This window comes from Triturus cristatus, chromosome 8 (assembly GCF_964204655.1).
Source record: "Triturus cristatus chromosome 8, aTriCri1.1, whole genome shotgun sequence".
Lineage (NCBI taxonomy): Eukaryota > Metazoa > Chordata > Amphibia > Caudata > Salamandridae > Triturus > Triturus cristatus.
The window spans coordinates 1,024,247,704-1,024,319,792 of NC_140591.1; positions in this window are offsets into that span (position 1 = coordinate 1,024,247,704).

Sequence of the window (72,089 nt, forward strand, 5' to 3'; positions counted from 1 at the left end):
CTTGGTCCGGTTGGTTCTGGGGCGTGTTGTCAGCCTGGGGATGGAGGATCCTGTCCTTCCTAGGTATTGGCTTTCTCATACTATTCAGTTGCTGCTTATGTCTACAATGTGGGCCAGCGATTTGTGGTCTGTGTGCCACATCATGTATCCCACATCCAAGTTTTCGTTCAAGATCCCGGAAGAAGAAAGAAGAACAAATGATGCTATATGAACAGATCGATGGATTGATGAAGATCGATATCTCCTGAGGGTCCGTAGGGGACAAGGAGGGAATGAGGAAATATGAATTTTGTGATCAGTTATGTCCCCTATCGTAGACCCCAACGGCTCCATGTGCATGCTATAAGTACATGTATGTTCCCTCCAGTTCCAGTTTTGAAGACGTAAATACATGTGCGTCCACCGTCAACATGTCCTCTTTCAGATCCGCCATGAATGGGTCAGATATTCCGTTCCTAAGTATGAAAGGCCACCGACTTTATGTGGTTCACTTTCCACATTTTACAGATTCAGGCGAGTAGGCCCTGAATTCTGCCATCAAGCCTTTTCCTGCCTTCTGCCTCTGAAAGCTCCAGTCCGAGCCTGCATCTGTATCCATGAACTTTGTCCTACTCCCTGCGCGGCTAAACGGTGCCTGATCCAGCCTGTTGCCTGCCAAAAACTGTATTTCACCTTCAAGATTATCTGCTTCGCTCCTCATCCGATGCATTCCTGTCTAGTAGTTTAGGTAAACATTCTTCCAGCTACCGTGCTAAGGGCCAGGCCTCACTGTCCTCATGCAAGTAATTCATAGCCCCTGTTACCATGGAAGATTCCTGCCCCCTCGCATCTCATGTAGACACTTAGACGCTCGTACACGCACTAACAGTCAGTATAGAATAGATTCCGTCCGAGAGACCTTTCCTTTTGGATAATACAGTTCTTTAAACATAAGATATTAGATATGATTTGGGATTAGGTTGACATGACCCCTCAGACTTCTGTCTCCACATGTAGAGCTAAATGTCAAGTCCCCTTCACCCTCTAGTTGCACGTCAATCACACGTCATGCGGCTGCGCACGCATCTCTGCCAAATATTCCTGCTGACATTGCAGGATTCTCTTATGGATCCACCCACTTGTGACATCATGTATAATGACGTTTTCTAAGTTACGCCTATATGTCCGCCTTTTTGGTTACGTATGCATATTTTATCTCTCTTATCAACTGTTACGCCTCCTGCATCTGTTTCACTATAATGCATTTCTTATAAAAGTGATTACCTGTCAATAATGTATCGCCTTCCTTCCTGAACTCTCGTGGTGATGGAATTTGAAGCCTGCAATTCGAATTGTATTCCCTTTGTAAAGGAATAAAGCCTTTTAGAACCTCTAATATCACGGATTCTGCCTCTTATATTTACTGAGTTATTCTTACTAGACTTTACCGCATAAAAAATAGTACCGGTAATGAAATATTTACCACAAAACGAAAGTCATGAATTACTTGCTCGGAGACAGTAAGGCCGGGCCCTTTGCTCTGTAGCTGGAAGGATGTTTACCTAAACTACTAGACAGGAATGTATTTCTCGAGGAGCGGAGCAGATAACTTGAAGGCTGAATACAGTCTTGGCAGGCAACAGGCCGAGTCAGGCACCGTTAGCCGCGCAGGAAGTAAGACAAAGGTCATGGATACAGATGCAGGTCCAGGCTGGAGCATTCAGAGGCAGAAGCAGGAAAAAGCTCGATGGCAGAATTCAGGGCCTACCTTGCCAGAGCTGTAAAACGTGAAAAGTATACCATATAAAGATGGTGGCAAGGCATACTTAGGAACGGAATATCTGACCCATTCATGGCGGATCTGAAAGAGGTCATGTTAACGTTGGACACAATTGTATTTGCGTCTTCATAGCTTGAAGTGGAGGGAACATACATGTACTTGTAGCATGTACACGGAGCCGTTGGGGTCTAAGATAGGGGACACAATTGACCATAAAAATTCATATTTCCTCATGTGTGTAAAACCCTGTGGCAGGCACCCCATGGTGCCTGCAACACAGTGCATCGATTTACAGGGGGCACCCTAGGTCCCCCTCGACCACCAACTCTGGGCTACAGAGGCAAGGGGGTCCAGGTCCACAGCACAGAAAGGCTGTGAGAAATAGAGATCACAATCCTGATGACGGAAACGCCGTCCATAAGGGATTACGATGCGGTTCCGCTCTGACCGCAGACATCATAATTCGGTGGTCGGACCACAAACCGACCATGTTGGTTGGAAAGTCTCCGACTGCGGTCGGAAAGCTTCCGAATAGAGGTTGGAAGCTTTCCGTCCGACATCATAATCAGCCCCTAAGTGTGAAAGGGGCCTGCATGAGTGTTGCAGGGGGCATTCTATCACAACACCCACTTTTTATGCTGCCCCATATTTACAAGGCTGGGGCAGCACCAAACATTAAGACCAGGGAATACCTGGTCTTAGATAGGCGATACAAGGAGAAATTATTAATTTCTCCCCGCTTTTTCCACTTTCCATGTGTGCTGCAGACTATAGAAAAAGCAAATCGCCTTTCAAGATTGTCTATGTGCAGGAAGGTTTCCCTGCCTGCACATCAAAATCGCCTCTGCAGCGCAGGCACCACTGCAACAAGGCGCAAGGGTGCCTGCGCTGACGCTAGGTAGCTTTTAAAGCACCAGCACTAGGGCAAACACAGGGGTGTGCCGTATTTCTGTAAATATGGCGCATCCCTGCATTTTAAAAATGTCACAGCGCAGCGTTACATATATTAGCATAACACTGCGCTCCAACATTTTGAGTTGCAAAAATCCCCCTTGGTCTTGTAAATTACAGCTTGTGCAGCTCTCCAGGCCTAAACGTGGAAAGCTTGGTGAATAGCTAAATCTGTACCCATGTGGTGGCGTACTTATATTAGGACCAGATTTATTTAATCTTACTGTAAGAAGAGTAGGAAACAGGTAGCAAGGGGTAGCAGGTTGAGTATTATGCTAGGAGACTGATCAATCAATTATAGCTGTAAATGATTAGAGAGATATGTCTAACAAATATGCTGATTTCAATGATTGTATGTCTATCATCAGAAGATTGTAAGAAGTAGGAAATAGCATTTGACTTTTTGAGAGTTTGCAAGATTTGACTAAATGGATTTATTAGTTGAAAGTATTTTGGAAATGCAGCGTATCAACTATGCTGCAAAATGTCCTAATATATATATATTTCTTTAAAAGAAGGAAGGCCATTTTTAAATCAGTGTCAATATAATAATAGAAAGACTGATAAAACGAAAGGAACCTCTGCAGTTGTGACAATACTAGAATTGTTTAAGCATTGGATACGTTGCACAAATAAAGGGTTAGGAAATGTGGTGTGACATACCAAAATGCGTGAAATGAGTGAATGCCAAAATGATATCAAGGTATTCTATGAAAACGCATCCGAATATTTTTGCATTTCCTTTTCAATTTTGATGCTAAGTCGTAACTAGTTTAAATCATTATACACTTAGGCGTTATTTATAAGAGCCCTGCACCACCTTTGCACCACATAAAGTGGTAAATGCATGATATAGAGATCTAAAAAAGATTTATGAAGCCACTTCAAGCCACTCTGCCTGGTTACAATTGCCTTATAAATCATGAGTAAGGCTACACAGCACAAACCAGTCCTTCACTTTCCTCTGTGCCCCGGAGGCATTCCAAGTGTGTTGTAGTGGGTCAACGCAACACCCATGGAATTTGACGCTGCCCCAGATTAACAAAGTGATGTAATCCTGGGGAGGATCAAATCTGTACACCTCCTGAGGTGAGGCATAACGAGGAGAGATATGCTAATTTCTCCTTAATTTTTCCTCTTTCCTTGTATGCTGCAGTCTGCATTCTGCAGCACTCAGGGAAAGAGGAACATGCCTCATAAGATTGGTTGTTGTGCAAGAAGGTGTCCCTTCCTGCACAAAAACAACCCTGCATGCAACAAAGGCACCCTTGCCCTCTGGTGTAAGGGTGCCTATGTTTGTGCTACACCAGCACAAGCAGAAAGGACAGGAATGCACTTTATTGCTTAAATATGGTGCATTCCAGCCCTTTCACTTTGGCATAGGGCAGCACAGCAAGTTACCTTGCTGCGCTGCCCTATGCCAAAATGTCATAAAGGAGGCCCTTAGCTTATTAATTTGTTCATGTTTTTTTATTTTTATTTAACGGTAAACGTTAAAACGGTGTGATGTACAGAATTTGGCAACAAAAAAAGCAGAAAACAATGAATTTCCAACTACCATTCCAAATAATAAAATAAATCAGAAGATTGGTCAAAACGCTCTATAATAGTAAAAATAACTAATCAAAATGAATATTTATTTAACCTGCAATATACAAATTGAGGTTTTGAAGTCCTTAAGGAAAAGAAAAAAAAGTGGGCCTGCCAAAGATTTGTATCTGGTAAAGATTTTTAAAAAGTCTTCTACAGGAACAGAGATGACTGTGCGTGTGTCTGGGATTTTCAACCTCTGGGTGTCTCCAATGGAAACAAATCTTGTTTGGCACACGCCCCTAGCAAATATTAGCTGGTCTGTTAGAGCAGTTGTCTAAAGAGGCAAGATTTCAAAGTAAGACATCCTAACTTAATCTTTGTGGAAAGTTTTATTGGGCTCAAATACATTATGGACGTGCTCCATAGATTATTTTCCCAGGTGACCCATCTGCTAGGAAAATTCATATGGTGGGTGTGTTTACTATAAGCTTGATGTATTAATGCACTTATGATTGCAACATATGCCTGTTGAATCTATCATACTTTTTGTAGTAAAGTCGAACATACATTATTTAGATACAGAAAAAAATGTTTGCGGATTCAGACAATGTTAAATTCATTTTCAACTTGGGAGAGACTTATCATGGAAGAATGGAAGGATAAAGTCCATGCCACGACAATCACGGAGAACGCTGTTACAAAAATATTTTAACTGAGCTAAGGTGTTTAAACAAGAAGGCACCAAATGTTACACACACATTTGTTGTTGCTCATTAAAATTTTAGGGTCTGATTTAGATCTTGGCAGATCGAGTCCTTCCATAACTTTTTTGGCAGTCTTGCCACCCCACGGCTTGGGAGTCCGTCCACCCTATTTAGATGTTAGCAGGTCCATATATAAAAGACCTCCACGGTCCCACCATCACCACCAGGAAATCTCAACCAAGTAGTTGGCGGGATAGGCAAAAGCGGCTGTCGGAGGCAGGAACTTCAGTTTCCTTGCCGGGCCAATTACGATGTGCCTTCCTGTCAACGTGACTATGGTGGTAAAAACTCCACACTTGAGTTGGTAGAATGGAAGGATATACGGCAGAAACTCACCTTTCCTCACTGTCACACTTCCTGTTCTGCCATGGATCTGATCTTCCAAGTCCTGCTGCTTGATGACGAACAAAACCAACATTGTTGTAGGCCCAATCGACGGTAAGCTCCACTTCTACCTGTTACCTATTGACTTGTCTGTTATCATTTGCACAGGACTTGTGCATTTATAAATCTCTCTTAAAAGCAGTCACATAACAATGTGCAATACATATGTCTGTAATGTTGACGTTTAAGAAATTTAGCCCCTTCGCCGCGGGGGTAATTCCCCCGTGGCGCGGGGGGCAGCGGCGGCGGCGCTGTGCTCGTGACGAGCCCAGCTCATCATGAGGCACAGTGGAGCTGTGCTCATGACGAGCTGAGCTCGTCACGACTCCGCCCACTAATTGATTCTCCCGCACAGGCGGGGAATCAATCGTGCGTGGGTGGAGCCCGACAGTTATAACGAGCCCAGCTCATCATGAGCACAGCTCCACTGTGCCTCCTGACGAGCTGGGCTCGTCATAAGCACAGAAGAGGATAAAGAAACACATCTGTATGATCACATTGTATGTATACATTTTGTGCAAGCTGCCCTAAAAAAATGGACACTTGCACAAAAAAAGGATATCCAAATTAAAAAAAAAAGTCCACCATACAGGTGTGTTTAAAGAAATTTAAAAAATCCCAACACAATAAAAAGATATGCAATACACAACATAGGGATAAGTGCAAATTAACATGATGCAGAAATTGCACTAAACAAGTAACCTTTAGCTTAGAACTTAACAGTGAAATCAATGTCAATCACAAAATAGAAGCATTCAACATATGCATCCATGTAACATTCTCCCTTGACCAGTGCAAGTCCTGTACTGTATCCAATTCCAATAGTCGCACAATTCTCCATACTGATTAGTAACCATGGTGATACAAACACACCATGTAGTAACACATCCAAATAAAATGTGTAAAATCAATTAGTTGGTGCAAGTGGCCATTACAATGATGAATGCCTGCACTTAAATTCAAATGACCATCACATACTATGTTAACCAGTGTATGCACTTAACAAAGTAGACATTTAAAAAAATCAGTTGTATTTCCTTCCATCATGTTAAAGAAAAAAAGTACTTCACATTTTACTCAGAAACATTGCTAGGAATCAAATAATTGCTAAGGAAAATTAATGCCAGGACTAATTTGGTGAAATGTGATCAGGCTCTCAAAATAATATATTAAAGCCAAATGGCAGTCCATCATTCCAAAATTTTGTACTGTTGTGCAGTGGCACAAAGCTTGCCTCCTAATTCACTGCCAATTGGAACGTCCTCAGGAAGGGGCATTTAGTGGGCAGAGCAGGTACCTCAAAGATCTTACATGTGAATGGGGATTGGGTTTGGGATGGTTTCGTGAGTGATTCTCTTGCATTTGGTAGGGTGAGTTGGGATATAGAAGGGGTGGGTTGTGATGTGGAAGGGGTAGATTTGCATTTGATAGGAGTGGGTTGGGATGTGGAAGTGGTGGGTTGCAATTTGCATTTGGTAGGGATGGTTTGGGATGTAGAAGGGATGGGTTGGGGTGTGGAAGCACTTAGGGCAAGGGTAAAGAGGACATATTGTGTGGGAAAATAGGTAGGGTGTTTGACAGGGAGTTGGGTTTGGGAGGTAGAGGGATTGGCAGTGTCTGATGTGCATGTGTCTGTTGAGGGTGCAGGTGCCTGTGGGACTGGTGTATGTGATGCACATTTGGTGCATAGGTGTCACAGGTGTCTTGTTTGTATGAATGTGGGCATTCACGTTTTGTGGGTTTGAATTCTAATGTGTATGTTTGTATGTGTGGATGGGTGTGCTGTGGAGGTGCTGGGTGTGGTTGTAGTGCATGTGGGTGTGGTGGTGACTGCAGTGGTGACTGCGGTGTCTCTAGGTGTGCTGCTGGTGGGGTAATGCATGTGTTTGTGGTTGTGGCTGCAGTTTCTGTTGTTGTGCTGGTGATGGGGGTTTTGCATGTGGATGGGTGGTGGCTGCGGTGGCTGTGGATGTGCTGGTGGTTGGGGTTGTGCTTCTGGGTGTGGTGGTGGCTGCAGTGTCTGTATATTTGGTTGTGCACCTGTGTTTTAGTGGTCCCTGATTTTGTATGTTTGCTGCTTGTGTGGGTTGGTGTGGGTGTGTACCAATGTGTGAGTGTGCTTGAGAAAGAGGTTGGAATAGGGAACTGGGATGGGGAAGGGGCAGGGGCAGGAGGTGGAGCACAAGGTTCGGATGGTTGGAAGGCTGTGGTCAATGAGGAGGCCAGACCTTGACAAGACCATTGTGAATGCCTTCCAAGTAAGTTAGTGTTTTTTGCACATGGCAACTATTCCCCTGGTTGGCATTCAGGAGTGCAGTCTGGCCTACAGCAATCCTACAGAGGATTTCAAAAGCCTCCTCAATTAGCGCAGCCGGGGACAGGGGCAGGGGGTGATGTGCCTGGAGTGAAGGGGCCACCAAACCTTTAGGGGAGCGGGGTTGACCAACTGGGGGAGCAAGAGGGAGGGTAAAGATGGTACTCTGGGTGAGGGCAAGGTTGCAGGTGTAACATGAGTAGTAAGGTTCACAAGCACTAGGGACTGGTTGCTTGGGGAGGCCTCCAAATAAGATGCTGAGTTGGAGCCCTCCATACCAGTTCCCTCACCCTCACTACACTTCACTCAGCAACTCAAAGGGACATTGTAGCCTGTGTTAGTGGAAAAAACGGTTAGACAGATTCACATATGCATTTCAAACATGTACCTGTTCCACTGGTGTGTCATATAGCTGGCCATATAGGGAAAGGACCTCCTTTGTCCAGCTCCTCTGGCATGAAGGCAGGGGCCCTCTCACCTGCCAAGCTTACATGGTTGCTCCCAGAGGTGCCAAATAGAAGCCTAAGTGGGGGTAATCTTGATGGCATTACTGTTAGGAGGCACATGAGCACTATTTCCAACTGCTGTGTGTATGTACACGACGTACGGCATCATCAATGGAGATGGACAAGGCCATTGGCCTTCGTACATTAATTTCACCATCATTAGCCTAAGGCTGCATCTGCTGTGAAGTTTACCACCCACTATGTGGTCAACTTCCACTGCGACCGTCTGATTCCAAATGTCCTATCAGCAAGATCAAGCACCCATCATTTTAAAAGTTCAAAATAGTGTGTTTGTGACTGTTAAGTGCATCACCACCACTCACTCAAAATAAGGACAAGTTTGTTCACATATTCAAACTTTGATGGACACTCCTTTTGTTAAAAAAAAACATTTATAGGTAATGTGTAATAGTGCTGAAATGTGATATTTGCACTGTGTTGTTTACATCTCCGTTGACGGTATTTTTGGGGGGAAACATTTAAAAAAAGATATTGTGCAAATAATGCATTTGAAATGTATTATTTACAACTTTTTTTATTTTACATTTCTTTTAGGCCATAAATGTCATTTGTGCAGGATACAGCACAAAAAACAAATGTTTGATTAAGATATGTAGTACTACCATAAACATGTTGTAGAACTACATGGCTTTAGTGATAATTATAAAATATGTTGCTGTGGAAATTGTGAAAAAATGCTCAAATGTTTATCCAGTGCAAACATATGAACCCTAGGAGGGTGAGTAGATGGCAGCCACAGGCGCACTTCCCATTTCCAGGCCTTGCCACCATGCAGGAAAGGGATATAATCAAGTTCAGATTGAATAGGCAAAGTATACTGGATTTATGTCATCAGCTGGAGCCAAATCTTCAGCCTCACAACAGAAATCCCACATCTAATATACAAATTGTCACACACATGGCAGTACTATAATTTGTAACCACAGGTTCTTTCAAATACACTGTGGCAGAATCTGGTGGAATGTCACAACAAACTTTCACTGGTGTGCTACAAGATTTTATATATTCAATGATGAGACATCAACAGCTTCATTCACTTTCCACAGCAGCAGGATTTAGCCAATGTGAAGGGGAACTTTATAGTTTGGGTTGCCTACCACATGTAGTTGGAGCAATTTATGGCAAACATATTGCCTTAGTGCCACCACATGCCAGAGAACGGGTCTACCGGAATTGGAAACACTTCCATTCAATCAACGTGCTAGTTGTCTGCATACCGGATTTGTACTTCACAAGTATCTGTGCGGGTTTCCCCAGCTCTGCCCATTATTCCTTTGTACGACGGAAATCACTCCATACACAACTGAACCTGAGAGGGCCTGGCTTGTTGGTCAGTACAATTTTTCATAATATTTTGGGGGGAATTTCTGGTTGACTAATCTGAAATTTTGTTACATTTTTTGGCATTCTTTTGTCTTCCATCTAGGAGACTCAGCTTATCCGAACTGACCATGGTTATTATTAAAATTATTAGTTTTTATAATGCGCTTGAATCACCCCCAGAAGGGTATCCCAGTGCAAAGGACACGGTAGGCTACGCTAAGGGACCAATGGCTAGAAAAGAAAGGTTTTAAGACGCTTTCTAAAGCAAAGGTAATCGGGGCATTGTCGAAGTTGTATGGGAAGCTTATTCCAATAAGACGGGGCAAGGTGAGAAAAGTCCTTTCCTCCTAACCTTGTTCTTTTAATCCGAGGTACCTTGAGAAGGGATTTAGTGAATACCAACCCTCCTCCTTACTACCGTTATCGCAATTTAATCCCAAAAGGTCCTTTTATTGCTGCACTACCCTCCTACCTCCCGTGCTCCCACTTACTTCAAAGCGTTGCCATCATTCGCTTTTCAGCTAAACTGCCAAACAAACTTCACGTCTTGCCATCTAAATGGTACTTCCGTGTTTTCTTCATTTACAAACCTGCTACCCGCCAATCATCCTTTAGTCACTCTTCACATGATACGGGAGCGTGGTCTCCCATACGTAATGACATCTGTACTCGTCATGTGATGACATCAACCAATCAACGTCCTAAGACGGATATCCACAGTAACCCATGCGTGTCTAGAATAATATACTCATTTGTGAATACTGTATACCTGCTGATATTATGCAAACATCTATTATTCTCTCTAACTGTATCCCTAATTAAATACCCTTTATGCTACATTTACTAGGTCTCAAATAGCTTCTGTGATGTATGAAATAGAGTAAACTTTTGAATGTTTAATACATATTCCATGTGAAATACAGTAAAAACACAGTACATGTTTACTGTTTACATAGTATCTACCCATGTGTGTGTTGCTATTTTTATTTGAAGTGTTTAGTCATATGTGAAAAATGGTGCAAAAGGATCAGAGCTCCTTCTCTCAATTTGTGGGAAGGGCAATGTTTCAAAAAATTGTAAAATACCCCTCACACACTGAAACCTGATTCAGTGTCATGCTTCATCATTGGGGTCTTCCCGCCCCTATGCAGGATGGGGCGTGCTACGACTTGCGTAGACGCAGGAGCACTTTATTCAGTGATTGGTGAGTATGTGTAGTGCGTGGGATCGTGAAAAGAAAGTGTGAGATGGTTAAAAAAGCTCTGGCTAGTGGAAAGAAAATACTTTATTGTCTTCCCTGGCTGAGAATAGTAAAAGCGGGGAGGTGTAGATGGTGTACTATAATGAGTCACCCCCTACAAGGTCGACATGTTCTAATAGGGAGTATCTGGTGAGTTTTTTGGCAAGGTAAGAGGGGCCTTAATTATAAAGCGACTTATACACCCTGCAGCAGATCTTAAACCGCACCCGCTGGTGAACTGGCAGCCAGTGGAGTCGACGGAGAAGAGGAAGGGATGGAGTCCTAGGGGTGGCGTTCAAAACAAGGCATGTAGCGGTATTTTGAACCACCTGCAAGCGCTGCAAAGACAACTCATTCACCGAGATTAATAGCACATTACAATAATCAATGCGACTCAAAGCCATCGCCTGCATAAGAGTTCTACTTGACGAGTCAGGGAGCAGTGGAAAGACTCTCCGTATTAATCTCAATACATGAAAGCAGGGACCGACTGTGGCAGTCACATGCTCTTTTAAGGTCAGAGCCTGGTCAAGACGGATCCCTAAATATTTTACACAAATCTTAGGTGGGAGCGCCAAGATCTTCTGGACACCACTCGGGCGTCCACCACAACGGGGCATCACCGAAGAGCATAAGCTCTGTCTTTCCGGCATTGAACTGGAGGAAGTTGTCCTTCATCCAGATAGAGATTGCGTTCATCCCTGAAGCAAAGGTGTCTTGAACTGAGGGAGCAAATTTATTAAAAGAGAACAGCAGTTGCGGTTGTTGGCCCTGCTGAGGAATCCAACAATGCCATGGTGAAGTCTGCTTCAAAGATGCCCATGGTAGAACATGGCTGCCAGTAGAGTGGGCTTTCAGGCTCCTAAAAGCAAGATATTGTTGTCTGGACAAAACTGGTGGAGCCCTCATCTACTCACCCAATAAGGTGTGCAAAATCTCCGTGGCCTGCTGTATGCCCCACATATCACCCTGTGATGGAACATCCCTTACATCGCAGAGGATGGAGACCATGAAGAGCGATGAGTATGGATCCTGAAATGCCAAATGAAGATGATATTGGAGAAGAAGAAGGAGCTGACTTACGTCAAGAAGTCACTGACAACTTGTTTTGAAGAATGTAAGTATATCTTTACTTGTTATCACTTTTACCATCACACCAACTATTGATGTAATGATGAGAGATATATGTGGTGGTAATTTGTTTGGAAGGGCACGTTCAGGGTAATTCAGGCTAAAGGTGTATGTTGATCAAAGTTTGAATCATCTACTATTGTGTTCAGTTGCATCGTTTATCTCTGATTATTTTGTGAAACTGTATCATCCAAACGTGGGCTTTGATGTGTGTTTATTATGTTATGTTTGATTGGTAATCTTTTGTTTTGATCAGTTCTTAGGTTCCTTCATCATATTGTCTTCATTTGGACATTTTAGAGTTGTGACATTTGCAGGTATAGGGTGCTGTTTCGAAGTACAAAGGGAGCATGGGTTGATCCTGGGAAAGACAGACACAGACTTTGGGTGTACAAAACATGCACCAAGGCAACATGCATTGTGATTGAATGAAAGATTTGAAGATTACATTGGACTTGTCCTCTGTCGCATGTTGGCACTAAGGCAATATGTGTGCCACCATTAGCCCAAACCACATGTGGTAGTGGAGTGAAATCATGCTAATCTCCCTTCACATTGGCAAAAATCATTATGTGTATAGTGTATGTAACTGGTGATGTGTATCACCATTGCAGGACATGCTTGTTGTGGCACACCAATGAAACTTGGTTATGACATTACACCCCATACTGTAACAGTGGATCGGGAATGATCCTGTGTCTCTCAAATGTAGTACTGCCATGTTTTTGTCTATTGGTGTTATTTATGTGTGATTCCGTATAGGAGCCAGAAGATCTGGCTCCAGCTAATGACACGAGTCAATGATAATTTGCCTATTCAATCTGATTGTTTTGGATATTCCCTTCTTCCATGTTGACAAGGTCTGGATAGAATTGTGAAAACTGGCACTGAGTATTAGTGTCAAGTATGGATTGTCATGGTAGCGAAATTGTGTACAATTATCGGTCAAATGGAATAAACATTGCATGAGATGATTTAACGGTATATGTTTCACCTACTTCCAAATTATCCATGTTTACACAAACATTTGATTTTTGTCATTGTAAAGGTATTATGGAAGGAAACACATGCATTGATAGAGATGAGATATACAACACCAGTCTATGAGTTTTTGAGTTGTGAATTTATTGAGCTAAACATGAAGAAATTAAACAGTGTGAAAATGAAAAAGCAAACCAAAAAGTGAAGACGTCAGTCATGTTGAATGAAACCATAGTTGCAGAGCCAAAATTGTTTGAAGTCCAATGTCCAGAATATGACTGGCATGAGAAAGGTAAATGTGTTCAGAAATAGTCCACAGAGTGAATGTTGGTCACACCCTGGAGGAAATTAGGGTTCAGGTTGCTTGCTGAGGGTGGTAGCGGTCTTGCCATTCTCACCTCCTGATAATCTGAGTGGTTATCCCCTTCTGCGGTGAGGAGGGATCCACATTTGCAGGGTGTGGGGTAGCTGCAGGTGGTTCTACCGGTGGCAGGGCCTCCCTTACTGTGGCTGTGGAAGATGTAGATGGGCCAGATTTTGCAGGACCACAGGAAGGGGTAGATGGTATTGGGAAAGCCCTGCACATATGGGTACAAATAAACTGCAGCATCCCAGTCAGGGAGTCTAAATTGGAGTTGTGAGTCTTCATCAGATAATTGAGCTCTCTCTGCAACTGCCTCATCTCCTGGTGCTCGGTGAGTACCTGTCCCATGACGTCTTAGGACCGATGTTAGGCTCCCAAAACTTGGTTGATGGTGGTCTTGGTGAGAGTGACCTCAGTAGTCTCACTATGCTGGCCCATAGATCACTCCTACAACCCCTACCCCCACTACCCTGTGCCCTTGGCCCAGTGTGCCCCATCCCACTGGGTCTTGGCTGAGCAGGAGCTGCTGGTACTTGGGGTCTTAACATGATCCCGGACTGGGGGGTATAAACACAGTTTTGTTTCTCAGTGCACTCTTTTTCTTCAATGTTACCAAAATCTTCAACATTCGTTGTGTGCTACTTCATCCATTGCACTGTGTCTGACAGTGCCCTAAACACTGCATAACTAAATGGGTCAGGCGAACCAGTCCCTTGGATGTGTGCACCTTCAATGAAACAATGTGTTTCTCAACCCAATTCAACTTTGTAAAAACAAAATTCTGATGCTTATTGTTTCTTGATTACTTCATCAATTTATTAATAATCTGGAATTTCACCAAATATTTAACAGGTTTCCATAATTCTGTGGTAAGGCAATGTTAATTATTAAACCCAATGCATTTCGGGCCTGTCATGGACCCTTTTTCAGGGGTCTAAAGAAAAAAATACAAGAACACCAAATCAGTCTCAAGATTATCATTGTTCTCACTAACTCATAGAAGCATTCAGACTCATCATTGTTAAATATCAAATGTCAACAGAACCAATGGATATAATAGAATGAACAAAAGTCCAGAAATGCAATCATAATAGGATGGTGACTTAAAAATAGCGGGTTAATATCCACTCGAAACACTGATGTTGCCAATGGTCAATGCTTTTACCTCTAAACTCAATGTGTAGTGACCTAGTCTGATCTTATAATACAACTCTCTTGTCTGGGTTATACATCATTACACGCAGGTGAATACCAAACGTCCTCCTTACTACCGTTATCGCAATTTAACCCCAAAAGGCCCTTTTATTGCTGCACTACCCTCCTACCTCCCGTAATCACACTTACTTCAAAGCGTTACCATCTTTCGCTTTTCAGCTAAACTGCCAAACAAACTTCACATCTTGCCGTCTAAACGGAACTTCCGTGTTTTCTTCATTTACAAACCTGCTAACCGCCAATCACCCTTCACTCCCTCTTCATGTGATACGGAAGCTTGGTCTCCCATGCGTCATGACGTCCGTACTTGTCATGTGATGATATCAACTAATCAACGTCCTAAGACGGATATCCACAGTAACCCATGCGTGTCTAGAATAATACACTCATTTGTGAATACAATGAACCTGCTGATATTATGCAAACATCTATTATTCTCTCAAACTGTATCCCTAAATGAATACCCTATATGCTACATTTACTAGGTGTCAAATAGCTTCTGTGATGTATGAAATAGAGTGAACTTTCTAATGTTTAATACATATTCCATGTGAAATACAGTAAAAACACATTACATCATTACTGGTTACATAGTATCTACCCATGTGTGTGCTGCTATTTTTATTTGAAGTGTTAAGTCATACGTGAAAAATGGTGCAAAAGGATCAGAGCTCCTTCTCTCAATTTGTGGGATGGGCAATGTTTCAAAACATTTTAAAAAAAACCCTCACACACTGAAACCTGATTCAGTGTCATGTTTCATCATTGGGGTCTTCCTGCCCCTCTACGGGATGGGGCGTGCTACGACTTGCGTAGACGCATGAGCACTTTATTCAGTGATTGGTGAGTATGTGTAGTGCGTGGAATCGTGAAAAGAAAATGTGAGGTGGTTAAAAATTCTCTGGCTAGTGGAAAGAAAATACTTTAATGTCTGCCCTGGCTGAGAATAGTAAAAGTGGGGAGGTGTAGATGGTGTACTATAATGAGTCACCTCCTTCAAGGTTGACATGTTTCAGAAGCCATCCCCTTGGCTTTCTTCCTCAGGACCAAAAAACTGATCCCTGTTACACCGCAATGAGTGATAGTGCTGGAGCGGGTAGTACAAACTTTTGTATACCCCCCCCCCCATTCTGCATGTTTATATTAATCCGAATAATCAATTAATTGTAATATTATTAATCCATTTGAAGTGATAACTCACCAATTATATGAACAAAAGAATTACATGTGGGAATTGCACCTTGCATGGCTATATTAATTGTAAACTAACTTGAGTACGCATATTAATAGTACAAAACTAGAATATTGCATGTTATATGTCGCTTTGGTGATGTATTTGTGATTTGTGCTTTACTCAGTGTGTATAAACCGCTCTGAGTGTTGATTCTGCTAGATAAATATACACACATATGGGTATTAGCAAGGGGATAACATTTTATTAGCCATTTCTATGTTTTAATTACGTTTTTGTGTTTCTTTTGCTTAAGTTGACCATTTCGGCCTAAACAAGATGGCTGAACGAGATGTTAAACGTGACTGCCCTGACAACACGAGGTTCTGGGTGAAGTGCGCAGGCGTCACCGCCAGCAGCAGCGGCCTGGACCTGACCCCGGGAGAACATGTACCCTTCAAGGATGCTCCGGGAACCTATCCAAGACCAAAGACAAAGCTCAATTTAAAAGCCGGAACAAGCAAGTTTGATGACTTTATCATTGGACACCCTGAGAACTGTACCCCTCGACCCCAAGTGGACCAATCAGGACTTTCTAAACCCCGATCTTGATACTTTTTTACATTATTTTCATTATAAAAGTAGGTAGGGAATTGAGCTTAAAAACGCTACTGCTTGCTCTTCTTTGACGAACTCGATTTCCTGCCGCTATGCTGACGGAGAGGACGGTGACACTGCTGGACAGCTGTTATTCTGAATCTTTGAGAGACTGAATTCCGGCCTAACTTTGCTGAATAAAATTCTTCTTGATTGACTTAGAGGACGACTTTAGCCAGAATAGGTAAATATGATGTTCTGAAATGATGCTGATGATTTCTAACGTTTCTCGCAATATTTCTTAGATAAAGAATAATTGATTAATTGACAAATGTGTTGTGTCGATTATTTAAGAAGAGAATTTAATTAGATTTAAAGACTAGATAAATGACTGTGAAACTAAACCTGCAAACAACTAAATGATCCATCTCTTTATGAGAGGGATATCTTAGGTCTGAGGTCAATGAGTTTAGTGTAAGGTAAAGGTATTCCTTTCATGTCAGCGTTTGGAAACATATTTCCCTCAGAAAACAGATCAACTGAGAGTAGGTATTGGTGTTATGGGCTCCACCAATGAATGTATATGAGTGAATTTGATGCTGAGGTAGTTGGTCTGTGTCGAAGGGGGAATTTGATGTTCCGCGCTGCAACAATAGAATAAATGTACATATGCCTGATAGTCACAAACAATGTCCTTTGTTCCCTGTTATGGGAGTAGAAAATATATCACTTGTATATTGTAAGAACCTGAAAAGAAAAATATTTTGCATAAATCATGGCTTTCATCACTTATCTTTATCTATTCACATCACCATCACATGGAAAGTTTTAAGCTTTTTTGTGATATATTTCTCTTGTGCAACACTGTTGTAGGTAATGGTACCATTTGGTAAATATCCTCTACTCATAAATCATCTGAAAGAACACTCCTTGTGATTTCTAGTGCCCAGTGTCACATTTATTCAACGTTCTTTCATACATATGTATCTCCTAGCAAGATACATCTTATGTTACAATACATTCATACATAAAGGAAGTATTTGTACATTCCTCCTGTGCCCCAAAAGGTTACGGATTAATGTTCACAACAAACGAGCACTCGCATTCATACTCCCATGACGAGCCTTGGAAAAAATGGGAGATGTTTGGCAAAAGTCTGTGCACTCGTCCTTTTAAACTGTGTTCTCATCGTGTGTCTTTTTTTTTTTTTAAAAGATGGTATTCATGCTCTCAAAAGGACGTGCCATAATAATACATACTTTAGAATGTAATCATTATCGCTCCACGAGCTCACACGAGAGGTGTAGGGCGCCTTCAAATAGACACTGTGGGTATTTTAAAAGAACAGAAGGAAAAACAAGGTTTTAACGCCGAGGTGGTTTTTAAACAAACAAGCATGGTCTCTTTGGCTTTTTTAAGGACATGCCATTGTCCTACTTACATGCTGGAAGGAGCGTGATCATCAAAGGAAGTACCTTCTCGTGGCTCGTCGGAACCTAACTGAGGTTTGCCAGAGCCTGGTCTTTTAATGTGCAAGGAGGCATGCTTGATGGGAAACAGGTGTGGCTGAAAACGCTAGACCTTGAAATTTTAAAGATGGCCGCCGGTAAATGGACCCAAAAAAGGGTTCATATTGATACACTTCCTGTTGGAACGATTAATACTGAATCGGTTGAAAAAGCAAGCGTATATTTGTTTGTCTTGAGGCTTATTTTGGAGGAGTTTCAAAAGGCAGCCAAATTTAGGTTGAATTCAAAGGAATTATTAAACAAAAAAGAAAAACAAATTGTTGCGCTAGAGATGCACGGATGGAGTAATCGCAAACGTGCATTCATGTATGAGGGATTTTTGAAAAAACACGAGGGGGCCAAATTTATGAAAAATGGAAAACCTAATGGAAAAAAGGTAAAGAATAAATCCCAGCAGTAGAACGCTAGAGGCTGGACAAATATTAACTGGAAATGTTTTCCTGTCAGAGGATAAGGATTGAAAAGCAAAAATCATGTATATTTAAAAATAGAGTGTGTGTACACTCAGGTTTTAAAAATTATAGTTTCTCTAAAAAAGAAAGAAAAAGGAAGAAACACAGTTTCCAAGGGCATAAACCTCCTATTTGTTCAGTATTAGATATGGGGGTGATTGTAGTACTGTATACTCCTTATGAGTCTGGCAAACTTTTGGGTAGATCATTAGTTGCCAGGGGATTCCTGTGTTAGATTTTGTAGACATCAGAGCTGGTTCCAAGGAATCTCATCGTTTAGGCCTTTATCATGAGTCCGCAAACGGAACACCCACCGTTCTTCTTTTTTGAACAAATACTTTTCGTCTTGGATTTGTTCGATTACTGTCCACGAGAGATCTTCCCACTTAAGGGCTTTTTCCAAAAAATGGGCTGCCATTTTGGTGGTACTCTTTTTGCATTTAATGTTCCCCTATCCTTACCTTGACAGGGCGTGTGGTCATTCCTACGTATTCTAAAAGACACGGGCACGTGATCAGATGAACCTCATTTTTTGAATTGCATGTTGTGAATCTTCTTTGGTCCCATTTGGTTCCATCATGGAACATGATTTCTTTGCTTTTCTTAGTTAGTTTGCACACATTGCACATTCCACAGGGATGATGCCCAGAGATTGGGGGCATTAAAGTGGTTTGCATTGTCTGTTCTTCTCTTCTTTCTAGTGGTCTGGTGTGTACCACCAAATCAGGGATACTCTTACCTCTTCTATGAGAGAAGATAGGTTTTGGTAGATTGATGCTTCCACTGTTGAGGATTCGCCAGTGTTTGTTTACTACCATACCATACCATTAGTCTTTATTCGATTTAACAAAATCATGAAAGACACAAACATAAATCAAAACATTACATATAAAAACACATTAAAATTGTTAAGTTCATCAATAAATAAGTTAAAATGAATTCTAAAAAAGCATTAAACTAGTCGGACTAACAGCAAGTTTAACAATGTATAATTAAAAAACCCCCTAGGCTACAGCATTGTAAAAACATTTTACATTATTTGACACTAGGCGACAGCGATGTTGGTAGCTTGAGAGGGAATTATCTGTGATTTGCTAGCGGCTTTCGCCCTTAGGTTCCACGCCCAACCCAGAAATTTTGCTAATGGGATAGAAATGGTTGGGGAAGTGCTGGTGCATAAAATTCTTAAGGCAATGGCACTGCTCGTGGTACCCAAGTTCCTACACAATGGTGACAACCACACTCGCCTAGAAACAGCAAGTGCTGGACAGACAAACAGTAAATGGGCGATAGATTCAACATGCACCCCACAAGCTGGACAGATCTCTTCATTTGCACTAGACCATCTGCCTGTAAGAGACTTAATTGGAAGAGAACCTGCTCGCAGCTGAAAATACAGCTTCCTGTCTCTAGGCTTTGTGATCAGGTCCCAATAGGGTTCAAAGGCGGGTGTAAACTTCGCCTCCAGATAACGACCAGCCATCCCATTAGGATTTACACGATTCCACACCTGGTGGTTAACCCGCTCCCAATAAATAGCTTTCATAACTTTCTTTGGGGGGAACTGCGCAGTTGTTGGTTCACTCCATAGCCCCGCCATGCCCATGGCTGTTAAGGTCTGACGAAGCTGCCTCAGCCATTCAATTTTATGAAAGACATCTAATTCTATGACATCAATAATCCCTTTGGCGTACAAAGAGAGCTCGGGAGTAGTCCAAAGCCTTCGCCAGTATAAAATTGGACGTAATCTGGCGATATCTGCAACGGCATTCCTGCCAAGCTCGTACCTTACAGGGACCATAGGTGAACTCTGCGGGAGGCTTGTTATGCTACGGAGAAAAGAATTTTCTGCTGTTGTTAGGGGAGCCAACCGACTAAACCCCCATAATTCTGCCCCGTACAAAGCTGAACCCAGTGCCTTTGCCTCGTAAACTTGGAGTACAGGTTTAACGGGCTTGGTAAAAGACTTCTTGTGTTCTTTTATCAGGGTTCCCGAGATTTGTCTAAGCTTCAGGGCAGCGACCTCAATGTGCTTGTCCCACCTGTTGGTACTAGTTATGTGTATACCCAAGTAGACAAAGTTGGAAACCATTTCTATTTGTTGCCCATCCAGAAAAAACGTACTCTCTCTACGATTTGGATGCGGATTAAAGGCCATGAGTTTAGTCTTGGCCACGTTTACCTCCAAACCATGGCCAAGACAAAACTCCTCAAAGACTTTTAATGCTCTCTGCAAGCCGTTTGGAGTTTTTGATACGATTAACGTATCATCCGCAAACATTAATATCGGAGTAGTAACTCCAGCAAGTTTTGGGGCATCAATAGTGGCGTTGAGCATAGCTTGGGCAATCCCATTAATATACAAGGAAAAAAGGGTTGGAGCCATGGTGCAGCCTTGTCTCACACCCCGCTCGACCGGAAACTCTGGAGTGACTTCACCTGCTCCACCCCACTGGATCCTTGCAAAATTAGACTCATGGAGCCTCCTTATCATTGTCAAAATTTCTACCGGGAGTCCTAATTTATTGAGCACAGCCCATAGCCGATGACGGGGGACAAGGTCAAAGGCAGCTCGCAGATCCACAAATGCTACGCTTTGTTTACTATTTTTGTGATACCATTGGAGTTTGTGTTGAAAGTTATTATACATACTGGGCGGTTCTCTTCCTCCTTATGGATTTTGGCATTACGGTGGGCGTGTGCGCACGACGGCCGGGAGACGTCGTGTTCCCGAACGCCGTTTATTTCTCACAGCGGGAGAAATAAACCTGCACACAAGGGGTTAAAAAAGCCAAAGAGACCACGCTTGTTTGTTTAAAAATCACCTTGGCGTTAAAACCTTGTTTTTCCTTTTGTTCTTTTAAAATAGCAACAGTATCTATTTGAAGGTACCCTACACCACTCGTGTGAGCTCGTGGAGCGATAATGATTAAATTCTAAAGTATGTATTATTATGGCACGTCCTTTTGAGAGCATGAATACCATCTTTTTTTTTAAAAAAAAAAGACACACCATGAGATCACAGTTTAAAAGGACGAGTGCACAGACTTTTGCCAAACATCTCCAATTTTTTCCAAGGCTCGTCATGGGAGTATGAATGCGAGTGCTTGTTTGTTGTGAACATTAATCCGTAACCTTTTGGGGCTCAATAGGAATGTACAAATACTTCCTTTATGTATGAATGTATTGTAACATAAGATGTATCTTGCTAGGAGATACATATGTATGAAAGAATGTTGAATAAATGTGATACTGGGCACTAGAAATCACAAGGAGTGTTCTTTCAGATGATTTATGAGTACAGAATATTTACCAAATGGTACCATTACCTACAGCAGAGTTGCACAAGAGAAATATATCACAAAAAGCTTAAAATTTCCATGTGATGGTGTTGTGAATAGATAAAGATAAATGATGAAAGCCATGATTTATCCAAAATATTTTTCTTTTCAGGTTCTAAGATATACAAGTGGTATATTCTTCTACTCCCATAACAGGGAACAAAGGACATTGTTTGTGACTATCAGGCATATGTAAAAAAAAATTCTATCACCCACTGAGGTGTAACAGGGATCTTTTTTTGGTCCTGAGGAAGACAGCCAAGGGGATAACTTCTGAAACATGTAGGAGGTGACTCATTATAGTACACCATCTACACCTCCCCACTTTTACTATTCAAAGCCAGGAAAGACAATAAAGTATTTTCTTTCAACTAGCCAGAGAATTTTTAACCATCCCACATTTTTTTTTCACGATCCCATGCACTACACATACTCACCAATCACTGAATAAAGTGCTCCTGCGTCTACGCAAGTCATAGCACGCTCCATCCGTAGAGGGGCGGGAAGACTCCAATGATGAAGCATGACACAGAATCAGGTTATAGTGTGTGAGGGGTAATTTACAAATTTTTGAAACATTGCCCTTCCCACAAATTGAGAGAAGGAGCTCTGATCCTTTTGCAACATTTTTCACTTATGACTAAACACTTCAAATAAAAATAAAAATAGCAGCACACACATGGGTGCATATATATTCACATGATATATGGTAGAATCCCTATGTTGGATAACAGTATCAAGAGGAGGACAATTCTACATTTTTCCTCTTCACTCCCTCCTTTGATTTTTTGATTAGATAGTATCTGCTGCATGAGTCAGTCCTTTATAAAAAAAAAACATTGTAATTCAATGGGGTCATTCATTCCATGTGGCTGCATAGAGTGTAATTTCTGATCCAGTAAAATTCTGCTCTCAATAATTGTTTATGCGGGTCCATATCACAACGTTGCTGTACGGCTTCCAAAATTGTGAATTTGACTTGTGCTATTTGATGACACGCTTCATGTCAGTGAGAAGCAACTGTGGATTTCATATTCTTCATACAAATATTACTCTTATGTTCCGTCATCCTGATTTTGACCTTACGTTCGGTTTGACCCACATAAATTTTGCCACACGGACACTTAATTGCATATATCACATTCTTAGTGTCACATGTACTGTAGTGTAAGAGTGGTATCCTAGTACCTTTCGTAGGATGTGCAATTTCATTGCCTGTAATTACATTCTTGCAATGGACACAGTTCTCACATCTGCACATGCCTTTAAAGGTGTGTTTCTCTTTTTTAGTGTTTTTTTCGATAAATATTCTTTGATGTTCTTTGACCTTTGGAAGGCGAACATGATCTTTTCGTCCTACAAGGGTTTCAAATCTGGTTCCATCTTGATTAATGACCACTGTCTGCTGATGATGTTTTTAATCTTGTTGGCTTGAGTGGAGTATTTCAAAACACACACAGTTGGTGTCTTTCTGGTGTCTTCTCTAATTGCAATTAATGTGTCTCTGTTCAAATTCCCTACTTTAGGGATGGATTCTTCAATGATGTTCCTCGGATATCCTCTTTTCATGTATTTCATGGCCTGATTATTGATTGTTTCTGGCACCTCCTGTGGGTTTGAAGTGATGCGCTTTAGTCTGATGAACTGTGAGAAAGGCAGATTTTTTTGGGAGATTCCTAATTGTTTGATATCATCACATGGCGAGTACGGACGTCATGACGTATGGGAGACCACGCTCCCGTATCACGTGAAGAGTGAATGAAGGATGATTGGCGGGTATCAGGTTTGTAAATGGAGAAAACACGGAAGTACTGTTTAGACGGCAAGACGTGAAGTGTGTTTGGCAGTGTAGCTGAGAAGCGAATGATGGCAACGCTTTGAAGTAAGTGTGATCACAGGAAGTAGGAGGATAGTGCAGCAATAAAAAGGCCTTTTCGGGCTAAATTGCGATAACGATAGTAAGGAGGAGGTTTGGTATTCACTTGCGTGTAACTATGTATAACCCAGACAAGAGTGTCGTATAATAAGATCAGACTAGTTCACTACACATTGAGTTTAGTTAACATCACATTGTGCTAACATCACCAGCCATCCTAATCACCCCCTAAATGTTTTAGCTACGGCAATGGAGACCGAAAATGGCCTAGATACAATTACAGACTTTGTATGTTGAGTGTCCCAGGCATGAACGTATCCTCAGGATCAAACCGATGCTCTTAGGTGTCCACCTCTTGACAGCACCAAGTCTGGATATAAAATACACGCAGACTAAAGGATGGTCAAATTTTTAAAACAATTAATCCAACACCAGAGAAGGGCTTTTCATACCTGCCTAGAGGAGACAACAGCAGCTACTACTGTCATAGAAGCATTCAATCTAATTACCAATGAAATTAAAGCAGGGCTAACCTCCTGCCAGAAGAGAGGTGCTGTAAAATGTAAAAACGAAGGGCTGGTTTGAGCACGCCTGCACTCAGGCTCATAAAATCTTGAAACTACCCTAAGTACTTTACAAAGGAACACAGCTGAAGTTCAAAACTGTAGATGGGCATAAAGGCTTGCCCAAAAAACACATTCAAAAAGGTTTGAGGAGGAGGCATGGGATAAATTGCACGAGGCTTGTCGTAACAACGACAACACAGCATTTTGGCATGCTATAAATTCCCCTTGCTTTAGTGATGACAATAAGCCCAGAGTTGAGATCGCAGTTATTGAAGAAGACTGGCTAACCTATTATTCTAACTTATATGCCAGTACAACTGAGTGTGTTAGTAGCTACCCTACATTAGCACCTGTGGCTGACTCCTCTTTGTCCCCACTCCCTCACTACCAGTTTGCCCTCAACTTCACTCTATATGAGGTCAACTCGGCTCTAAAGTCGAGTAAAGGAGGTAAAGCGCCAGGCCCAGATGGCATCCGATTGATCTCTTTAGGGATAATATTGATTTCTGGGGCCCCCTTATGACTCTCGTCCTCAGATCTTGTCAGAGTATTGGATTCCCAAACACCTGGTCCGAGTCCCATATAATGCATATATTTAAAAAAGGCGACTGAAATTGCCCTTCCCATTACAGACCCATCTCCCTGTTAGACTCACTAGTCAAAGTGGTTGGTTGCATGCTTTTATATAGACTACAGGAGTGGGCTGACTGTAATAACTTCATTTCGGACCTACCATACGGATTTTGGCCGAGAATTGGGACTACGCAGCAGGCTATTAATTGAACCAAATATGTTCACCCTAAGCGTGGTACTTTGTTTATGGCATTTGTCGATCTGTCCTCTGCCTTCGACTCCGTAGTTCGCAATAAACTCTGGTTTGTCATGCTTTCAATGGGAGTAGATACCACAATAGTCAACTTTCTTAGATGTCTATATTCAATTAGCACTGCAAGAGTGCACTATGATTCGACAGGTGAAAGCTCTCGATCTTTCAGTATCTAAAAAGGGGTTTGACAAGAATGCGTACTTGCTCCTTTTCTGTTTATTCTGTATATTAACAGCTTGGGTAGCACCTTTACCAATAAATGCTCTGACCTGCTGCAAGTTACCGGTTCTGCTTAACGCAGGCGACACAGTGCTTATGGCTCGCACCCAGCTGGCTCTGCAGCACCTCCTTAATGAATTTGCACACTAGATGCAGAATCTGGGGTTCTAAATTAATACTAGTAAAACTTTTGTTATGAAAGCAGGCCAAATAACAACAAAAGGCTGTAACGTTCACATTGCAAAAGCTATCATACCGCAAACACCCTCCTTCTCATACCTAGGGGTTGTATTTGATTGTGAGGGGAATTGGAGAAGTGCCATAAATTCTAGAAGACTCCAATTCATTCAATCAATTATGGCCCTGTTCAATTTTTCAAGGAAACTGGCTATTAAACATCCTAAAGAACTGTTGAGCATTTATGATGCCAAATGTCGATCTATCAGAATGTTTGGTTCTGAGCTGTGGGGCTATGTAAATGTGGTGACCCTACAGCTGTCAGAAAATGCCTTTTTTTTTAAAATCTTCATGCGCTTCCTAACAGCTGTTCCAATTTTGTATGTCACTCTGAGTTGGGTGCATTACATTTAGCAGATTTGATAAAGGTTCAGCCAGTTTTGCTTTGGCACAAAATATGGTCATCGGACTATATGGAGCTTAACCTTGTCTTTGCAAAGGATTGTTGTGGTTCAGAGCATGCTCTAAAAATTCCATGGTTAAAATTCATTGAGCAATTCATGTCTGATTTTGGCCACCCCGAATACTAAGGCCATCCAGAAACCTTGAGAAACATCATTAGGAAATTGCTAAAGCTTGACTGTTTTACTCTACTCGAGGAACTAAGGTTATCCGCTGAATTATTTAAACCTACTGTTTTTCATAACCAAATGACCTTGACTACCTTTTCTATGCAACCCTACTTAGTTAACGTTCTTAATGCCCAGCACAGATTTGTTCTGACACGCTTTAGGTTTGATATTTTTCACCGATTGACAAGCTTGCCCAATACCAATAACTGGTCATGTGAACTAATGTATTGCCCCTGTGACAAAATGTCAAAACAATCGACCATGCATATTTTGTTATTTTGCAAATTTTATGCAAATTTGAGAAACTCTTTTATTAAGCCATTAATGAAATCTTTAAATTGTAAGCAATGTAGACCGGCTTTTTTACACTTACACCTACTTCCAAATCTGTATATATGTGTAGTTTTAGCACGATTTTTACGGGCTTTTATTTTTCATAAGAAATCATTATCGGCTGAGCAGCAGATTATTGCTGCATTATCTTAAATTGTATCTGTATTTTTATCTCCTTGTTTTTTAAATTATTTTTACTCATTTTACTGTATTGCACTTGATTATGTATGCTTTTATGATACACTATGTGAATCGCATAAAGTTTATCAAAAGAAAAAGATGTTGGTACATACATTTGTACAAAAGCATTATTAAAATAAATGAAGCATGGATTGGCAAAAATAACCTTATCACAATTGACAGGGAGGATTTAAATAAGCCCATTCCACCACTGATCATTGCTTCAGCCTAAGAGAAATGGCCCAGAAAGGGATTGAAACCAGGGGTAACTTATATTGCTGCTTTGTTCATTTTCGCTCAGCCTGCAACCTAGTAAACAAGGAGGTATTGTGGAACAAATAATAGGGTCTGAATATTGCCTAGAGTCTATCAATGTTTTTTAAAGTACTGCATTGGGATGATTAGGCAAGGGTGGAATTAGATAATTTAGGCTCTCTACTCAGTAAAATCCCAATAAAGAAGGGCTTCGCCAAGGGTGTGTATTATCCCCACACTTTTTTCACTGTATTTGGCAGACCTACCAACCACGTTGCAAAATACTCATTAATTCTCACAGAAAATGGGGGGTCATCATGTTACTTGCCTACTATATGCTGATGACCTAGCTCTATTAGATATATATATATATTGTTTTTTTGCAGAGTTTTATATAGCGCGAACTTGACCCAAATCCAATCAGGTATCAGAGCGCTTTAAATAGCACCAGTTACGTTACATGAGGACACACATTCATTTTTTTTTGTTAGGCACAGGGAGATTAAGTGATTTGCCCAGAATCACAGGATGTTTAGCGTCATTACCGAGACTCGAACCCAGTTCCCCCAGGTCCGAGGTCGAGCGCCCTAACCGTTAGGGCAACTCCTCTCCCCAGAGGACACAAGTTGGACTTCAAAGGAAACTAGCCACCTTCGGCAAATACTGTGATGCAGTAAATTGGAAATTAACATAGAAAAAAAGACATGGCATGGAGCTGGGCCAACCATATACCTGGTCAATTGATAGGATAGTGGAAGAGGTAGTCACCTCCAAAAGATACTTAGTCATTATTTTTAACAATAAATTGAATTAGAGAATGCACTTAGATATGTTAGAGACTTGTGTGTTAACTACTATATGTTGAAGAATTCATAAGAGATTTTGGGAACTCATTGTCAAAAACAGGATTGTCAGCATATAATGTCATGTTCCCTGTACAAATAAGTACAGGGCTGAAATTCTATTTCTAAGCATAAACATACGAATCAAACAAAAGGAGGAGAGAGAGGTCAGGTTTACACTGGAGTCGGACTCCTTCTTTACGTGATCAACTAAAAGGAGTGCAACCGTGCTCTAAGTAGCTATCTTCCCAGTGACCTTTATAGTATTCAAGTATAAAAAAAAATACGTTTTCTTAAAATAACCCTCACCCACCAAAATGTCCCTTGGTGGCATGCTTCATCATCGCGTTCTTCCCGCCCTGCTGCGGGATGGGCGTGCCAAGACCGATGGAGACGTGGGAGCACTTTGCAGGGTGTGAACTATAAAGTGAATAGTGATATGAGAGTGGGAGGGTCAGACTGGGTTATAAAATACATGGCCATGTGGGAACTAAGCTTTATTAAATCCTGTAGTTGGTATTATTAAAAGGGGGAAGAGTCTCACGGTCTACATGTTTCAAGCCTATCCCCTAAGGCTTTTCATCAGGACCGAACTAAATGATCCCATGTACCACTCCTAGAAAGATACCCTATTGGTCTTTTTAATAAATATTAAGGTGAGAAATGTTCATGCAAATACAATACCTAGTAGGTATATATTCTGCATACGATCTGTAAAGATAGGACATTATGTCATTATTAACTTGCCAATAAAGTTATATATAAAACACATCACCAACTGTGGAACAAAAGTGATTTTTGCAAGTGCACGACTAATCCTTACATAAACCTTGGTAGTGTTGTGCTGCTGTTAGAAATACAGAAAATACAATACAGAACATTTAACATAAATCACACAATGTATCAGGTAGTTTACCGCATGCTCAAGGAGACGCCTGGGTAGCTACTCCATACATGTGTACATCGATATGGCTAAATTGGTAGTGAGCAAATGATCCGTTTTGAAATAAACGAATGGTGTGCTTGTGAAAAAAATGCATATAGTATTGAGAAAAACATAAATGTTTTATTCCAAAATTTACATAATGTCCTAACTTTCCAGATCTAATGCAGAAAATATACCTACTAGGTATTGTATTTGCAGGACAATTTCTGACCTTAATATTTTTTAGGAAGACCGGTGGTACATAGAATCATTTAGTTTGGTCCTGATGAAAAGTCCTAGGGGATAGGCTTGAAACATGTAGACCGTGAGACCCATCAAAGTGTGTTTCTCCTCTTCCAACCTTTTAATAATACCAGCTACAGGATTTAATAAAACGTAGTTCCCACGTAGTCAGGTATTTTTTAACCCACTAGTCTGACCCTCCAACTCTCATGTCACTAGTCACTTTCTAGTCCACACCTTACAATGAGCTCTCACGTCTCAGTTGGTCATAGAATGCCCCGTCCCGCAGCCAGGTGGGAAGATCCCGATTATGAAGCATGCCAACAAGGGACATTTTGGTGGGTGCGGGTTATTTTAGGAAACGTATTGTTTTTTAAAAATACTTGAAAATTATAAAGGTCACTGGGAACATAGCCGCATAGGGCACGGTTGGACTTCTTTTGGCTGTTTAAGCATCAATATAGACTGGAGGAGGACAAAATGTGCAATGATTCAAACTGGAATGATGGAAAACAAGCTGAAATTTTAAAAAATGAATGGTGGGCGGAACTCACAGAGGTTTACTCCATGGAATTCTGTTGAGTTAACTAAAAGCACGGGAAGATTTCTCAGAGTTCTGTGAGCAGTGGAATTCTGGTCCGTTGTACTGGTCATGCTGATTTTTAGCACCGGGAGCTTGTCCTCCACTTTAGATTCAGCACGGACAGCACCACGTGGCACGCCAGAGGGCCTGCTTCTTTCAACCGCTCAACTAATTTTTCTACTTGAGCTGTAGTTTTCTCAAAGCGAGTGCCAACTTTCTCTATGCAATTGTTAGCGACCTGCCACCATTGTCTGCTATTAGGAAATCTCACATGGATGCAGTCTAGTGCTAGTTTTTTCTTGCTTGTGCTCTCCAATTTAACTTTGGCGAGCCGCGTGCAAGAAAATCTCTGCCACATGACAGTTGGCAGAGCTTTTGATAAACTCTGTGCTCCAAGTGGAGTGCAGAGTAGGCAAAACTCTTCGAACTCCAATGGCAGAGCTAGAGTTTACTGCCCATACCTGAAAAAATCCTTTGGATTCACTTTTGGCATAAACAATTGATTAGTCCAAAACTAAAGTCTCAAGCAATTGTGTAAATGAAATCATTAATAGAGACTTAAGGTGGCCACGACTGTTAAAAGACCATGGGATTAGATTGTAATACGGATATCCCCTTGCTTGTATGAAAAAAGGAATTAGGTGAAAGAGGGGCCTTGGAGTCAAGGGACTGGGACTTCAATTACCTGGCCATGTGGAAATCTACCCTTCGACTGTAAAACTCTTACAAAGTTTTAACTGTGCATTCATAGCCCTCTGAACTACCAAACCTCAAAATGCTAAATGCATTATTAAAGTTTAGACTTCGAGTAAAACCTTTATATTTCTGAAGGAGGGAAATTGAAACTATTTCTCGATGAAGAGGGTATTTATAGGTGTGGGCTAAGATTGAGCTGCTCCTCCCTGCACTTATTGATGATCACTGTTCCCTGTAAGGGGTGCACCTGTGCACTCGCGCACCTGTTCTCCCAAACGCAGTGCTGTGTGTGAACACACATGCACACACAGCACATCCCGGGAGAGCATTCCTGCGACGAAAGGCAGAAAATGCTCATGCACCTCCTGCCTTTCTTTTCTAATAAGAACACAGCTGCTGGGCTGATTGTGGGCCTTTTGAAAGTAATTATGTTAATCACTGTGCTCATCAGGGGCTGCATTTAACATAAATACTTTCAAAAGGCAAACAATCAGCCCCACAGCCGCGCCCTATTTAGAAAAGAAATGCAGCAAGTTTACAAACAATCATCTGAAAGCACACGTTCTTGCTTTTAAACTTGCTGCATTCCTTTTCTAAACAGAACGTGGCTGTGGGGCTGATTGTTTGCCTTTTGAAAGTATTTATGTTAAATATATTCAAAAGGCCCACAATCAACCCCGCAGCTGCCCTGCATTGAGTAAAGAAATGCAGCAAGTTTAAAAGCACAATGTGTGCTTCAGATGATCCCGGATCGTGAAAGCACACCCCATGCTTTTAAACTTGCTGCAACGCCCATCGGGCTAAAAGCACTTCAATAGTTAACCCCTTCAGTAGTACTACATGTAGGTGCAACTCTAGTTCACTGGAAGGGCTGGTATAAGGTGTTCAGTGGTTGATTATTTGGCACCTCTCTTTTGACCCAACCACTCCTTCATTATTTCCACGCACGTCTGTGAGCACGATTAGCAGCCACCACATAGCACAGCAACTAACTCCTGCACAGCAGTGTGAGGCAGGTGGAGAACAAGGTTGAGCACTAGTTTTCACTACCTCTGATTCTACACAAGTCTGCAGTGCATGATTGGTGCACTGGCCCCCTTAGCACAGCAGCTAACTCCTGCACAGCAGCTATCCCATGAACCGCAAAGCAGAGTGGGGCAGGTGCAGCGAAAGGCTGGAGCAGTACTTTCCACAACCTCTGTTTCAACACTAGCCTACAGAGCACTTTTAGCACCCTGGTCCCTTTAGCACAGCAGCTAAAACCTGCACAGCAGCTCACCTCTGCACAGAAGAGCAAGAGAGGTACTATGCAAGACCGAGCACTAGTTTTCACCACCTGTTTTCAAACACACAAGAGCACAACTAGTGCCATACTCTCTTTAGCACAGCAGCTAAACCCTGCACAAAAGCTAGACCCTGCACAGCAGCTAACCCTTTCAAACTAGAGCGATGCAAGTGTAACGCAAGAAAAGAGCCCTAGTTTTCACTACCTCTGCTTCCCAAAAAGTCTGCAGAGCATGACTGGTGCCCTGGTGCCTTTAGCACAGCAGCTAACCTCTGCATAGCAGCTAAACTCTGCACAGCAGGGTGAGGCAGGTGCAGCACAAGGCTAGGGCACTATTTACCACACAAACACCCCATCTAGTTTCACACAAGTGTGCAGTGCACTGCCATCTTCCTATCTCTATCTGACAGCATTTAGCCCTGACAGCAGCACAGTGAGTCTAGACTCGCATCACTTGAGCATCACTAGTTTAGTAAGCCTCTGGGGGCAGCTGGCTACAAGGCTAATTAGTGCTTTATGGTGGTTGGCGCATAGTTCCACATTAACAAGACTCTATCGTTCCCACGGATGTGCTTCTGCCCTTATGACAGTGCACATCTCAGATGGCTGTGGAAACTGCAGCTGGTGCATGAATAGTTATTAGAATCCCAGGGGACCTGGTGATAAGATGGTCAGTGGTTCATAGTGATCATTGTTGCAAAGCACTGCTTTCTCAGACCCTTAGAATAAGAGTTAACCCTTTCAGCACACAAGGAGGCTTTGATGGAGAACCCCCTGCTGCTACATTAGTTCCTGGGGGCGGGTGGAGGAGGAATAAGGTGGGTTTATGGTGAGCGACACCGTTTTCACACTATTACAAAGCTGTAGTGCACGGCTACCTCAAGACCACACACAAGTTAACCCCTTCAGCACAAAGTGAGGCTGTGCAGAATAACCCCCTGCTGGTCCCTCATTAGTTTACTAGATCACAAGGGGCCTGGAAACAGGGTGGTCAGTGGCTGACAGGGGTTGACTATGTTCTCAAAAACACCCCCCAATGCTTCCACACAAGTGTCATTTCAATCAGCTCCTCACAGCTGTATAATTAATACATGATAGGAAAATTACCCCTGGCAGCTGAGCTCGGCATGCTGCTAACCAGACAGCAGCCTGCTGGCTACTCAGAAACAGGGGACTTCCGAGACAAGAAGTCATCTCCGCTTGGTCACTCAAGCTGCAGCTCAATGTGTTCATTGCAGCTCTGCTGTGTCCTTCTGAAAACCATGCAGTGTATACTGTTTCTACAATCTGTACAATACATCCAAAATATTGTAGGCATAGAAAAGGGGTAGATACCACTAAACTCAGCCATGCAGATGCAGGCAGAGTTTTTGTCGAAACGTGGAGTGGCAAAACTCAGCTGGCAGGGAAGAGTTTAGGGTTTGTCCCTGGGCACTCAACATGCAACTATCTCCACATGCTAGCCCATGTGTTGTTTTCAGCAAGGGAACTCCTCAAAGCAGCTCTCGCCCTCTCCATGGACCCACACAGAGCAGAGGGTTAATGTGCCTGCTAGAAAAAATGTGCACCATGCAGCCCACAGAACTGAGTGTGAGTAAACTAGGAGCAGCGCTATTAAAATGAAATGTTAGTCAGAAAGGTGCTATAGAGAGAAGCGGTGCATTATTGGTGAGTGGTAGTGAGCGAATTCATCGAGGATGAGGAAATGGGGGTGGAGGCACCAGTGTTGCACAGTGTGCGATCAGTGGTAGGACCAGCCTTGGCAAGGAGTGTTAGCCCCCCCCCCCGAAGTTCGGGTGTAGTTGCTCCCCTGATCACAGCGTCCTTCATGGGCTGCATTTAACATAAATTCTTTCAAAAGACAAACCATCAGCCCCACATTTAGAAAGGAAAGGCAGCAAGTTTTATATAGTGCAAACTCAACCCAAAAGTATTGGAGCGATTTGCATGCTTTATTTATTTATTTATATGCATGGGGAAATTAATTGATTTGCTGAGCGTCCCAGGATGTTAATCTGACCCAAGACTCAAACCCATCTTCTAAGTCGACAGCTCGAGCATTAAGCCACAAGCTCTACCACAAGAGCAGAAGCATTTTTAATATTATATACAACTTTATGCCACAAACAACCATTGACAAAGCCAATAGTCCTGGATTCCTGTAGGAGTAGTGTTGCTTGTATTACATATCTGGATGCAATGACAGAAGAAGCAAAATATCAGTCAGGTGTCACATTATGCTAAGCACATATTTTTAGCTTAATTGCATCGGTCAGATCCCTTTGAGAGACCCCCAGTTTTTTCATTCCACTTAAAGCTCTGGTCTACTAGTGTGGTTGGGTTCTTGGCGCACATAGCCTTGGCTGCAGGGCACAGAGACCTTACTCTGCCGCACACAGAGGGAACATTGGTGATAATATGTGTATATTTATTTTTACCACTAAAGCGAGCATTGCTAAAGCCTATTCAGATGAAATACAGAATTACTGCCCGTATGGATGCATCAACATTTATATACCCTACACAGTTCTTAGATGTGATTTGTGCGGTGGAAAGATGTTTAATAGCTCTAAGAAAGGAAGAAATTATCTATTTAACTTAGGTTATTTATGGTTTTTAGTCATAATGTATAAGTAATGACATGCTGTTGTACAGAAGACCATGGTCCTAATAAACAAATGTTTCTTCTTCTTTTCTTCTTCTTTTTCTTCTTCTTCTGTAGCCTCAAAGGATGTTGCTATAGCTGTAGTGGACATTTTTGCTCAAGTTGAATAGCATATTGGCATCCGCACCATGCATTCACACACACTTCCACCAATAGGTTAGGACAGACCTTTTGCTGTGGCTGACAGAGGTACACATCTCAGGCTGATGTCCTTCCCGACAACACCTAGACCTGACATAACAACATCTCAATGAGCATAGACATTTCAGAGTTAGGACACACTGGTGGAGAAGCTGATCTTTGCTGCTTAAACGCCATTACTGGCTGCAGCAGACAGGCAATCTTCAATGTATGCAAAGCAGCGGAAAGGTCAAGCAAAGCAGTATTACAATTAGGTTGCTATTCTGGGCCTCTCTCTGCCCATAGAATACAGACCTCATTGTCAAACATTCCAGGCTACAATACTGTGAAGACATCCACCGTGAGAAGGACAATATTATGCTCTTTATTGTCTCCTCCAGGCAACTGGAAAGGCCCTGCCACTACTCACATCAACAACAATGATGATAGTTTTGGGCATTGAAGATTGGGGGATATTTACTTACAATTCACGCAAGGCAGTGCATCAAGGCAACTTGCTGAACTGTGTTGTGTGAATGGAAGAGAGGTGAAAAGCTATGTACATACTAAGATATGGCACTTTTCAGTTCTTTCCCTATGCCGGCACACTTGTGGACACCTAGGGCCAATGCAGGCACCCTCTCACCATGGTGCAAGGGTGTCTGCATTAAAGGCAGGATTATTTTTGTGCAGGAAAGAATAGCGTCTTGCACCAAACACAATCCTTAAAGGGATTATCCTCTTTCTGTGGGCGCTGCATCCGTGGAAAGAGGAATTAGTGAGGAGAAATACATCTATTTCTTCGCATTATGTCTGTTTCAGAGAGATGTAGCATTTTGATGCAGCCTAGGATTTCAAGTCTTTATAAATCTGGGAATGTGCAAAATACATGGGTGGGTGAATGGAAACACCCATGCTCCACCTATGTAATGCCTCCCCTAAGCAAAGTAATGAGTTACTTTTTACTTACTAAACCATTCAAAGCCATGTAAGATGGTCTTGAGTGTCTTCGTAAATGCCAAAAATGATTTTACATCGGGGCTGTGCCATAAAAGTGAGGCAACCTCAATGCAAACACCTTAGTAAATGTGCACCTGGATTTGGAGATGCTGCATCCTCCCAAGGTAGAATATGTTGCCACGGTAGCAGGAGAGGAAAGAGAGTAGAAAAAAAGATAAGGAGTAGAATAACAAAATGGAATCTGAGCAATTTAGCAGTTAAAAGAGAGTGTAGATTGAGGGTAGGAAAATCCTCCATGATGTGGCTGAGTCTTTTTCTTACACCCTCTTGCTTAGCATTTCTTCTGGACTTGTTATTTGTTGTTGAGAAACATGATTGTACTTTTTAAATATTTTAAAGCACTTCATATTTACATCAATTCACCAGTATGCCTTTGGGTAGCTGAAGTATATCACTTCCATGCCCCTTTTGACCTGATTGACATCTCAGGTAGCATCATATCATCTTAAAAAAATACTATGTCTGAAGTGACATTCTTTAAATAGTGTGCCACTATTATATTTCATGAACAAGGCCATGATTTGGCATGGATACAACCATCATCTGCACGGGCTCCATTACCATATGGCTAGTGCAGTCTCAAATGCCAGATGCAGCTTCATAAAACAAGTGCATCATCATGGATCCATCAAACCTCTACTTTCCTCTTTCTCTAGGACCTCAAACATGATGTCATTAGGCACATGGAGGTAAGTAGAGGAACTTGAGCTGTGATACATACCACACTCTGAGCAACGAGAGCATTTGTTCCTGTCACCTACCTCCTCTAAGCTTGTACTTCTTGCAAGAGAGATTAGCCATTGTCTCTGATTTAATAATAAGTTTACAACTGCGGAGACTCTTCACTTAAAAACATAGGACAGGTATATATTTTTATGTGCAGAGATCTCCTCCCCAACTGCAGTAGTGTGTAAGTATACCTTTGAATTTAATCCTAGATTTCTCAGGGAGCTAGTGAAACACTTTCAAGGCAGTTATCACTGGTAGGTTGAAGCTGAATTTTGCTGCATTTTTTAAAATCTTTGCAATCTGTTGTTAAGGGTAACATTGTATAGAGTACATGTGTAAATCCAAGTTTCCTAGACTGGATGACAGCAACCGCCATTGGACTTTCAAAATGTGAGAAAGCTTAGGGTCTTTAGCAACCAGTACTTACAGTGTTCCATTAGCAAGAGCAAATTGGATCACTCAAACAGTCTTTATTGCCTTAGAAGACATGGGCAAAGTAGCCCAAGGCTTGACCCAAGAGTTAGTGCGTGGGGTGCTACTAGGCACAGTTGAAAACTATAATCACAGTATTAATAAACGATAGTGTCCAGCCAAGGTTTTATGCACACGACAATGTTAATAATAGCTGATCTACATTAAAAAAATGAGGTTATCAACAGCATCACAAAAACTATAAATCGCAAAACGCCGTACAAAAGTCCAGACACTAGTACAATATAATAATGTACAGTGAGATGGTAAGTATGCAATAAAGAACCGTAATCTCTGAAACCAGGGCCAGTGGCTGAACACTATACAATGTTTGTCAACACTTAGGGGGTTATTAGGATGGCAGTGGACTTAAGTCCGCCCGCCACCCTAGCCGTGCTGGGACCGGCTGCCAGGCATGTGGCAGTACCGCACCGCCAATTAGGATGCGACCGCCACCCTGGCAGTCGCATTCCACATGTTTGACATTGCGGCGGGTGTTGCTGTAAGCAGCACCCGCTGCAATGCCAAAGTGCCATGTTGTGCATCACCATGCACAAGATGGCAGGCACCGCCTAGTGCCTGCCACCTTGTGCATGGCAATGTAGGGGGTACCATAGGTACACCCAAAGTGCAGCCCCCCACCACCCGCAACAGACCCCAAAAGCAATTCCCCGACTGCCTTTCCATGCCGGTGAAGCCACCACGGAAATGCCTGTGAAACCCTGCATCCTAATATGGATGGCGGTGCTTGCTAGGCACAGCCACCATATTGAGGCCCAAGCCTGCCCTGCCAGCAATCAGAGCGATTGCCAACCGGCGGAAAAGCAGCGGACACACGTTGCATCTTCCGCGATACCCTCCCGCCATTGTAATATGGCTGGGGGTAAATCAAGTTGGGATTTCGGGCGGTTCGCCACCACCGGGCTGGCGTGGTGGCCTGCACACTGTCCTAATCACCCCCTAGATCTTCAAACAGCTCACAAACTTGCAGAATGTCATATCACCTGCCTCACTTTAATGCTGCATGGGAGTCAAGTTATCAAAATTCTTAAGATGTAATTTAAAACAGCAATAATGACAGTTTTATTTGCCATGAACTGCAAGGAGTAAAAGGCTGCTATGTGAGATCTGGAGTCCAAAGCACACCATATGGGGAGCAGGAACCGCCTTATTTGATGTAGATAAAATGTGCAAAATAATGTAAAATGCAAAGTGCTCTGTTCAGCAGGGATCTCACAATGACAGAGAGGTAAAGATGAAAACCAAGTACCTTTGGAGGGGTAAGCCACCAGAAAGTGTATGGTTTCTAGTTGAAACCTTGTGAGTAAAAACTTCTGTCTTTCGTCTAAAATAAACTGTAAGTAAAGTGCTGGGCGTAATAGTGGAGCCTGAGGGTTAACTCCGTACCCTTCCTGGCTTTCGTCCTGCCATGCTTTTTGTGCAAATTGATAAAAAGATTTGTTATGTGTGCTGAAGAAATGTTTGACAAAAGGGCGGGCTATGATAAAAAGCTGGGATACCCAGACTTTCGAATCCCTTTTTAACAGTTTTAAGCCAAGGTATGTCTAAGCAATAGTCCAGATTCATACAATCTGAGCACACTTATCTACATAATTGGGCTTCTGGGTTTTTCTAAATATGGCGCCACAGTAAGAGGGGTTGTAATTTGATATAATCCTCCAGGTAGTTTAGCCCTACCTCCTTGTGGCTAGATGATGTTGGGGTAGAGTGTGGAATAGCCAGGAGTCTTCTTATGAGCTTGTTAAGTACTGTCTGGAGGGCTTTACAGTTTACATGTCCCCAGACACCTGCCCCATATTTTGCAACCGATTGACATTTGCTTTTAAATACACATATCAGTTCACGTATGGGTTTATGTTCCAGCATTTTTGCAAATCTAAAAACTGCATGAATTGTCCTTTGGAATTGTAAAACTCTGACATTCAATAAGAACCTCCAATTAAAATCAGTATCACTAGGAATGCCCAGGTAAATGAAAAGGAAGGTTTTTTCCATTTCTTTTCCACCGAGCAAAAACTTTCTGTTCTTTGACATTTTAGAGCCACATTTCATTATAATGACTTAGGTGGTCATTATGATGGCAGACTGACTTCAGTCCATCCGGCATCGTCCCGAGGATGGGGACCGCCCGCTTATAAGGCAGTGGTCTCACCCATGGAATTAAGATGTGACCGCCACCACGGCTGTTGCATCTGAAATACTTAACATTGCGGTGGCTGCTGCTAACTGCAGCACCCGCCGCAATGTTAAAAATGCACTTTGAACATTTCCCTGCACTATGTGGCAGGCACCATGCAGTGTCTGCTACATGGTGCAGGGAAATGTAGGGGGGCACCATAAATACCCCCCAAGTGCATACCCGAACTGCCCCTGGTCAAGGGGGGCCCGCAACAGGCCCCCAAATTACATCCCCGTCAGCCTTTCCATGGCAGTTGAACCGTCATAAAAAGGCTGGCGGGGATCCTGCGTCCCAAACAGGTGGGCGGTGCCTGCTAGGCACCGCCACCATTCTGGGGATGCAGGGCTGTCAGACAGGCAATCGATTCCTATGGAAGGAAATACAAGTTACTGGTAAGTACGCTTAGAATTACTTTTCAGGGTCAGTGCTGTGCTAAAAGATGCAGCACTGGGTTCTCTCCTGATAACAGGTGAGTAAATCGGAATTCGTAGTTCGGGTGATTTTAGAGGAATATTTGTACATTTCAAAATTGGACACTTTGAACATTTTCTGCTGAAAACTACACAATGGATTCCTATGGAAGGAAATACAAGTTACTGGTAAGTATGCTTAGAATTACTTTTCAGGGTCAGTGCTGGGCTAAAAGATGCAGCACTGGGTTCTCTCCTGATTACAGGTGATTAAATCGGAATTCGCAGTTCGGCTGATTTTATAGGAATATTTGTACAATGGTAAAGGAAGGGGGAGGGGCCTGAGGTGACGTGTGCAAACACGCCCTGTGGCGCGTTTTAAGTTGGGTAATTAATTCCTCTTCAATCCTGAGGTCCCCGGGGGCCAACTAGCCCACCAGGTACCTCCAGTATGTGCCAGGGAGCTGCATTACAGAGAGGTATTCAGAGGTCACGCACCTTTTTACAACCCTCTGCAACACAGCTCCGTGGCGCTTACTGGAGGTACCTGGTGGGCTAGTTGGTCCCCAGGGACCCTCAGGATTGAAGAGGAATTAATTCCCCAACTTAAAACGCACCACAGGGCGTGTATGCACACATATCACCTCAGGCCCCGCCCCCTACCTTCACCACTGTGCAAACGCACCCCGTGGGGTGTTTTAAATTGGGGGATTAAGTCCCCTTGAATCCTGAGGTCCCCTGGTGGCCAACTAGCCCACCAGGTACCTCCAGTATGCACCAGGGAACTGTGTTGCAGAGAGGTGTTCAGAGGCCACACCCCTTTTTACAACACTCTGCAACGCAGCTCCGTGGCACTTAGTGGAGGTACCTGGTGGGCTAGTTGTCCCCTAGGGGACCTCTGGATTGAAGAGGAATGAATTCCCCAACTTAAAACGCGCCACAGGGCGTGTTTGCACAGTATCACCTCAGGCCCCGCCCCCTACCTTCACCACTGTGCAAGCACGCCCCGTGGCGTGTTTTAAGTTGGGAGATTAAGTCCCCTTGAATCCTGAGGTCCCCTGGTGGCCAACTAGCCCACCAGATACCTCCAGTAAGCGCCACGGAGCTGCGTTGCAGAGAGGTGTAAAAAGGGGCGTGGCCTCATTACACCTCTCTGCAACGCAGCCCCCTGGCGCATACTGGAGGTTCCTGGTGGGCTAGTTGGCCCCCAGGGACCCCCAGTATTGAAGGGGAATTCGTTCCCCCTCTGCAAACGCACCAGGGGGCGCGTTTGCAGAGTGATGAAAGGAGGGGGCGTGGCCTACTCCCTGATCCCGTTTAATCAAACGGCCAAAAAATAAGAAAAAGAAGGGGGGCTGTCAGTCCCCCTTCTTTTTCTTATTTTTTGGCCCTGGGGACCCCATACCCCAGAGCCTGCCCCCTATTTTTTATTTTTTATTTTAAAACTGGGGAGGGGGGCCACGTGGTCCCCCTCCCGAGGCCTTAATCTGCCCCGGGGACCCCATCCCCCGGGGCATGGGCTTTTTTTTTTTTTTTCAAATAAATCTTTTTATGGAGGGGGGCTGCGTAGCCCCCCTCCTGTGGCCACATAAGACCCCAGGGACCCCATCCCCCTGGGCCGTTTAAAAAAGGAGCGGGACCGTGTGGCCCCCCTCCCGGGACACTACTGGCCCCGGGGACACCATCCCTGGGGCCTGGCCATCTCGTTGGGGACCGTGGGGGGTCCCAATCCCCCCACGGTCCCAGCCGGCTCCCCGCTTCCTGCGGGAGCCGGCATTGCTTTTCCACATGGGGAGCAGCTAACATGCTGCTCCCCATGTGGAAAAGCAATCGTCTTTGCTTCATTGAAGCGAGAGCAGGTTTCCCTGCTCTCGCTTCAATGAAGCAAAGCAGTTTGCAATGGCAGGGTGGGAGTCGCGAGGCTCCCGCCCTGCCATTGCAAATAGCAGTGTCCCAGGGGTGGGCACCCCAGGACACTGCAGGAGCCGGCCCTGGGGGGTGGTGGTCCCCAGGGCCATCTTTGGCTCCAGGAAGGGGGCCGCACGGCTCCCCTCCCACTTAATTTAAAGCCCCGGGGGGTGGTGGTCCCTGGGGCTTGGGGGTCCGTAACGGACCCCCTATTTTAAATAATTAGTTCCCCGGGGAGGTGGCAGTCCCCGGGGCGTGTGCAGGGGGCTTGAGCCCCCCACACAGGTTTTTTTTTTGTAAAACAAACAAGGCCTGGGGTGGTGGTCCCCGGGGCTTCGGGGGGCCATGAGCCCCCCCGCATACATTAACTTAAAGCCCGGGGGTGGTGGTAGCCGGGGCCCATACTATAAAAAAGTGCCCCTGGGGCTTGGCCCCCCGGGGGCTAATTGTAAACGAAGCGCGGGAGTCCGTGCTTTGTTTTTTTTGTCGTCAGCGGGATGCGCGGACCCTACACGCATCCCGTGTTTTTTTGGGCCTTGGGGGTCCTTGTGGGACCCCCTGAGCAGGCCTAGGGGGTCAGGGTGTTTCTACCCTGCCCCCTTGTCGCGTTTTGCCCCTTTTTTTCGGTTTTCTTGTGCCTCGGTTCTACCGAGGCACAAGATGGCTGCCAACACTTCCTGATTCAGAGTGTTGGCAGCCAATTAGCATTCAGCTCGTGCATGGCAGGGTGCGCGCTGGGTGCAGGGAGGGTGCGCGGATTCTCCAAGGCCATAGATCTATATGTACGTTTAACTGTAATTTTCTCAGGAACTACTGAACGGATTTACACCATTTAAGCAAAAGGCACGAGTCTTAACTGAGGACTACCTCTTTGCCAAATTTGGTGTAATTCCATTCAGCAGTTTGGGCTGTAGCTGCGTCAACAGGTCCTATGGGAAAATGCATGGGGAAAACGCGTTTTGGGACCCCCCTTTTTTCTCGGCCCCCGCTTGATGAATCACCATGAAATTTTCAGGATAGGAGCAGGCCGGAGCTGGCCAAAAGTTTGGAAATGTTCGCGAAGATTCGTCAATCGGTGCCAACGTTATTCCAAATAGAATGATGCGGATTTCCTATGGAAAATAGGTCCTAACTATATCTACCTACTGGCGATATATACACAGAGAGAGAGAGAGAGAGAGAGAGAGAGAGAAAGAGAGAGACAGAAAGAGAGAGAGAGAGAAAGAGAGAGACAGAGAGACAGGGAGGCGAAGGGAGAGAGAGACTGAGAATTTGGAATAGAATTAAAATAAAGCAACATTAAAATAATTAAATGTAAATTGATGAACGATTTCTATCTAGATTAATTATTTTTGTAAAAAGAGTTGATTACATTTAATAAATTATTAACAATATAACATTAATGAATGTGTACTTAATTTTGATAATAACATTTGAAATACAAATAATGTTAAGTATTACATGTATTTATTTTAAAATGATAATCACAATTTATGTTTATAATTTCAAATGATTTGTGTATCTGCACATATACATATGTGTATTAATATACACATGCTAAGCTGTTGTAGGAGTAAACTAATAAAATAAAAATTAATTTTTTTCAAAAGTAGGTAAACTAATTACATTTTTGTCATGTGTATATATATATAGATATATATTTTAACTGAAAAAACTAAATGTTACAGGGACGTTTTAGTTAGGATCAGATTTTACTTATATAAAAGCAGTGAGTTTATGATTGTTAAAAATATGTACTATGGTACTACAAAAGTTAAAGTAGTATACTAAGTGTACTACTAATGAGTGATATTACTTGTAATATATTTTATGTGAGAGGCTTTGTGACTGTATGTATCCTTGTGCATATGGGTGTGTGAGTGGCTGCATGGGTGTATAAATGGATGTGTGAATAACTATGTGGGCGAGTGAGATGCTGTGTGAGTAGCTGTATTGTGAGTAAAAGGGTATGTCAGTGGCTGTATGGGTGGGTGAGTGGAGGCACAGGTGCCTTCTTGGGTACATACATGGGTGTGTTGTAACTGTATGGGTAAGTGGGTAGGTATCTGGATGTCTGTATGAGTGAGTGACTGGCTGTGTTGGTGAGTGATTGGTTGTTTGCATGGGTGTTTGGTTAAGGTAGTTGGTGTGTCAGTGGCTGTGTTAGAGAGTGAGCATCTGTGTGAATGGCTGTATGGATGAGTAAGTGGATCTGTGAGTCCTTGTACAGGTGTGTGAATGGGTATTTTCTGAGAGGCTAATTGGGTAGGTGAGTGGGTGCTTGAGTGACTTTGTAGGTAAATAAGTGGGTGTGTGAGTAGCTGTATGAGTGAGTATGAGGTTATATGACTAGCTGTATGTGTGAGTGGCTGGTTGTGTGAGTGTCTGTATGAGTGAGTGAGTTGGCATGTGAGTGGCTCTGTGGAGGAGTGAATGGGTGTGCGAGTACTGGTATAGATCTGTGAATGGGTATGTGAGTGGTTGCATGGGTGTGTGAGTAGGCATTCAAGAGGTTTTATGGGGTGTGAGAAGGTGTGTGAGTGGTTTTGTGGAAGATGTCATCAGTGATATCATTTGAGATGTCATCATGATGTCATCACTGATATCACTGACCATGTCATGAGTTATGTAATATGTGAGGTCATAAGCAGTACATTGTGGGGGAGTAAGTTATAGTTAGCACTGCTAACTATTACTGCCAAATTTCACTGGTTTTGTATGAGTGAAATCTGAGCCTAGCTATAACACATCCTGTAACATATGTTTTTTTCAGTGAATTTCTAACGTTTTTAAAATTCTTTTTCCTAACTATAATTTCCCCTATCCTTTGGTTTTTAAGTGAATTTCTATGGTTCTTTAACTAGTAGTCATGTTTGAAGAGTGGTGGAGAAAGGGGGTGGGCCTGTGGTCAGATTTCAATAATCCTGCTATGTCAGACTTACTGGAGGTAACAGGAGGGCTTCTGGGTCCCCAAGAACCCTCAGCATCCAAAAGGACTCCATCCCCCAACCAGCAGTGCACCAGAAGGTGCCTTGTCAGAGTGGTATAGAAAGAGGGCGTGTCCTACAAACACCTCTCAGCAATATTGCTGTGTGGGACTTACTGCAGGTAACAGGAAAGCTTGTTGGCCTCCAAACAGAAGTGTGCCAGGAGGTACATTTGCAGAATGGTTGAGAAAGGGGGCAGGGCCTCCGGCAACTTGCTGGTCTTTTAAAAAAAATAAGAATTATTAAGGGAGGGGGGCCGCATGACCCCCCTTCCCTGTGCACATTGTGGCACTGGGGAACCCATCCCCCGGGGCCAGGCCTTTTCTTAATGAAGGAGGGGGTCCACACAGCACCCTCCCTGGGCTGATTTCAGCCCTAGGGACCCCATCCCCTGGTGCAGAGCCTTTTCCTTTTTTTAATTAAAAACAAGGGGAGGAGCACCATGTGTGAGAGGAGGAGGCTTGTGTGAGAGGCTGTACATGTGAGTGTGTGGGTGAGTGAGTGGTACTATGGAGGAATGAGTAAATGCATGAGTACTGGTATGGGTCTGTGAACGGGTATGTGAGTCGTTGCGTGGGTGTGTGAGTAGATGTACCAGAGGTTGTATGAGAGTGTGAGTGGGTGTGTGAGTGGTTGTGTGTATGATGTCCTCAGTCATGTCATTTGAGATGCCATTAGTGATGTCACTGACCATTTCCTGAGTGATGAATTATGTGAGGTCATATGCAGTGTATTGTGGGGGCACAAGTTATAGTTCGCTCAGCTAACTTAAATTGCTGAATTTCTCTGGCTTTGTATGAGTGTAATGTCAGCCTAAATATAACATCTCTGTAACCTTTTGTTTTTTCATGAATTTCTATGTTTTAAAAAAAATTCTATTGCCTAACTATTACGTCCCTGTAACCCTTGGTTTTTAAATAAAATCCTATGGCTTTTTAAACAGTAGTTGTGTTTGCAGAGTGGTGGAGAAAGGGGATGGGCCTCCAAACATCTCTCAGGAATCCTGCTATGTCAGACTTACTGGAGGTAACAGGAGGGCTTCTGGGCCACCAAGAACCCTCAGCATCAAAAGGACTTCATTCCCCAACCAGCAGTGACACAGGAGGCGTATTTGCAGAGTGGTGGAAAAAGCAATTGCACTCTAAGGAATTTACTGGGTGTAACAGGATAGCTTGTTGGCCCCAAAGGACGCTAAGCAGCCCAGGGGACTTGATCTCTCAATCAGCAGCGCACCTGATGGTGCGTTTGCAGAGTGGTGGTGAAACAGGGCATGGCCTCTGAAGACCTCTCAGCAATCCCACTGTGTGGGACTTACTGGTGGTAAGAGGAGGGTTTGATGGCATGCAAGAACCCTCTGGAGCCAAAGGGACTAATACCCTAACCAGCACTGTGCCAGGAGGTGCATTTGCAGAGTGGTGGAGAAAGGGTGAGCTACCTCCAAACACCTCCACGAGTTTAGCACCTGTCCTAGAGTGCTCCAGAAAAGGTGATCAGAGCGGTTATATATATATACATATATACATATATATTACCTACTGGCGGTTGCCAGTAGGTAGTTATAGTTAGGACCTATTTTCCACAACATTCTATTCCCAATAAGTCTGGCGCCGGTTGACGAATCTTCGTGAAATTTTCCAAACTTTTGTCCAGCTCCGCTCCGCTCCTACCCAGAAAGTTTTGTGGTGATTTGTCAAGCGGGGGCCGAGAAAAAAGGGGGGTCCCAAAATGCGTTTTCCCCATGCAATTTCCCATAGGATCTGTCGTCGCAGCTACAGCCCGAACCGTTGAACGGAATGACACCAAATTTGGCAAAGAGATAGTCCTTAGTTCAGACTCATGCCTTTTGCATAAATAGTGTGAATCCGTTCAGTAGTTCCTGAGAAAATTAGAGTTAAAAGTACATAAATATCTATGGCCGGGGAGGATCCGCGGACCCTACCTGCACCGTGCACGCACCCTCCCCGAACCAAGCGCGCACCCTCCCGATCGCGCACGGAATGCTAATTGGTTGTTGAGTGTCTGTCTACATTCGAAACCAGGAACTGTTGGCAGTCATTTTCTGCCTCGGTAGAAGCGAGGCTGAAGAAGCAAGGGGAAAAAGTGTGTAAAACATATAAAGGGGGCAGAATGGATATACTCTGACCATCTAGAGGTGCTTAGGGGTCCCAGAAGGACCCCCTGGGCCCCCTTTTATTTATTTTTTTTAAAACGGCGAAATGCGCGCACGGTGCGCGCATCCTATCGCGTTGGGTGCACGGATTCTCTCGCGTTGGGTGCGCGGATCCATGGAATCTTTTTTTTTTTTAAGACAAGAAATCATTGGTTGTATGACTACTTTCTACACTGAAAGGTAGGGTGTATATTTCTGTTTGTTAAAGGTATGATTCTTATTGGTTAACAAAAACAGATTGTAAGGAACATTATATATGATAAGCTGATATGTTGAAAAGTCAAGCACACTTCCTGTCTTGTTTAGCAACATTGTGTGCTGAACTTGTGACCTGTGTGCTCAGTGCAGTGTTTCATGACCTGTTTCTATGGTAAGAGGCAGAAGGCAGATTGGGGGAAGGGTTGAAATGTATTTCAGTTGGAAAGGGTTGAAATGTTTAACCAATAGAAATGTGTGTTTGCTTTTGAGTGTATGTGTGAAGGATTGTGATTTGATGTTTACATGTATATGTGCGGAAAATGAAAGGGAAACTTTTCCATTCTTTGTTTTTGCTGAGAGGTGCACAGTGCAGAGATTCTGTAAAAGAAAATCTGCTGTGTCTTAATCTACAAAACAACTTGAAAGGTGAGTTAATTATTTGTGAGGGGATGTATGTAGAGTATTTTGATTTTAATCAGACTAATGTATTTCTCCTGCTAAAGTGTAGGGAGTACTTTTTTTCTCTACAATCTTATTGACAGTGTGTGTGCATGTAGAAACCATTCTGTGATACGCATTTGTGTTTTTCATGTGTTTGCAGACAGATAACTGTGCTGTTTTTATATTTTGGTAGAATTAGAAACCAGTCATTGTTTATGAATTTGTGAAATGAGTTATGTTTCTATACTAAAATGTAGTACTCCTTTTAGATGAAGAAATGTGTTTTGGTATAGTGCAAGGGATAGTGTTGTTTGTCTAGAATCACACAGTGAGTATGTGTGCATTTGGGAACCACTGTGAGAGAAGCATTTGGTAACATCGTGTATTTGCTGACAGATAACTGTTTTAAAACCTGTCATGTTGTCAAGTTTTAGTAGCATTCGAAGCCAGTCTTTGCTTATGCATTGATAAAATAAGTCATGCTTTGACACTAATGTGCTGTACTTTAATATGTAGATTGTGTGTAGTCTCCTTACTCCTTGCACAGTAGTGAATGAGTTTTTGTAAGCTGCTAGGGATAGTGTTGCTTGTCTAGAATCACACTGTGAGTCTGTGTGCATTTGGGAACCACTGTGAGAGAAGTATGTGGTAATATCGTGTATTTGCTGACAGATAACTGTTTTAAAACCTGTCTTGTTGTCAAGTTTTAGTAGCATTAGAAGGCAGTTTTTGCTTATGCTTTGATTAAATGAGTCAGGCTTTGACACAAAAGTGCAGTCCTGAAATATGTAGATTGTGTGCAGTTCTCTTACCACTTGCACTGTAGTGAATGAGTTTTGGTAAACTCCTAGGGATAGTGGTGCTTGTCTAGAATCACACTGTGAGTTAGTGTGTATTTGGGAACCACTGTGAGAGAAGCATTTGGTAACATCGTGTATTTTCTGACAGATAACTTTTTTAAAACCTGTCATGTTTTAGTAGCATTAGAAGCCAGTCTTTGCTTATGCGTTGATTAAATGAGTTAGGCTTTGACACAGAAGTGCAGTCCTGAAATATGTAGATTGTGTGCAGTTCCCTTACCACTTCCACAGTAGTGAATGATTTTTGGTAAAGTTCTAGGTATAGTGGTTGTTGTCTAGAATCACACTGTGAGTCTGTGTGCATTTGGGAACCACTGTGAGAGAAGCATTTGGTAACATCATTTATTTGCTGACAGATAACTCTTTTAAAACCTGTCATGTTATCAAGTTTTAGTAGCATTAGAAGCCAGTCTTTGGTTATGCATTGATAAAATGATTCATGCTTTGACACTAAAGTGCAGTACTGAAATATGTAGTTTGTGTGCAGTCCCCTTACCCCTTCCACAGTTGTGAATGAGTTTTGGTAAGCTGCTAGGGATAGTGTTGCTTGTCTAGAATCACACTGTGAGTCTCTGTGCATTTGGGAACCACTGTGCGAGAAGCATTTGGTAACTTTGTGTATTTGCTGACAGATAATTGTTTTAAAACGTGTCTTGTTGTCTCTCTTACCACTTGCACTGTAGTGAAAGAGTTTTGGTAAATGCCTAGGGATAGTGGTGCTTGTCTAGAATCACACTGTGAGTTAGTGTGTATTTGGGAACCACTGTGAGAGAAGCATTTGGTAACATCGTGGATTTTCTGACAGATAACTTTTTTAAAACCTGTCATGTTGTCAAGTTTTAGTAGAATTAGAAGCCAGTTTTTGCTTATGCTTTTATTAAATGACTCAGGCTTTGACACAAAATTGCAGTCCTGAAATATGTAGATTGTGTGCAGTTCCCTTATCAGTTCCACAGTAGTGAATGATTTTTGGTAAACTCCTAGGTATAGTGGTTGTTGTCTAGAATCACACTGTGAGTCTGTGTGCATTTGGGAACCACTGTGAGAGAAGCATTTGGTAACATCGTGTATTTTTTAGCAGATAACTCTTTTAAAACCTGTCATGTTGTCAAGTTTTAGTAGCATTAGAAGCCAGTCTTTGCTTATGCGTTGATTAAATGAGTCATGCTTTGACAGTAATGTGCTGTGCTTAAATATGTAGATTGTATGCAGTACCATTACCTCTTCTAGACTAGTGAATGAGTTTTGGTAAACTGCTAGAGATAGTGTTGCTTGTCTGAAATCACACTGTGAGTCTGTGTACATTTGGGTAAGGATTGTGAGAGAAGCATTTGGTAACATAGTGTATTTGATGACAGATAACTGTTTTAAAATCGGTCATGTTGTCAAGTTTTAGTAGCTTTAGAAGCTATTCTTGCTTATGCATTGATAAAATGAGTCAGGGTTTGACACTAAAGTGCAGTACCATGTACTATTCTCTTCACTGTGCCAGAACTGAAAATTTAAAACTTTTACCCAGGCACTAACCTAGCAGTAGTCTGATGATTTAGTCAGTTTCCAAGTACTCATGTTGTGAACCATACATTACCACATAGATTGTTTCAAAAGTCTATGCAGTATGAATGTAGTCTTCTAACATACTATACACTTACCCCTTCCACAGTTCTGATCCCGACACGATGAAGCTCTTAGATGTTACGGCTCCTCTTGGTCTCGCTCCGTATCTCACAGGACCTACATACGATAAAGGCCACACCTTGGACCAGGTTTTTTCAATGTCTCCCATTGAAGTTTGTGTACTTTTCCCGGTGATTTGGTCTGACCACAGGTTGGTCAAATTCCATGTATTAGGCTTGAAGAAACCTGTTAGTACTGGTCCTAGATATCAGGCATTTTCATCTAGAGCGTACCATCGGGTGACTCCCGATATGCTGACTCGGGCATTTTACGATCATCCGTGCTCCTTTACGGGTGATTTGGAGAGTGACCTCGAATCTTTGCAGGTCTGGCTAGCCAAGAGCCTGAACGATCTGGCCACTGAGAGGGCCCCCCGGTGTTCATCCAAACGGGCCTCGGCCCCTTGGTTTTCTGCTGCTCTGTCGGCGTCTCGCCGCTTATGTAAGGTAGCCGAGAGGGCTTGGCGGTCGCAGTACGATCCGGCCGCCAAGCTGACGTAGAGGATGACAGTCAAAGCATATCATCGTGCTATCCTTGCGGAAAAAAAGGACTATTTGGCTAAAAGGATTGAGGTCGCCTCTAACTCCTGTAAGGAGATCTTTACTATTGTTAGAGAATTTATGTCCCCGCGACAAACTGTGACGGTGGCTGTTCCCTCTGAGTCGTGGGCTTCTGCCCTAGCAGACTTCTTTGTCAATAAGATTAAATCGATTCAGGATACTCTTCCGCGGAGTATCGTTAAGCCTTGTCCCAGTTTCGAGTGTGACATGGATCCGGGGACTTCCTCGGGCCCGGTTTTGGCAGCTTTTCCGCCTCTCTCGACTGCATCGTCTTTGGCTCTTATGGCCAATATCAAATCTGGCTCGCCGCTAGACCCGTGCCCAGCCAAGCTTTTGGCCAAGGTGGCGGAAGTCGTTAATCCTTTGGCTAATCCTCTTTTGAACCTGTCCCTTAGTCAGGGTCTGGTTCCGCGGGCTTGGAAGCAAGCGCTTGTGATTCCCCTTCTTAAAAAGCCTGGTCTGGATCCAAAGACTTTGGCCAATTATAGGCCTATTTCTCTGCTTCCGGCTCTGGCCAAGATTGTGGAGAAACATGTTCATTCGGTGCTCTCCAATTTCTTGGAATGCCATAGCCTCCTGCACCAGTCGCAATCCGGCTTTTGCCCCAATTTAAGTACAGAGACGGTGCTTCTGGAAGTGTCTGAGGCTATAAAAGAGGTGCTGGATGCAGGTGGCAAGGCTATGCTTGTCATGTTAGATCTGTCGGCAGCCTTTGACACCGTCCCCCACGAGGGTCTCCTCGCTAGACTTCATGACATCGGTCTAAGGGGGACGGTGCTCAGGTGGTTTAGATCTTTTCTGGAAGGCAGTCAGCAAACGGTTTGGGTTCCCCCTAGCTCCGCCGCGATGCCGCCGTTGGGAGTAGGAGTTCCACAAGGATCTGTGTTGAGCCCTACTCTTTTTAACATCTTTATGACCCCTTTGGTGGCCCTGGCGGAGTCTCGGGGAGCTCAGATCGTTTCCTATGCCGACGACACTCAGCTCCTCTTCACGTGCAGGAAAGGTGATGACTTTGATGGGGAGAGCATCCGTGAGTGCCTTGGGGCTGTCTTTGAATGGTTTCAGGGTAACAGTCTCAAGTGCAACTCAGACAAATCTGAGGTGCTTTTCTTTAGTTGCGTGTTGGACCCGAGTTGGCAGGAATGGTGGCCTGTGAGCATGTTTCCTCCAGCGAGCTCTTCCCAGCTTGCTAAGAATCTGGGGATTAAGTTTGACAATGGGTTGTCATTGAAAACCCAGATTCTAGGTCTTACTGGAACCTGTTTCGGCCTCCTGAGAATGTTACGCAAGTTTCTTCCTCTTCTTTCCGAAGAGCACAGAAGGACGACGGTGTTGGCCCTGATTGGCTCAAGGCTGGATTATTCTAATATCTTATATCTGGGCCTACCGGAGTATCTTTTGCAACGGCTCCAGGTAGTCCAGAACTCGGCCGCGAGGGCGATCTTCGGCCTGCATAGGCGAGCCAATGCTTCCTGCCTCTTACAGTCATTACATTGGCTTCCGATCCGGAAACGGATTATGTTCAAGGCCCTGACGCTCACGCACAAGGCTCTTTATGCCTCAGGTGCGAAATATCTTTAGAAGAGGCTCGTTTTCTATCATCCGGCCCGAGCTTTGAGGTCCGAGTCTCTTTTTTTGGCCGTAGTCCCCCGTGTTAGGAAGGCTCGCATTGGGGGGCGTTCTTTTAGGTTTTTGGCGCCACAGCGCTGGAATGCGCTGCCTTTGGCCTTGCGTTGCACCGCCAATCTGTTGGCCTTTAGGAAAGGCCTAAAAACTTGGCTTTTTACTCTTTAGTATGGTAGTCTTCCTCTTATGTTATGTTTCTGCTTTCTGTCTGTCTCACTGTGTCTGCTGTCTTTAGGCGGGTCTTTAATAAAAGCGCCGGGACACTCTGTAGAGTAGCCGTGCGCTATATAAAACCCTTTTTAACATAACATAACATAACATAACATAACATAACATAACATAACATAACACTTGTCTTACACATTTTCAATTCGCTAGTCAGTATCCATACACTGCCAGGAAAAACCCTATAACTCCCTTTGCAGTCATCTAGTCACCCATTCAGCATCTTGTACTAATCCATTCACTGTGCCAAAATCCAAACACTTATAAATTCACCAAGATACTATCTTTGCAGTACTCTAATCATTTAGTCAGTGCCTAAGTATTCATGCACTGAGCCAGGCCTTAGCACATGGACTGCTTCAAACCCCTATCCACTATGTATGCAGTCTTCTAACCACCTAGACACTTGTCTTTCACACTTTCAATTCCCTAGTCAGTATCCATACAGTCCAGCAAACATCCTGTCACTCCCTTTGCTCTCCTCTAGTGACCCATTCAGTATGAAGTACTAATCCATTCCCTGTGCGAAAAGCCTACCACTTATAAATTCACCTAGGCACTCTCCTTGCTGTACTCTAATCATTCAGTCAGTACCCAAGTACTCATGCAGTGAGCCAGGCCTTAGCACATGGACTGCTTTAAATGCCTATCCAGTATGGATGCAGTCCTCTAATCACCTACACAGTTGTCTTTCACACCTTCAATTCCCTAGTTAGTATTCATACACTTCTAGCAAACACCCTGTCACTGTTTTAACGATCATCACACTTGTGGCTCAGGGCTATAGTTTCTTAGTCAGTTTTTATATAAAATGTGTTTGTACAGTAATGGAATAGTATACATTTGAAAGTTATTGATACACATTTATTTGTGATTTTTTTTTACAGATACAGAACAGGAGTGTTTCTCATCTGTTTGCACTCTTCTCATGCAAGATTGTTTGGATGAAGGGTCCTTAGGTGTTTCATCATACTTGCTGTGCCGCACGAGTATATTTTGTTAGGATCCCCTCGTAACAGAACTCTTTTGCAAATCTTGTGCGTGATGAAGGTGGCATTGGTCTTTGTTTGCCCCTCGAGAAAAGTAGAAAATTTCCTCCTAGGTATAGTGGTTGTTGTCTAGAATCACACAGTGAGTCTGTGTGCATTTGGGAACCACTGTGAGAGAAGCATTTGGTAAAATTGTGTAATTTTTAGCAGATAACTCTTTTAAAACCTGTCATGTTGTCAAGTTTTAGTAGCATTAGAAGCCAGTCTTTGCTTATGCGTTGATTAAATGAGTCATGCTTTGACACTAATGTGCTGTACTTAAATATGTAGATTGTGTGCAGTACCATTACCTCTTCTAGACTAGTGAATGAGTTTTGGTAAACTGCTAGGGATAGTGTTGCTTGTCTAAAATCAAACTGTGAGTCTGTGTACATTTGGGTAAGGATTGTGAGAGAAGCATTTGGTATCATAGTGTATTTGATGACAGATAACTGTTTTAAAATCGGTCATGTTGTCAAGTTTTAGTAGCTTTAGAAGCTATTCTTTGCTTATGCATTGCTAAAATGAGTCAGGGTTTGACACTAAAGTGCAGTACCATATACTATTCTCTTCACTGTGCCAGAACTGAAAATTAAAAAGTTTTACCCAGGCACTAACCTAGCAGTAGTCTGATGATTTAGTCAGTTTCCAAGTACTCATGTTGTGAACCATACATTACCACATAGATTGCTTCAAATGTCTATGCAGTATGCATGCAGTCTTCTAACATACTATACACTTGTCTTTCACATTTTCAATTCGCTAGTCAGTATCCATACACTTCCAGGAAACACCCTGTAACTCCCTTTGAAGTCCTCTAGAGACCCATTCAGCACCATGTACTAATCCATTCACTGTGCCAAAACCCAAACACTTATAAATTCACCAAGATACTATCTTTGTAGACTCTAATCATTCAGTCAGTGCCTAAGTATTCATGCACTGAGCCAGGCCTTAGCACATGGACTGCTTCAACCCCCTATCCACTATGTATGCAGTCTTCTAACCACCTAGACACTTGTCTTTCACACTCTCAATTCCCTAGTCAGTATCCATACAGTCCAGCAAACATCCTGTCACTCCCTTTGCACTCCTCTAGTGACCCATTCAGTACCAAGTACTAATCCATTCCCTGTGTGAAAAGCCTACCACATATAAATTCACCTAGGCACTCTCCTTGCTGTACTCTAATCATTCAGTCAGTACCCAAGTACTCATGCAATGAGCCAGGCCTTAGCACATGGACTGCTTTAAATGCCTATCCAGTATGGATGCAGTCCTCTAATCACCTACACAGTTGTCTTTCACACCTTCAATTCCCTAGCTAGTTTTCATACACTTCTAGCAAACACCCTGTCACTCACCCAGTGTGTCTCCTTATAGTACTGTAATCATTCAGTCAGTAAGCATGTTGTCTTTTAGTGAGGTAGGCTTTAGGGCATGAACTGCTTCAAAGTAGTATGCACTATGCATGTAGTGTGTTAACCATCGTCACACTTGTGGTTCAGGGCTATAACTTCTTAGTCAGTTTTTATATAAAATGTATTTGTACAGTAATGGAATAGTATAAATTTGAAAGTTATTAATATACATTTATTTGTGATTCTTTTTTACAGATACAGAACAGGAGTGTTTCTCATCTGTTTGCAATCTTCTCGTGCAAGATTGTTTGGATGAAGGGTCCTTAGGTGTTTCATCATACTTGCTGTGCCGCACGAGAATTTTTTGTTAGGATCCCCTCGTAACAGAACTCTTTTGCAAATCTTGCGCGTGACGAAGGTGGCATTGGTCTTTGTTTGCTCCTCGAGAAAAGTAGAACATTTCCACACCACTGAAGGAAAATATTGTGGGTGTGGTGCATCCTCCAAAAATTCATCCTTAGATTCGGTGAATATTTTAAAGCGACAACATTTACAGTTTTTGTAAGTTAAACCTATAAAATTTTGTTATCTGTATGCATTTTATAAATCTGTGATTTGTATCTTGTTTTTTTTTTTAGAATAGCATGTTGTTTTTTTTTAACAATCTTTGAGATTGTTTTTTTTTTTGCCTGCTGTTAAGTGATGAGTACGATTGAAATCACTATTTTTAGTGAAATTTAATATATTCTGAGAACAGCAAAAAAGGCAAAAAAATTACTTTGTGGAAATTATGCTGTGTTGTAAAAAATGTATTATTACATGTTATAATTTTTTTTCCTTTTCTTTCACAGATTCAAATTTTAAAATAAGCAATTTTTATGAATTTAGATTGGAATGAAAATGTGAAAAAAATGTGTACCATTTTTTATTCCTATTACTGTGAAGGTAAGTTTAACTAAGCCTCAATATGCAGAATGAGGAGGTCTGCAAGAAGCTACAAAGTTGAAACATGTTTCTAAAAACACTTTGTTTATACCTATGTAGTTTTGAAATCTGACCATAATCAGATATCATGTGACCTGCAAAAAAAGAGATTTGAGGGGTTCATAATATTTCCTATTTTAGCTATTGAAGGACCACAATTATTTCAATCACTTCAATATGTCACTTTTTGTACATAGTTATTGCGCAAGACACTCTTTCATATTTACAAAGAGAGGAAAAGGCACTCTGTGCACTTTTTATACTCCATGTAAATACAACCTCATTATGCACACCACTTTGCGTTGAAAGGGTGTTCTATAAGTGTTGTTGTGCATGATTGCACTGAATACTCATAGAACAAGATACATGTCTAGATTTATCAGAAATCATGAATCTCGATATGTGTGTGAATGCTGCACCATCCTAAAATTGGTGTAGGAAAGCACAACAGGGAGAATTGTTTTCATTTCTCCACATTTTTATATCTTCAATCCATGCTGAAATGTTCAGCATACATTGAAGGAGAAAAATGCATTTTCTCATTGTTTTTGTGCTGGAAGGTGTGTCTTCCTGCAGAAAAACAAACAGCACATGACACAGATATCCTTGCACTATGGTGAAAGGGTGCCTGTGTCACCACATGGCTGCAGTTTAAGCAGCCGTGCAGAGAGAAGCAGAGATTTGCAACATATTTATGTACATATGTTGCATCCCTGTGCTTCGGAAGTACTACAGCACACTGTAGTTAAAGAGGTTACTGTGTGATGCTGCAGCACTTCCTCATAGTTCTGCACTTATACATTCACCATACGCTACTAATGCATTCATTCAGTCCATTACATACTACACATACATTCATCTAAACTTTCACAAACTAACAAAGAAATTTAGCTCTTTTTTTAAACCAGGAAAGTTAGTTCTTACAAGAATTTTTTTTTTTCTTCTTTCTTCTTTTATATTTTTTTTTTGGTTTTTCTAACAATTTTGTGATTTTTTTGGTTTTTCAGAAAAAAAAAAAACCAGGAGAAACCAAACAATGAACTTCAGGGAACAATAAAAAAAAAAAATATAGCAAATGTGACTTTCTTGCCGGCGGCAGATCAGATCGATCGACTGCTCACCATAGCACAAAGTCGCTTTGCACTTAGTGCAGAGCACTTTTAAAAATTGAAATTGAGGACGGATGTCCAAGGTTTGAGCTGATGGATGGACTCTTGATGTGCTCGGCTGCGATGAGGTGGAAGGCGCAGGAGCAGGAGTGTTTCTCATCCGTCGGCACTCTTCTCGTGCAAGATTGTTTGGATGAAGGGTCCTCATGTGCTTCATCATACTTGCCGTGCCGCACGAGTATTTCTTCAGTGATGTCATCAGTGATGTCACTGACCATGTCATGAGTGATGCAATATGTGACATCATCAGCAGTGCATTGCGGGGGCGCGAGTTATAGTTAGCTGAACTAACTATAACAGGAGTTTGTAGGGTTTTGTACGAGGGAAATGTCCAGCTGACTATAATGCCCCTGAAACCTATGGTTTTTTCAGTGAATTTCTAAGGTTTTTTTAAATGCCAATTCCTAACTATAATGCCCCTGAAACCTTTGGTTTTTTCAGTGAATATATATATATATATATATACATATATATATATGTATATATATATATTCACTGAAAAAACCATAGGTTTCACACATGTTATAGTTAGCGGAAATTTTACTGATAAAAAACCAGTGAAATTCCCCCGTTATAGTTAGTGCAGGCAACTATAACTCACGCGACCGCAATCCTCTGCTGATGCTAATACTGTATTTAGACACTTATTTGCCCATGTCTTCTTCCATACATTTTTAGCTATACATATATTACAAATATTTTTTTTTCATAAAGACACATATGTCATCAGCAGAAGATTGCGGTCGCGTGAGTTATAGTTGCCTGCACTAACTATAACGGGGGAATTTCACTGGTTTTTTATCAGTAAAATTTCCGCTAACTATAACATGTATGAAACCTATGGTTTTTTCAGTGAATTTGCAAGGTTTTTTAAATGCTAATTCCTAACTATAACGTGTGTGAAACCTATGGTTTTTTCAGTGAATTTGTACGGTTTTTTAAATGCTAAGTTACTTTACGCCATTCGTGGCGTGCGCGCCCACTTAACGCAGTTCGTTCCGTGCGCGCACGGTGCGCTTCGCGCACCGTGCGCGCACAGTAAGCACGCGGTGCGCTTCGCGCACCGCGTGCCCACGTTACGCTAGATGGGTCATGTACGCACGATGCGCTTCGCGCACCGTGCGCACATGGAGGACATATGATGCACTTTGTTTTGAAAGGTAATATTTTAATTTTTCGTAATTTTTATAAGCCATGCACAAATGGTGCCCTTCGGGCACCATTTGCACACGGGGTGGAGAGAGTGTGGATAATTTTTTCTTTTATTATTTTTGTTTAAAATATTATAGTTTATCACACCTCTTATAAGCCATGCTCAATTGGTGGCCTGCGGCCACCAATTGCACACGGGGTGGGGAGAGTGTGGATAGTTTTTTTTTTTTATAATTTTTTACCGTACGCGTAAGCGTAATCGGCGAAATTAGCGAAAAAATAAAAATTGCATTTTTGGCCTTGGGGGATCTTTGGGGACTCCCTCAACATGGCTATGTGTGTGGGAGCTGTCTAAACAGCCCCTTTACATGTTTTTTGGCTTTATTTTAAAACCTAACTCTCAGTGCGAGAGAGAAAAGGGCGGCCGCCGCTTCCTGGTTTCGGCCGATTCGAATGTTTACTAAGATCTAAGAGCCAATCAGAATCGCGCTCGCGCACGCCACCGTACGCGTACGGTAAGCGTACCGTAAGCGCACCGTAAGCTGGCTCAGATATATATATTGATTTAAAGGCTATTTTCTCAGAATCTACTGAACAGATTTACACCAAACCTACAAAAGGCACTTCCTTGACCTGAGGACTACCTCTCTGCCAAATTTCTAGTAATTCTGTTCAGCCGTTCGGGCTGTAGCCCTGTCTAAAGGTCCTATGGAAAAATGCATGGGAAAAACGCGTTTTGGAACCCCCCTTTTATCTCAGCCCCCGCTTGACGAATCCCCCCGAGACTTTCAGGGTAGGAGCGGAGCGTAGCGCCCCACCTATTTTGAAAAATTCGCGAGGATTCGTCGACCGGCGCCAAAGTTATTCAAAATAGAATGTTGAGGATTTCCTATGGAAACGTGGTCCTAACTATAACTACCTACTGGCGACCGCCAGTAGGTAATATATATATATATATATATTCACTGAAAAAAACATAGGTTTCAGGGGCGTTATAGTTAGCTGGACATTTCCCTCATACAAAACCCTAGAACTTTGATTGAGTATATCAAAGGGTGTGAGAAGATGCACTAATTAGCACATGGATGACGTCATCAGTGATGTCATCAGTGATGTCATTTCAGATGTCATCAGTGATGTCATCAGTGATGTCACTGACCATGTCATGAGTGATGTAATATGTGACTTCATCAGCAGTGCATTGTGGGGGCGCGAGTTATAGTTAGCTGAACTAACTATAACGGGGGAATTTCTAGGGTTTTGTACGAGGGAAATGTCCAGCTAACTATAACGCCCCAGAAACCTATGGTTTTTTCAGTGAATTTCTAAGGTTTTTTAAATGCCAATTCCTAACTATAACGCCCCTGAAACCTATGGTTTTTTCAGTGAATTTCAAAGGTTTTTTAAATGCTAATTCCTAACTATATCATCATCATAAGTCTTTATTCGAATTAAAAATAATTCATACAAGACACAGCAAAATCACTAATATAAAAAAATCACAATCACTAATTTCCATAAAAACATTCCAATAAATAGATAAAAAATTTTAGTAAGAAAAGATTAAACATTGAAGCAGACAAATGATGTGCAATACACGTGGGTTATAAAAAGAATAATTATAGCGGGAATGACAGCAATATATTAGAAAGCTTTAAACCTGCCCAGATACATTCTCTATGCAACGAAGGGTTTTTAATCTAAGTGACCATGCCCACCCCAAGTATTTAGCTAAGCCTATTGAGTGAACTGGTAAGGTGCTCGTGTGTAGAATTCTAATAGCTACAACAGAGCTCCTAGTACCCAACAATTTGCATAGAGGGGAGAGCCAGTGACGTCTGGGAGTGGCGTATACAGGGCACACAAACAGGAAATGGCCAGTGGTTTCTTTTTTGGCTCCACAAGCAGGGCAGGTACATGTGCTTCCACCAAACCACCCACAAGTTAAGGCCCTTAGTGGGAGGGAACCTGCTCTAAGTTGAAAATAGAGTTTCCTGTCCTTTGGTGATGTTATAAAATCCCCAAAAGGTTCCAAAAAAGGTATAACCTTTGCCTCTAAGAAACGGCTAGTCATCGTGGGGGAAGTGGAAGCTGCCCACACCCTGTGATATACCTTATCCCAATAAAGTTTTTTCAAAAGCTTTTTTACAGGAAAATCAGCGGCAGCTGGATCATTCCATAAGTTTTCCAGCCCCAAAGCTTTTAAGGATTCTCGAAGGTTCCTTAACCACTTGATTTTGTGAAACTTATCAGCCTGAATTACGTCCATGATACCCACTGCGTAAGATCGAAGCTCCGGGGTGGTCCATATTCTCCTCCAGTATGGCCAAGTCTTTGATGGCCTTCCTGCCTAGGTCATAACGCAGTGGGACCATTGGCGTGCTTTGTGGCAAGCCTATAATGGAGCGAAAAAATTTATTTTCAACTGCAGTGAGGGATGTTAATGTATCAAAGCCCCAGAGCTCAGCTCCATACAGGACTGAGTTTAGGGCCTTTGCCTCATAGACTTGTAACACTCGTTTAACAGGTTTGGTAAGGGATTTTTTAAACTCTTTAACCAGCGTTCCCGAAATCTGGGTAAGTTTCAGTGTTGACATTTCTAAATGCCTATTCCACCGATTGTTGTGGGACATTTGGATGCCTAGATATGTAAAGTTAGTTACCTCCTCGAGAATTTGGCCGTTCATCATAAGCTTACCGACTCTATAGCTTGTATGTGGGTTAAAGGTCATAAGCTTTGTCTTTGCCACATTGACCTCCAATCCGTGGTCTTTACAAAACTTTTCGAAAATTGACAGTGCCCTCTGCATGCCGCTCGGGGTTTTAGACACTATAAGAGTGTCGTCGGCAAACATTAATATTGGTGTGGGTGCACCTGCCAATTTTGGAGCATCAGTGTTGGCCTGGAGCATATGGTCCACTATTCCATTAATATACAAGGAAAAAAGTGTTGGGGCCATTGTACATCCTTGACGCACACCCCGCTCAACGGGGCACTCGGTGGTTGATTCCCCCAGACCGCCCCATTGTATTTTTGCAAAATTGGACTCGTGCAATCTTCTTATTAGAGTCAAGAGTTCCAGGGATAGACCCAGCTTTTCTAGAACCCTCCAAAGCTGTTCACGGGGGACAAGGTCAAAGGCAGCTCTTAAGTCCACAAAAGTGACATAGAGACTACCTTTGCCCAGTTCGACAACCTTCCATAGCAATTGCTTAAAGCGAAACACCTGGTCAATGGTGCTGATGGATTTGCGGAAGCCCGCCTGGAGGATAGAGAGAATCTCATTTGCTTCAATCCAAATAAGTACCTCATTCAGAACCATCCTCCCGATGACTTTTTGGATTGTGTCAATTAGGCTGATGGGTCTGTAATTCCCAGGGAGGCTTTTATCGCCCTTTTTGTAGATTGGAATTATGAAGGCGCCCCCCCCCAAGATTTAGGTACTGGAGCGCCTTCAGCCACGGCGTTCGCTATAAGGGTGATATACTTGCTCTATGGAGCTTTATTCTCTAGAAAGAGATCAGAAGGAACACCGTCCAATCCAGGGGCCCGTCCTGCAGCAACGCAGGACAGTGCAGCTAGAGCATCTTTGGGGGTAAAAGGCCCGGACGAATAGAAAACATAAGGCATTATGCCCGGAATTGTGTAGTGGGGGTCTCGCGCATATTGGGGTTTAAAATAGCCCAACCAATCCTCTTGTGAGACATGATTTGAAGGGTTTTCCGATAAACCTCCTCTACCCCACTTCAGTACGTTCCAAAACAGTCTAGCATCCCAGGAATGGCTGGCCTCCTTCAGGTCCTGCCAAAACAATTCGTCCCATTTTATTTTGGCTTGGGCGATGCTTTTCCTATAGGCAGATCTTGCTGATTGAATAAGTGGTGTATTCCCACTGGATAGGGCTTTAGCCAAGGTGCGTCTTGCACTTTTACATTGTTTGTCGTACCACCTTGGTTGCTTGAGCGATGGCTTGGTACCCTGTCTTATTTGCTTGAAAAAAAAGGGACGTAATCCCTCAAAAAAAGACTCATGTAATCTGGTTGCTTGCACATTTTGATCTCGGTTTTGCAAAATATCCTCAAGGTTTGCATTAATTGCAGAGAGATTAGTATTGATGTGGGCTATTACTGAGTCATTGGACTTTACTGATGCCCATTTTAACCTTCGCAGGTCATTGGTTGGCACACATGCTGGGGGGACCAGAATTGGTTCCTTTAACCCCTTCCCCGCTCATGACGGAACCGTTCCGTCATGAGCCACGGTTGGCGTGTGCTCATGACGGAACGGTTCCATCATGACAATCCTGTTGGCGGCCGCTCCGCCTGCGCGGCGCTGTTTCCCCGCCTGTGCGGGGCGACAACGCAAATGGGCGGAGTCATGACGGAACCGTTCCGTCATGAGCACAGCTCAACTGTGGCTCATGACGGAGCGGCTCCGTCATGAGCACAGGCCCACCGCGCTGCCCCCCTGCCCCCCCCAGCGCTGCAGCGGAATGTCCGCAGCAGCGAAGGGGTTAACAATGAACAGGATTTGCCCCACCAACTGTGAGAAACGCAAATGGGGTTGTGATCGCTCTCCAGTCTTCGCACCACCTCCATGTCAATGGGAAGGGACCACAACCTCAAACAACACAGGACATAATCGATCCTACTAGCTGAACGGCCGTTGTCAAAGGTGGATGCTCCCAACTTGTCCCCTTTAACTCTTCCATTCAATGCCCGAAGACCGATTTCTAGGCAAAGTGCGTTGACCTGTGTTGCTACCATAGACCACCGTTTGATGGGAGGTAGCGAGAGGACTGGAATACCCCAGCGTAGATCCTCATCGGGGTCAAGGCCCCATTCAGAGTCACTATCTAGAAGGGGTTCGAAGGTAACATTGAAGTCCCCGGCTACGATCAGGTCCCTTCTACACGATTTAGATTCTATAAGTGTAGTTAGGATTTCCAACTCGCTTGACTTTTTCCCCTTCGTTCCCCGAAGATAGATGTTATATATATCCAAAGTACTCTTGGGACCGAAAGTGAGCCTCACCAGTTGGATATCCCGGGACCCAGTGTCGATTACGACAGCACGTGAGAACAGATCCTGACGAGCCCATATAGTTAGTCCGCCAGAAGGGCGGCCTTTAGGGCCTTTGGTTGCTGGAACATGAAAATTCAGATAACCCGGCATAAACCGAGCCTCGGAGGACCATGTTTCCTGAAATAGGCAGACATCGTAATCGTTAATAAATCTGACCCAGTCAGGTGTGTCGATTTTAGTCATAATACCGGCCAGGTTCCAAGACAAAAGGGTGCCAAAGGTTTTACTCGGACATATGACATGAGGCTCAGCAAGGCTTCTAGATGCATTTACCCTCTCTTCCAACCTAGTTGAGGGCGACAATAAGGCCTCAGAAGTGACTGCCACGCCATCTATAGGTAGACTATCATTAGCCCCTGATGCCGTGGGAATTAAGGGGGTTTTCGTACTATAAGACTGTCAGTGGCAAATGGCTGGGGTATAAAAGTAGTTTAGGTCGTGCACCTCAATTCCAGATCTAGGACCATAGGGGGTGTTTTCCATAATAAACCTCGAAAGGCGTGCGTCTTTGAAATTGACAATAATACAATCTCCCCGAATATTTTTGGGTTGAGAACCTACTCATTGGACCCTTCTAACAAATAGAATCCGACCATTCAATTCATTTGGAATTGGTCTATGAATGTTGAGCCAGTGGCTAACTTTGTTTTTTAATTGCTCATAAGATTCATTTTTGTTAGTGGGGAGTTCGGGAACGCCCGCTAAAACTACAACATAGGGGAAGGATTCACAAGGGAGGTGGAGTTGGATCGAGGATGGCCTAGAGTCATTGCCTTGAGGAGCAATGTTTAAGGTGTCTAAGTTAGTGCTTAAGCTACCTGGATGCGTGATATTAGTGTTGGTATCCTGGGATGCTTTACTTGACCTACCCTCCCGCCTTGGGGATTGGCTATTTTGTGTCGTTCCCACCTGCCGTAGCGGTTGATGGATATTTAGGATTGAAGTATCTACAGCGATTGGAGCAGGGGCAGGGACAGGCGGTATGTCAGATGAAAATAGAACAGGACCAACAGAGTTAGCTCTCGGTGGGTAATTAATTTTAGGTATGTCCTTGGTACATAACTTAACGACATTCTTTAACGAGCAAAAATTATCCAAGATGGTTTGTTCCAATTTATCTACTTTAAGTGCAACCATTTCAATCCTTTCCATTAAAGGGGTAATTAAGGAACGAACAATGCATTCTAACTGAAGAGCAAAGTTACTTGGATCAAATGGAGGGAAAGCGAGTCTACCAGCGTCAGCCATAGACGTGCGGAGACTAATGCTTGATGAATCAAGAGGAACAGTGTTTTTAGGTACTTTGGAACATTTTTTTGCTGGCCTGGTGCCGTCCGTCACCCCTCCCCTTTTCCTTTTCTGTGTAGATAGACTGGTGGATGTAGTAGATCTGGCCCCTGCTCTAGTCTGAGGGCGAGGTGTTTTAGGTGCAGGTATGGATACAACTTCCTCTGCTAGCGATGCAGCCACTGAGTCAGTTGTATCTGGTGAAAATCGTGATGCCTCCTCTCGCGGCTGCTCTCTAACATTACTTGGTGATTTTACGAGAGCTAGGGGGCCCAGTGATGAACGCCTAACAAGTGAGGGGTCTAACGAGAGGCGTCTTTCAGTAATGGCAATTTCATGGTCCAAGACCGAGACAGCACGGGTGATGAATTGGTCCATAGTCCCTGCAATTGTGGAGGGGGCTGTGGGACGTTTCCCCTTCCCTGCCATTTTTACACGGAACCAAACGTGAAATAATAGTCAGTATTTGAGCAACGGTCAGTTGTCCAAGTATTGGGACTAACAGCAGCTTACTTCTGATGCCAGGCGTAAAGGGTGGGGCCCAGCCCGGCCTCCTTACGCCCCGGACGGCCACAGACGGTCCCGCCCTTGTCCCGGGCTTCTCCCGGCGCTACCCGCGCGCGGTCCCGCGACGCGGGAGCGGCGTCGTAGATTTATGCGCCTCCTGGCGCGCAACTCTAGGTCACGTGGTTCGTGACCGCTAGGGCTCCTGGGTATTGTGGTCCGGTCTCCCCACTGCGGCCGCGCAAGATGGTGATGCGGCGGCGGGAGCCGGAACCGCTTCAGGCAACAAGGGAGCAGGGGCAGGCAGCAGAGTCCACGGGTCGTCAGGGCCAAAGAAATCAACTTGCCAGGTATGTTTTCACGGGAGACAAGGAACCCGCTCTGCCGCAGCGGCGTCATGGATTTATGCGCCTCCTGGCGCGCAACTCTAGGTCAGGTGGTTCGTGACCGCTAGGGCTCCTGGGTATTGTGGTGCGGTCTCCCCACTGCGGCCGCGCAAGATGGTGATGCGGCGGCGGGAGCCGGAACCGCTTCAGGCAACAAGGGAGCAGGGGCAGGCAGCAGAGTCCACGGGTCGTCAGGGCCAAAGAAATCAACTTGCCAGGTATGTTTTCACGGGAGACAAGGAACCCGCTCTGCCGCAGCGGCGTCGGGGATTTATGCGCCTCCTGGCGCGCAACTCTAGGTCACGTGGTTCGTGACCGCTAGGGCTCCTGGGTATTGTGGTCCGGTCTCCCCACTGCGGCCGCGCAAGATGGTGATGTGGCGGCGGGAGCCGGAACCGCTTCAGGCAACAAGGGAGCAGGGGCAGGCAGCAGAGTCCACGGGTCGTCAGGGCCAAAGAAATCAACTTGCCAGGTATGTTTTCACGGGAGACAAGGAACCCGCTCTGCCGCAGCGGCGTCGTGGATTTATGCGCCTCCTGGCGCGCAACTCTAGGTCACGTGGTTCATGACCGCTAGGGCTCCTGGGTATTGTGGTCCGGTCTCCCCACTGCGGCCGCACAAGATGGTGATGCGGCGGTGGGAGCCGGAACCGCTTCAGGCAACAAGGGAGCAGGGGCAGGCAGCAGAGTCCACGGGTCGTCAGGGCCAAAGAAATCAACTTGCCAGGTATGTTTTCACGGGAGACAAGGAACCCGCTCTGCCGCAGCGGCGTCGTGGATTTATGCGCCTCCTGGCGCGCAACTCTAGGTCACGTGGTTCGTGACCGCTAGGGCTCCTGGGTATTGTGGTCCGGTCTCCCCACTGCGGCCGCGCAAGATGGTGATGCGGCGGCGGGAGCCGGAACCGCTTCAGGCAACAAGGGAGCAGGGGCAGGCAGCAGAGTCCACGGGTCGTCAGGGCCAAAGAAATCAACTTGCCAGGTATGTTTTCACGGGAGACAAGGAACCCTATATCAGGCCTGAAACCTATGGTTTTTTCAGTGAATTTCAAAGGTTTTGTAAATGACAATTTTGAATGTATTAATTGTTATACTGATTTTTTTTATACTGATTTACTATATTTTTTAAACTATTTATTTTTAGATATATTTTTTTTAATTACATTATAATTACATTAGACATTACAATACAAAATATACTTTCTCAGAATGAATTACTTTAGTTTAAATACTTGGCAAATAGGCAACAGACTTTTAAGTACAGTAGTTACAGTTGTTGCAATGGGCAACACAATTTCAAACACAAAGCAACATTGAGCCCAATGTGAATTTCTAGTGAAATGCAATTAGTTACTTTATGGATTACTTTTCTAACCACAGGACTGGATCCTAGATTCAGTCCTTGGACATCTCCTGTAAACAGTTGAGTAAAAGCGCTTTGTTGCAGTAGTTATTTTTAAGGAATGTTATTGTATTTTAAAAGTTAACACTTAGAAATGTTTTCACATAGAATCACCAATGTTATCCTATGGCAGAAAATTCACTTAGCAGGTAAGTAGTGTTATCATTACTTTTTCTTACTCAGTGGTGGATCCTGGATCCAGCACTGGCCAACCTCCTGTAAACAGTTGAAAGAATGTGTTTAAGTCATACAGACGATTTTTTAGGAATATTTTTAGTTTGTAAAAATAGACACTTAGAAACTTTTCTGGTGAAAACCACACAATGGATTCCTATGGAAGGAAATACAAGTTACTGGTAAGTACGCTTAGAATTACGTTTCAGGGTCAGTGCTGGGCTAAAAGATGCAGCCCTGGGTTCTCTCCTGATAACAGGTGAGTAAATCGGAATTCGTAGTTCGGCTGATTTTAGAGTAATATTTGTACGTTTCAAAAATGGACACTTTGAAAATTTTCTGCTGAAAACCACACAATGGATTCCTATGGAAGGAAATACAAGTTACTGGTAAGTACGCTTAGAATTACTTTTCAGAGTCAGTGCTGGGCTAAAAGATGCAGCACTGGGTTCTCTCCTGATTAGAGGTGAGTAAATCGGAATTCGTAGTTCGGCTGATTTTAGAGGAATATTTGTACAGTGGTAAAGGAAGGGGTAGGGCCTGAGGTGACGTGTGCAAACACGCCCTGTGGCGCGTTTTAAGTTAGGGAATTAATTCCTCTTCAATCCTGCGGTCCCCTGGGGGCCAACTAGCCCACCAGGTACCTCCAGTATGTGTCAGGGAACTGCGTTGCAGAGCGGTGTTCAGAGGCCACGCCCCTTTTTACAACACTCTGCAATGCAGCTCCGTGGCGCTTCCTGGAGGTACCTGGTGGGCTAGTTGGCCCCTAGGGGACCTCTGGATTGAAGAGGAATTAATTCCCCAACTTAAAACGCGCCACAGGGCGTGTTTGCACACATATCACCTCAGGCCCCGCCCCCTACCTTCACCACTGTGCAAACGCACCCTGTGGCGTGTTTTAAGTTGGGGGATTAAGTCCCCTTGAATCCTGAGGTCCCCTGGCGGCCAACTTGCCCACCAGGTACCTCCAGTATGCTCCAGGGAGCTGAATTGCAGAGAGGTGTTCAGAGGCCACGCCCCTTTTTACAACACACTGCAACGCAGCTCCGTGGCGCTTACTGGAGGTACCTGGTGGGCTAGTTGACCCCTAGGGGACCTCTCGATTGAAGAGGAATGAATTCCCCAACTTAAAACGAGCCACAGGGCGTGTTTGCACAGTATCACCTCAGGCCCCGCCCCCTACCTTCACCACTGTGCAAACGCGCCCCGTGGCGCATTTTAAGTTGGGGGATTAAGTCCCCTTGAATCCTGAGGTCCCCGGCCATAGATATCACTAACTTTTAGCTCTAATTTTCTCAGGAACTACTGAACGGATTTACACCATTTAAGCAAAAGGCAAGAGTCTGAACTGAGGACTACCTCCTTGACAAATTTGGTGTAATTCCGTTCAGCAGTTCGGGCTGTAGCTGCGACAACAGGTCCTATGGGAAACTGCATGGGGAAAACGTGTTTTGGGACCCCCCTTTTTTCTCGGGACCCGCTTGATGAGTCACCACGAAACTTTCAGGGTACGAGCGGAGCGAAGCTGGCCAAAAGTTTGGAAAATTTCGCGAAGATTCATCAACTGGCGCCAGAGATATTCCCAATAGAATGTTGCGGATTTCTCTCATTTTTAAAAAATTGCATCTGGTCCACCATTTTACATACCTCTCATTCTACCAACTGACAACCTCAGCTACAGATATGTTTTCATTACTTCCCGACATCCCTTCAAGATGCTTACAGTGTGGATTGTTGGGCACAGCTATGCTTTCTGGTGCAAAAGGTATGCTGAACACAGAGGTATTGACAAAGACCTAGCTTTGCAAAATGTAGACATTAAATGGATTGGACAGATAGGATTAAAGTGACACCAATTGATTCCTTTGATTAAAACCTTGTTGCATCTCCAACCCCCTGACCTCATGATTGTGCACTGTGGTGGCAATGACCTAGGCACATTGACTGGGGTAGGTCTGTAAATGCAAATGAAGGACACCTTTGCAGAATTGATGTTGCTTTTCCCCCAAACTGTCTTTGTATTCTCTAACATAAGCCAAAGACAGAAATGGAAGTGGTCCAATCAATTCTGTCCACAGATTGAGAAAGCTAGAAAAAATGTCAATAAAGCTCTTTCCACTTACCTCAGAGACCATAGGATGGGCTCCATCAAAAACAACAATCTACGTTCCGATATGGATGGCATCTACAGAAGTGATGAAGTACACTTCACTGATCAAGGCAACAGAGGGTTCCTCAACAACCCAAAGCTCTCCATCCGCACTTAAATGTAGCTACAACAATCTACCAATCTAAACAAGGGCTCTTTTTAGAGCCACCCAATTACCCAACATATAACCAAGCTATAGAAAAAAAAAAGAATAATTTTTGCTTGAAGTCGCGCACCCATCGCGACTTAAGAAACCGCACACCCATCGCGTTCACACTAGGGGGCCGCGCTGAGAGCCATGCACCCATCGCATTCACAATAGGGGCCGCGCTGAGAGCAGCGCACCCATTGTGTTCACACTAGGGTACCACGCTGAGAGCCACACGCCCATCGCGTTCACACTAGGAGGCCGCACTGAGCACCGCGGTAGGGTCGTGACTTCAAACTTTGTCCAAAAAAAACTGTCCACTTCCATTAATTTATATTCGCCCCAGGGACCCCAATCCGCCGGGACATGCCCAATTCTTTTATTATTATTTTTTAAGGGAGGGGGGCTGCGTGGCCCCCCTCCCATGGCATTTTTACCCCAGGGTCCCTATCCTCAGGCATTGCCCAAATGTTTTTTTTTCTTTTTTAAATGGGAAGGGGCCGAGTGGCCACCCTCCCAGGCCATTTTTAGCCCCGGTGACCCCATCCCCTGGGGCATTTGGAATTCTTGTATTATTTTTTTTAAGGGAGGAGGGCCGAGTAGTCCCATTCCTGGGCCATTTTTGCCCCAGGGACCCCATTCCCCGGGGCATACCCAAATGTTTATTTTTTTTAAAAAAGGGAGAGATACCAAGTGGCCCCCTCAGGGGCCTTTTTTGTCCCCCGGGACCCCATCCCCCGGGGCATCGCTTCTCGTTGGGGACCGTGGGGGGAGCCCCAATGCCTCCATGTTCCTGCCGGCTCACCACCTCCTGCGGGAGCCGGCATTGCTTTTGAACAAGGGGAGGTGCTGACATGCAGATCCCTTGCTCAAAAGCAATCTGGTTTGCTTCATTGAAGTGGGAGCAGATTTTCCTGCTCTCGCTTTAATGAAGCAAAGCAGTGCTTGCTATGGCAGGGAGGGAGCCGTGCTCCCACCCTATCATAGCAAACGGCAATGTCCCGGGGGTGGGCTCCCCAGGACATTGCAGGAGCCAGCCCTAGGGCTCCTGGAGGGGGGCACTTCCCTCCCTACATTTCTAAAGCCCCAGGGGCTTGGGGTCCATAACACTTGAACACTATTTATTATTTATTGCCCTAGGGAGGTGATAGTCCACGGGGCTTGGGGGGGCCCGAGGCCCCACACCCAATTACCATAAGCCCTGGGGAGGTGGGTGTCCCCAGGGTTTGGTGGAGCACACGAGTCCCCCCCTTATTTAATAACCTCACCCTTTGCTTTTTTTTTTTTCTCGCCCGGAGTCGCACACCCAGTGAGACTTCAAATTTTTTTATACCAAAATAATTTTTTGGGGGGGGCCTGGGGGTCCTTGTGGGACCCCCTGAGCAGGCCTAGGGGTCAGGGTGTTCCTACCCTGCCCCCTTTTCATGTGTTTCATCCTTTTTTGCACAGTTTTCTTCTGAGTCAGTTATCGAGTCACAAAAGGGCTGCCAACAGTTCTTGGTTTGGAGTGTTGGCAGCCAATTATAATGAAACTCGTGCTAGGGAGGGTTAGCAACTCCTCCTCGGTGCTCAGATATTGATATTTTTTCTTTTACTAATTTCTCAGGAATTACTTAACTGATTAACACCATTTAACAAAAAGGGCTCTTTCTGAACCAAGACCTACCATTTTACCAAATTTGGTGTAATTCCGTTCAGCAGTTCAGGCTGTAGCTTTGTCTAAAGTTTCCTATGGAAAATAACAAGGGGAAAATGCATTTTGGGACCCCCCTTTTTTTCTCAAAACTTTCAAAACAGGAGCTGACTGGAGCAGATCACTAGTTTTGAAAATTTCGCGAAGACTCTTCAACCGGCGCTAAAGTTATTGGGAAAACAAAAAACGCTTTTCCTATGGAAACTAGGTTCTAACCATAACTACCTACTGGTGACCCCCAGTATGTAATGTATATATATATATATATATATATATATATATATATATATATATATATATATATATATATATGCTCAAGTTGTACCTTTTCAGGGAATTCACTCGCGGGCGGGTGCTCTTGCTGTGGCGGTACACTCCACAAAATATCAACGCTCCAATCCTCGTCTTTCAGAGAAATAAGCACTCACGGGAGACGCTCGGAGGAGACCTTTATTCCGATACAAACAAACGCGTTTCGGCGAACTGCCTTCCTCGGTGTTTGTGAGCTTTCCGAGAGGCCGCCATTATTTGTACAGGCATAACGTCAATATGTAGACATGGAAAAGGGACTGTGCAAAACATCCTCACAGAATGCGCCATTAATAAATGTGTAATTATAGCTGTTTTAAATCCACTTTATACAGAATTGCAATGCAAATTTTGAGAAGAATGCCGAGAACGCTTAACGATAATGTTAAACTTAATCACGAGTCTTATCAATTTTTATAAGCATCTAAATATGCGAGTAACATTCCATGAGTGATGCTCATGTTATCGCTAGCCACCAAATAACACGCCATGAATTGGCCCCATCTGGTGTTCTCATATTTTCTCAAAAAACAAATCTCGCCGTGAATCGGCTTAAGTCCCTCAAAACTATGAACCTACTTATATTGAAACAAAACTGATATTTCTCTGATTACTCCTCTCACTTAATCATTACAGAATATATAAAAAAATATCAAAAAATTAGAATCCACATTTCATTTACACATCTCTATAACCTTCCTTAGTCAGCCATAATCAGTTTCTGAGAATTCATACGTAATCGTTACAGTCATTACAAGAAATACAATGCATTATCTTGTTGTTGCTAATGCTCATCAATAATCCTTCATACAGTTCTATTAAAGTGAGACAGTGCTAAACAATCCTATAGCTGAGTTGATTATGAGCCCAAATGCGATGCTAATTCTTCACTATTCAGACCCTTAGGGGATTTCGTGTGACAATCCACTATGTAGCGTGATTCAAGTCTACGCAGTTTTTTTAACCTATCGCCCCCTCTTATGTTATCGGGTACGTGGTCTAGACCATAAGATCCTATTACTGGAATGCCTCTCTGCATAGTTGAAGGAGGTCTGCCACTCTGCCAGGTCTGCCACTCTATCACAAGGATGATGTCATCAGTGATGTCATTAGTGATGTCATTTGAGATGTCATCAGTGATGTCATGAGTGATGTCACTGACCATGTCATGAGTGATGTAATATGTGACGTCATCAGCAGTGCATTACGGGCGCACGAGTTATAGTTAGCTGAACTAACTATAACGGGGGAATTTCAATGGTTTTGTACGAGTGAAAAGTCCAGCTAACTATAACGCCCCTGAAACCTATGGTTTTTTCAGTGAATTTCTAAGGTTTTTTAAATGCTAATTCCTAACTATAACGTGCCTGAAACCTATGGTTTTTTCAGTGAATTTCAAAGGTTTTTTAACTGCTAATTTCTAACTATGCCTACAGAGATAGGACATGTGAAGAAAGAAGAAAAAACGCACAGAAAGAAAAAAAAGAAATGCAGAAAGAAGCAACAGAAGTCCTCAAAGACGAAGAAAAGTGCAGGAAGAAGGATAACGTGCAGAAAGAACAAACAGAAGAGCAGAAAGAAGCCTTGTTGCAAAATCATCCTGTACCCTCAACTTTTTTCAGATAGATACTGGTGGTAACTGAGTCTGACTAACCAGTCCTAGAGCCAGTGCTATGTTAAAAGACACTCAGAATACAGTGAAAACACCTACATACACTAGGGAACACTATGCGTTGGGGTCCCCCTGTGATCAGCATGACCTCCTCTGTAAGCCCCTAG